This window comes from Gopherus flavomarginatus, chromosome 10, assembly GCF_025201925.1.
Source record: "Gopherus flavomarginatus isolate rGopFla2 chromosome 10, rGopFla2.mat.asm, whole genome shotgun sequence".
Lineage (NCBI taxonomy): Eukaryota > Metazoa > Chordata > Testudines > Testudinidae > Gopherus > Gopherus flavomarginatus.
The window spans coordinates 78,405,382-78,476,655 of record NC_066626.1 but is presented as its reverse complement, the minus strand read 5'-3'; the positions used below and the strand labels follow the sequence as shown (position 1 = coordinate 78,476,655).

At 46.1% G+C, this 71,274-nt stretch overlaps 2 protein-coding genes and 1 long non-coding RNA gene across 6 annotated transcripts; 1 reads left to right on the top strand and 2 right to left on the bottom strand.

The window, feature by feature from the left end:
• Positions 1–40,468: 40,468 nt before the first annotated feature.
• On the bottom strand, positions 40,469–51,178 carry LOC127030514 (uncharacterized). Of its 4 annotated transcripts, none has more exons than XM_050917173.1 (7): positions 51,039–51,178; positions 50,144–50,324; positions 49,344–49,426; positions 48,640–48,740; positions 48,154–48,303; positions 43,113–43,282; positions 40,469–41,520 (listed from the first exon to the last, which is right to left on the bottom strand). In XM_050917173.1, exons 2-7 carry the CDS (start codon positions 50,286–50,288, stop codon positions 41,378–41,380), a joined length of 792 nt encoding a protein of 263 aa, XP_050773130.1. In that variant the 5' UTR covers positions 50,289–50,324; positions 51,039–51,178; the 3' UTR covers positions 40,469–41,377. The 4 variants fall into 4 exon arrangements, with proteins under 4 accessions (XP_050773130.1, XP_050773134.1, XP_050773132.1 ...); XM_050917177.1 differs by lacking the exon at positions 50,144–50,324 and having other exon boundaries at positions 51,039–51,102; positions 51,136–51,152; XM_050917175.1 differs by lacking the exon at positions 50,144–50,324 and having other exon boundaries at positions 51,039–51,176.
• Positions 51,179–58,600: 7,422 nt separating this feature from the next.
• Positions 58,601–64,470, bottom strand: RPL37A (ribosomal protein L37a). The gene is made up of 4 exons (XM_050917198.1): positions 64,371–64,470; positions 62,739–62,867; positions 61,429–61,511; positions 58,601–58,761 (listed from the first exon to the last, which is right to left on the bottom strand). Exons 1-4 carry the CDS (start codon positions 64,371–64,373, stop codon positions 58,698–58,700), a joined length of 279 nt encoding a protein of 92 aa, XP_050773155.1. The 5' UTR covers positions 64,374–64,470; the 3' UTR covers positions 58,601–58,697.
• A 751-nt stretch (positions 64,471–65,221) lies between these two features.
• LOC127030533 (uncharacterized) lies at positions 65,222–66,028 on the top strand. The gene is made up of 3 exons (XR_007768405.1): positions 65,222–65,385; positions 65,694–65,767; positions 65,910–66,028. It is a non-coding gene; the product is annotated as an uncharacterized LOC127030533 (long non-coding RNA).
• Positions 66,029–71,274: the final 5,246 nt, after the last annotated feature.

Genomic DNA, 71,274 nt, shown 5'->3' with positions numbered 1-71,274 from the left:
TGGACAAACACCTGTCAGGGATGGTCTAGATAATACTTAGTCCTGCCTTGAGTGCAGGGGACTGGACTAAATGCCCTTCCAGTTCTATGATTCTGCCACTAGCCGTCACCTACAGCCCCCATCTAAAACCTCTCCAGCACATCATCACAGGTCTACAACCTATCCTGAAGGACAATCCCTCACTCTCACAGACCTTGGGAGAAAGGTCAGTCCTCACTTACAGACAGTCTCCCAACCTGAAGCAAATACTCACCAGCAACTACACACCACACAACAAAAACACTAATCCAGGTGCCAACCCTATCCACATATCTATTCAAGGGACACCATCATGGGACCTAACCATACCAGCCACACCATCAGAGGCTCGTTCACCTGCACATCTATCAATGTGAAATATGCCATCATGTGCCAGCAATGCCTCTCTGCCATGTGCATTTGCCAAACGGGATAGTCTCTAGGCAAAAGAATAAATGGACACAAATCAGATGTCAAGAATTATAATATTCAAAACCAGTCAGAGAACACTTCAACCTCCCTGGTCACTCAGTTACAGACCTAAAAGTCACAACTCTTCAACAAAAAATCTTCAAAAAGAGACTCCAATGAGTAACTGCAGAACTGGAATTAATTTGCAAACCAGACACCATCATATTAGGCCTGAATAAAGACTGGGAGTGGATGGATCACCACAAAAAGTAATTCTCTCTCTGCTGATACTCACACTTTCTTGTCAACTGTTGAGAATAGGCCACTTCCACCTTAATTGAATTGGCCTCATTAGCGCTGACCCCCAGCTTGGTAAGGCAGCTCCCATCTTTTCATGTGCTGTAATATTTATACTGCTTACTGTATTTTTCATTCCATGCATCTGATGAAGTGGGTTCTAGCCCATGAAAGCTTATGCCCAAATAAATTTGTTAGTGTCTAACGTGCCACAAGGACTCTTTGTTGTTTTTGCTGATACAGACTAACACGGCTACCCCTCTGAAACCTATGATCTCTCTGTGATTCCAGATCAAACATGCTGACATTCTAACAGCTCATCATACAAACTTTGAATCAATCTGGTCTCTTTCTTTCTTACCCTCCACTACCACAAAGAAAAGTTCTACAGGCTTTGTTGACACCTGTGCAAACCCATTGCTTTCTATATGTTTGCACAGGCATAAATGAGCAGAACTTAGCAAACAAGTCCTTTGAGGTCCAAGGGAGAATGAACTCAAGCTGCCTCTCCCCTAACTGTGTTGGCTCTGCAGGACTAACAGGAGTAAAAAGTTGTATAAACTTAGCTTGGCCACGAAGGCTTGGGTTTTTAGGAGTCTAAAGAATGTAGGGTCCTAAATCCTATTGAAATTTGGTGGATATTGGGCATCTAATTTCCTTAGGCAGCTATGAAAATTCCAGTTCACAGTGAGCAAGATCTGATTCTGAACACCCCACTGGGAGCAGAATGGCTAATAAGGAGCTGTTATTTTTTGCAGTGACTTCTGAGAGTAGAACCACCAAATGCCAATAACACACCCCGAGTATTTTATTCAGAGAATAAAGACGTTGCACCATAAATGAGACAAGTGCACTCGCTTTAGTTAAAGTCCCCTTTTCTTTATTCACAGCTTAAATCCGATGAATTCATGCAGCCTGGTTATGAAAAAGGCTGTTTTGTGTAAGTGCTGTCTATACGACAATATCACCTGTGATGGGGTTCATTTCCTGGTGTCAAATGCAGATGTGTAATGTACATTACTGAAACTGATGCAGCCAGGAGAAGAAAGAGAGTTTGCAATGAGAAAAACATTATATCCTACAGCAGTGCTAGTTTCTGTCAGTCATCAGTAACCTCAGTGGATGAAAGATAATGTGGCTGTGTACATGCACCGTAGCTCTGAATATCAGCAATTACAATTTTTGAAGTTATTTGCATACCTTGAGCTGAATTCAACACTACCATATTTGCTACCAGTGAATGTCAGTGTAAACAGTAGCAGATGTCCTTGGGAGTAGGATCTTTGCCAGGGGACCAGGTCTAAGATCCAATATCTTATGACCCATCAAGGCTAGAAAAAAGAGCTGTATCCCTTAAAAAAATCCAGCTTATTCCAACAGAGTAAAGTTTTTGTATCCACCCATGGTAGATTTCAAGCTTAGGAAGGAGAACTTTAGACTAGCTAGAAGCTAAAAGCTTTTTGAGTAAGATCAGTTGGATACCCAGTCAGGGCACCAGTACAGCAGAGATTCAAGAACAGGTTTGAGAAGCCGATAATGGGCATGATAAAGGATGATGTCCAGTAAAATGTAATGGCTCAGACTGTATTTCTTTTATGGCCTAACTAACTGTGAATCTATATTATGTACATTTCATTAAAAGTGCCTGCTAAACCCAGGGTTGTGAGTTCAATCCTTGAGGGGGCCATTTGGGGATTGGTCCTGCTTTGAGCAGGGGGTTGCACTAGATGATCTCTGGAGGTCACTTCTATGATTAACTGAAAAGTGTGGAATTGGATAGCAGAGAGAGGATTTGTCAGCTAACTTGTTTGCCCTCTGCTGGATGGCAAGAGCACAGCAATATTTCAAGGTAAATTTTCGGAGGGCCTTGCTTTCAACGTGCTCATTTAAAGGGTGGTGCTCTTTTGGCTATAACTGCTTGCATTAATAACTGGGGAACGAGGGGATTACAAAAAGAAAATTAGATGAAGAGTGCGGATGCAATGGGGAAGTTTTACGCATATGTGGAATGTACATGCATGTTTGAATGAAAAAGCCCTCACCGTACGTAAAATGATATCAGAGGGTTACAAAAAAGAAAGTCAATGTGTAACTTCTGATGGATTGTTTCCCCCTTACACAAATAATTATCATATGTGAAGTTCCTCGAGCCAATATGAAACAAGTGTTTGATCTGATTCCAGTTCCCAGTGGACGGGTGGCTACATCACAAAAGGTTGAAGCTCTGTTTTTGTAAGTGCTGCATATAACACAGAGTAGACCAGAGGTAGGCAACCTATGGCATGTGCACCGAAGGTGGCACGCGAGCTGATTTTCAGTGGCACTCACTCTGCTTGGATCCTGGCCACTGGTCCGGGGGGCTCTGCATTTTAATGCAATTTTGAATCATAGAATCATAGAATATCAGGGTTGGGAGGGACCTCAGGAGGCCATCTAGCCCAACTCCCTGCTCAGAGCAGGACCAATGAAGAAATGAAGCTTCTTAAACATTTTTAAAACCTTATTTACTTTACATACAACAATAGTTTAGTTGTATATTATAGACTTATAGAAAGAGACCTTCTAAAAACATTAAAATGTATGACTGGCACACAAAACCTTAAATTAGAGTGAATACATGAAGACTTGGCACAGCACTTCTGAAAGGTTGCCGACCCCTGGAGCAGACAATATGTCACCTGTGATGGGCTCATTTACTGATGTCAGATCATTAGGATTGGCATTAATTGGCACATACCATCTCAGCAAAAGGAGTCGAGGACTGAACAAACAATGGAGACTGAATTCCTCTCTCCTCTGGAATTTTCAACATCAAATCAATCTCTGTGATTTGTAGGCCATGGTGAGCCAAGTGCTGGTGGGTTATGGTGCATGTAGAAACTAATGATGGTGACATAGCAGGTGGGCTGCTTAGTGATCTGAGCATCAGGACCAAAGCACCTAGGCTCCCTGGAAAGCTGAGCACTTCATTCAGTGACAGTTGAACTGAAAATATCACAGCTCGTTATGTGGAAAATTTCCCAGCAAAACCATAAAAAGTGATGTGCATTGTGGTAATGATCCCAGGGCACTTTCTGTAAGAGAAGGAGCTTGCCCCAGAGTACTTGGCTACATTTCCCCTTGTCCCACTGTTGTGCAATATCTTGTGTGTTGTGTGATTGCTGTTGCTCTCTGACCCCAGAGCTACCTGCATTTCACAAGGGGTGGCTCAGCCAAAGAGACAGAAGAGGTGACAGACAGTGGAGCCAGGAACCATCGGTTCCCTGCCCCATGGAACCCTGAAGTCTGTGGGTGTTGGGCAACAGTGTGGTAGTCTCAAACTCGACAGCCCACGCCATACTCCTCCTTCCAAGGGGGCTCAGCACAGGGGAGCCTCAGAGTTCTCCTTCCTCAGTGGCATTGGTCCCTACATTGGAATGTGGGCAGGATGCTGAGATTAACTCCTCAACTCTTGTGATGGGGGTTAGACGAGATGACCCTGGCGGTCCCTTCTACCCTTATGATTCTATGATGAGCTTCCTGGGATCTTTCATAGAATATCAGGGTTAGAAGGGACCTCAGAAGGTCATCTAGTCCAACCCCCTGCTCCAAGCAGGACCAATCCCCAGACAAATTTTTGCCCCCACTCCCTAAATGGTCCCCTCAAGGACTGAACTCAAACCCCTGAGTTTAGCAGGCCAATGCTTAACCCACTGAGCTATCCCTTCCCCCTACCTTTAGTGATCAAGGATCTCCAGGACCTGTTTCACAGGGTGAAAACACCCATTTCCTCTCCTCCTCCACTCGGAGGAGAATTCTTTCTGTGCTCTGCCGAACGCCCCCTGCTTGGGTAAACTAAGCTTAGAGCCACTCTGGAATTACAGGGGTGTCCCTGTGGACTTGAGCTTGTATTTAAACAGACTTCTGGAGGATTTCCCCCTCCTATCCCTGTCCCTGCTAAAACAAAAACAAAACCTTTGGCTCTTTGTGAGCCTGCCCCACTCAGCCCTGCAACAAGACAAAAGATCCTCTAATAAATAGCTTCTGCGTCCTCTGATTTCAGTGGACAGACAAGGGTGGAGGTCGGCTGTTCCCAGCATGACACAGCATAGAAGCTAACAAGGGTCTCTGTCTACATATAACAAAGGCAGCCTCCACAAGGGCCCCATTAGATTTAAATCAAGGCCTGAGGGAAACACTGGCTTCTCTGGCTGAGCTATTCACAGCCACAACAATACGGCTAAGAGGCAGTCGGAAAGGTCTGCTTGCAAGGCAGGCACATTCCACGCAGAGAGCAATTAGTTAGACTCCATCTTCCTGCGGTCTCATTGGGGCATTAAATCAGAGAAGTCCCAGCATCCTCTGGATCAGCTGCAACTTTCCTTCCTCTTCTCCCTACCCCCTAATGCGCCAGCCAAACCAAAACCCCGAATGTGAACTTCAGGGAGTTGGAGATCTGAATCCAGCTCTGACTGCAGAGTCTCAGGCCCATCTCTGGATATGTCAGTGAATGGTTCAGGAGGGAGGATCATAAGGCATCACTAATGACTGTACTTCAATTATTCATGGGGCCTTGGCAGGTCACCTAATCTCCATGTGAGCTTCGGTTTCCTAATCTGTAGCACTCAGCTTCCTTGCAGGAGTGTAGTGAAAATGAATCCACGTCTCTAAGGTCCTCATGATGCTTCCAGTAAAGAAAACAGATGTAGTTCATGTGTTGGTAGCTAATTCTCAAGCTTCCTGGAGGCTGGAATCCTGGCTTGTCACATCTCACCCATATCCAACGGTTCAATGTAGTGCAATCTAGCCTTAAGAATCGATGAGAAATCCTTGGTCTGGCATGGATGGAATCACCACCTTAGGAGTGCGCTGGAGAGGGATCTTTCCAAAGCTTCTGGTAGATGATGACATTCACCCTGAGCAGAGTGGGAAGCACATGTGGCTGAAGAGGTGATGAAGAAACCCGAAGGTATGCCTATGAGTCATCCTGGCTGGGAGCACAGGCTCGCCAGAGATAATGCAAAACCTGCTGCATCAAGCCTACAAAAACTGCAGAACAGGCAGAGAAATCCAGGCATTAGCCCGAGGGTGAGAAGGAGGAAGATAGCAGATGGAACATTCCATCCCAGAGAGCTGGTACTGAAGGGTTCAGAAAATCCAGAAGCCCTGTGCAGCAAGACAATACAGTTTAAGGCTGTGGAAATTCAAATATACACAAGAGCCCAGATGATTGCTGGGGATGTAACAGCAGTACCGTTGATCCTTGCTCAGGGCCAGTCTGCATGACATGGTGGCATAAGCCGGTGCCACAGGAGCCTGGTCTACACTAGTGTTCCCAACAATGCTAACACCGGTGGACCTGAACCAGTGATAGCGAGAGCTGGATTTCTTTCAGAGAGAGGGTTAGTGTGCACAAGGCCTAGGGATTCCACACAGGAGACACTGAACATGTCCCAGGTCCTAAAGAATGAAACTGGCTCAGTGCTGGGAATGCAAGTGAGTGCGAGGGGAGTGTGCCAAGGTGCACGCTCGTGGGGTGAAGGAATGTGATGGACCAACTTTGTTTCAGGCACTGAAACTGAACTGAACTTCAGTCTGTCACCTTAGAGATAACAGTTGGTCAGGGGAAGAGCTGGTTCTTCGATTTTAGCTAAAAATGTCATTCTTTCTCCCTTTCTCCAGAGGCCCATGTCATCCCATGGACATCTTACCTGATTCTGATTCTCATTTCCACGGGCCTTTATTGGAATTACTCTGGTGTCAATGAGAGGAGATCCGGCCTCCTGTCACTAGAGAGAGTATCTTGCAGTAGGAACACTCCAATGGAAAAGTGTATTGGCACACTCCGAAGTGCACAATGGGTATATTTTGAGCTTCCGAATCAGCGGAGAGTGAGGAATTTGCACTGGAACTGAGTTATTTGTGCTTTTACCCATCCTGGGGCACCTTACCAATTACCATTTTGCATGTCTATAATTGGCAGCACCCAGAAAGGAACAGCATGTTCTCTGGGGGACGGGAGCCCAGCATGTGATCTCTCAGGAGCAATAGTCACATAGGGACATGCAAGAGCAACAAAAAATGTGCAAATGAGTTTAACACAGTCAGACTGACACAAATTAGCCAGCAGTGGGGAGAGCTCAAATGCTGAGGGGGCTGCTTGGGAGAAGCCTCCACTTCTCCACTGGTTTGGAGAAGTATCCAAATTGTCTCCAAAACATCTGGCTCTGCAATTCTGGACTTCCAAAAAGCACAGGGAGATGCAGCTATGTGATCAGTGTGTGCTAAGTGTCCCTTTTAGTGTCTGAGGGTATGTCTACACTACCCACCGGATCGGAGGGCAACGATCGATCCAGCGGGGATCGATTTATCACGTATAGTCTAGATGCGATAAATTGACCCCTGAGCCCTCTCCCATCCACTCCTGTACTCCAGCACCAGGAGAGGCGCAAGCAGAGTCGATGGGGGAGCATCAGCAACTGACTCACCGTGATGAAGAGACCACAGTAAGTCAATCTAAGTATGTCAACTTCAGCTATCTCATTCACATAGCTGAAGTTGCGTAACTTAGATCGATCCCCCCACAGTGCAGACCAGAGCTGAGCCACAGATGCTGGGGGTGGGTTACACAGAGGCCACGTCGACACCAGGAGTGCTTTGCCAGTGTGGTTATACCCATATCCTATACCAGCTAAATGCTCCTAGTCTGGATGCAACTTATTCTGGCAAAACTGTGCTTTTCCAGCATAGTTTATTCCAGCCTCCTTCCTCCCTCTCTCTCCCCGCCCAGGTGAAATAAGCTATGCCAGCAAAAGCACAGCTTTGCAGGTGTAACTCTGCCTACATGAGGAGGGTGTGCTGGCCCAGCTCGGACAGTTAGGGATCACACCCCTTACCAACACAGCTAGACCTGGTCAGAAATGGGAGCAAATGAAATACATATTTTTAAAAATAAAGTCAGAGGAACTTTTTCAAACCTCAAAAAAAAAAAAGTGGTTTGAATTCTAGGCCAAAGTCAGGGTTAAGATTTACTGGATCCAAACTGGCTCATCCACATTTCACGGTAACAATACATAACAGTTCTCATTGTTTTGCCCTGCTCTAGCACCTTCCATCTGAGTATCTCCAATCACCCTACGAGCAGCAGTGCGTTTAGTGCCTCTGAAACCAGTCCACACATTAGCTAGGCTTCCAGGGGATAAATCTGTTCAAGGCAGGGACCCTAGCTAACTATGGGCCTGTCAAGTGCCATGTACATCTGTGGTGGTACATAAATTATAAAAAATGTGACCTTTCTTTAGTGCCGTTCATCTGTATAAACATTGGCCAGGATCCAGGGGTGGGGCAGAGCAGGTCTGTCTGTGCTACACTGCTGCTGGCTTCTGAATGGAATGTCCTGGTAGCTCTCAGGAGATCACCCCAGGGTAGGACGATTCCCTGGGGGCACAGAGCCAGCGAAGCAACTCCTACATCACCCCACTTCCGGGTTGCTGGTGTAGGGAGCATAGTAAAGGCTTCCCTACACCCTGCTGATCCCTCGTTGCCCCCTGGCAGCTATTTTTACTTGGGGGGGGCACATGCTCTCACCTTTTGGGGACTGCAGACTAGAGACTATTTCATTCTTGGAGAAATGCCCTCACTTTTAGGGCATAGAACATAAATGTCTGGCTGGAAAGGACCTTGAGAGGTCATCTCATCCAGCTCCCTGTGCTGAGGCAGGACCAAGTAAACCTAAACCATCCCTGACAGGTGCGTGTACAACCTGTTCTTAAAAACCTCCAATGATGGGGATTCCACAACCTCCCTTCATAACCTGCCCCAGTGCTTAACTATTCTCAGAGTTAGAAATTTTTCCTAATATCTAACCTAAATCTCCCTTGTTGCAGATTAAGCCCATTATTTCTTATCCTATCTTCAGTGGACATGGAGAGCAATTGATCACTGTCCTCTTTATAACAGCCCTTCACATATTTGAAGACTGTTATCAGGTTCTCCTCAGTCTTTTCTCAAGATGAAACATTCCCAGTTTTTTTTTTAACCTTTCCTCATGGGTCAGGTTTCCTAAGACTTTTATCATTTTTGTTTCTGCCCTCTGGACTCTCCAATCTGTCCACATCTTTCCCAAAGTGTGGTGCCCAGAATTAGACACAATACTCCAGCAAAGACCTCACCAGTGCCAAGTAGAATGGGACAATTACTTCCCATGTCTTACATACAACACTCCGGTCAACACACCCCAGAATGACATCAGCCTTTTTCACAACTGCACCACATTGGTGACTTATATTCAGTTTGTGATCCACTATAACCCCTAGATCCATTTCAGCAGTACTACCACCATTCCTCGCTTTGTCATTGCATTTGATTTTTCCTTCTCTCAGTGTAGTACTTTGCATTTTTCTTTATTGAATTCCATCTTGTTGATTTCGGACCAGTTCTCTAATTTGCCAAGGTCATTTTGAATTTTAATCCTGTCCTCCAAAGTGTTTTTAGCCCCTCCCAGCTTGGTGTCATCCACAAATTTTATAAGCATACTCCTCATTCCATTATCCAAGTCATTAATTAAAATATTGAATAGTACCGGACCCAGGACTGATCCCTGACAAACCCACTAGATTTGCCCTCCCAGTTTGACAGCAAACCATTGATCACTCTTTGAATGAGGTCTTTCAACCAGTTTTGCCCCATTTTAGAGTAATTTCATCTAGATGACATTTCCCTAGCTTGCTTATGAGAGTGTCATGAGGCACTGTGCTAAAAGCCTTACTTCAAAGCCATACTTACAAAAGCCATACAGGTATGGGATACATCACCAGGTGGCACTGTTACATAAAGTCTTCCAAGTTCTTTTTCTTAGCATGCAAGCAAATGTTCAGTCTTTGAAAGACATGCTGTGTGGTGTTATTACGCAAAGTTCAGAAGCAGAGGGAGAGAGGTGAGTGGCAGGCGAATTTGCTCTCTGGCTTGGTATCTGATTAGAATCACTTCTGGCGGTAGAGTAGATCCCTGGGCACTGTTGTTGGGCTGCAATTCCTGAAAGAAGGGATCCCTGCATGATGTTTGTGACCACCTCTGCTCCAGGATTGGTGCATATATGTAAATAAATAAGTGGCTCTTGGAATATACTCTGACTTTGCATCACTGATTTCTCTTCTGCTGAGAAACCAGCCTACAAAGCCCTAGATATTTACTGTAGCATAGGGGCAACTATGTGATGCCTTTTTTCCAGTTTGAGCATTGCCTGAAGCCTTCTTATGCTATGAATATTCGTATGCAGTTAAAAGGCATATTGTTGACTTCAAATCTAGTCAGTTTACAAAAGAGCGAGTCCTGCTGTCAATTGTTGTAGTTCTACAACCAAATTTTTCTTTTTTTCAAATGTTTCTCTTTCCCTGTTGCTGTGCAAAAGGCAAACAAGAGGGGAAAGTGACTGTCTATGCGGGGGAAACAATGAAACTGACTATGCACAAAGTGCTGTCCAATGGAGAAAGTAAACACTGGGGAAAACAACGAGAAATATTAATCTTGTTCCCTTTTCTCCATCTTAGGTGCCACCTGTAACAACAACCTGTAAAAACTGTTCAGGCCAAAGTGTGATTTCTAGGCTGAAATTATCCCTTTAAAAAGATTTAGCTAAGTATTTGGTGAGTAATTTTTTCTGCAATAATGCAACAATATGTTATGGATACACTATTCCACCTCTCCCAAGAGATGTCCCTTGGCTTGCAGCAGATTTATCTCTGCCTCCACAGACCTGGTGTTTTTTTACTTTTATTATTGTAAATTATTTACAGGAAAATGCTGAATCAGGAAACTGACCATGCTAAGGAAATAAACATTGCAAGGTTTAAAGCTGTCAGCATGGCATTTTTTTGTGCGTGTGTCCACATTTTTGGCTCTTTGCTCCAGGTGGGAATTTTGGCAAGCTGAAGAAGTATATAATAAAGATCATGCACTTTCACTCTGAGGGGTTTACCTGCCCTTCGAGGCAACTAAACCCTGCACAGAATGGTTCCATCATAAGCCTGCCTAAAAACAGTCAGCCATTCAAAAGTTAATTCCCTCTGCTTGCTATTGTATACTATTCTATATTATGAATGGCTTCTTACATTTCTATCACACCTCTCATCCCAAAGGGGCCCAAAGGATTTCTCAGATTACATATACCAAAATCATTTTACTGCCACTGGAATGCTGCCACTTCTGGGTGGAATGGTTTAACAGCACTGCGCAACACTTCACAGTAGTTTAGAATGGGATATGAAGACTATTCATATCCAACTGAAACATTCTGTCAACACACACAACACCAGAATCAAGACTCACTTTGAACTTATGACGAGAGGAAGAAAATCCTCTCTGACATGCACCTCAACACAGTCATCCATGACCTTGTCACATCTAGGTTAAATAATTGTAATGCATTCCTAATTGGGCTTCCCTTGAAACTGGTCCAGAGGCAGCAATGTTTGCAGAACACGGCTGTTAACTTGCTCCTTCAAATAGGAGTGATGGGGGTCTGTGACATCACCCAAACTGATCTGCACCGGCTGCCAATCTGCAAAAGATAATCAAGACCTTAGTGCCAGCTCATAAAGCCCTTCAGAGCCCTTAGGGCCTAAGCAATCACCTCTTACCCTACCTGTCATCCCAGCAATTAGAGTCAGCCAGCCTAGGGCAACTCCAGGTCTCCAGGCGCAATCAGGATCAGGTTGGGAAGAAGACTCAACTGTCTCAGAGGAGGTTCTATGTTTGTGAAACTCCCACCGGGACAGAATCTGCAGGTCAGAATCCAAGCTCTGTTGTCTTTAGGGCACCATGTAGGATCCATTTATTCCCATTGGTTTGTTATAGGCTACATTGTGCACACTCCGGTTTTGGCCTCTGCTACTCCCTTTCCTTCTGTCCCACTGTATCTGTGTGGAATGGATCCCTCTGCTCAGGGCTCGCTTGCCAATGCAGAATGGATCCCTCTGCTGGTGGCTAGCTGGCTAGATGGTTAATGGGTTCCTCCTAGTGCCAGATTTTGTTGAGGCTGGCTGGGTGTGCGCTGGGGCTGGCTGGCTGGCTTTCTGGACAGATTTTTAAAATATTTTGTGCTGTGGTTTGAGCAGTGCTTAGATACTTTGCAAAAAACACCTTGTAAATTGATTAAATAAATACACATAAACCACTATTTTTAACCCTCCTTTCATGTTGTCCTTTCATTAGTACAATGTCCCATCCATCAGCCCATCACCATGCTGCATTAGGGCCAGCCAGTTCTACTACTAATACTTTGGCATCCACACAACGGCTGGGAAATAAATATTTTACGTAAAGGAGACTTGGTTTGGAATAAGGACTGTGTCTTCTGTTATGTTTCCCACAATGCCTGGTAGATTCTGGGTGCCAGTAGAAACAAATACTTAAATTAATGATGACGATGATGATGGTGTCATCCACTTGCTCAAAGTCTCCCTAAACACTAGTGACTTTAAATACCTCTAATTAGGGAAGAGTGAACCTCAAAACATTTGGATTTACCTATCTGCTACAACCGCCAAAGTTCAGATGATTTCCAAACTTTATCCAAAACCCAGGGACTCCAGTCCTGCCGTTAATGAACATCATAGAAGTTTTGCTATTGACTTCAGTGAGAGCAGAATTAGGCCTGGAAACGGCTTTGGAGAATGAGAATGGCACAAGCCGACTCTCCCTGGGTTTCCCATTGATTTGATGGGCTGGGTGGATCACTTTATGGAGGTACCTGCCCTTGAAGTCAAGAGTTTCAAACCAGTCTGGGGAGTGCAGGGAAGGGCTTATGGAATTCAACACCACCTGGGAGTTCAGTCTGAGGGTATGTCTCCCCTAGAAACGCCACAGCAGCACAGCTGCAGCACTGGAGTGTAGACACTTACTACCGTGATGGAAGAGGTTCTTCCGTTGCTGTAATATATCCACCTCTCCAAGAGACATTGGTTAGTTGCTAGAAGAATTCTTCCATCTGGGCTTAGGTCAGCTTACATTTTTCGTAGCCCTGAGTGATGTCATTAAATCAATCTAATTTTGTCGTGCAGACCAGCCCTGGGCATAAACCTCTTCTCCGTTGGGAGCATGGTGAGTAGAAAGGCCCCGCTCCCTCACACAGACGTACTGCCGCAAATCTCTGACATGAGAGAGGGAAGGACATAGGGCAGCACGGAGTGGAACTGGATGGACAAGCCTTGTTCTCCAAGCATGCATCTACACTTGGAGCTGGGGATGCAATTCCCAGCTTGAGGAGATGCACCCACACCAGCTCTGACCAAGCTAGAATGCTAAAAATAGAGCCTAGCCAGGGCAGTGTGAGCGGTGGGGCAGGTTAGCTGTCCTGAGTAGGCACCAACCATCCTGGATACATGTATGCTTGCAGCAACTAGCTGCTCCTGCTGCTCGCACTGCTGCAGCTCCACTCAATTTTTAGTGCTCCGACTGAAACAGAGCTAGCGCGAGTACGTCTCCTTGAGCTGCGAATCACACCCCAGGTTGAACTGTGGCTGCACCTTAAGGCTCTCCGAGCTGAGGTCATCCTGCTCCCTGCAGCAAGGGGAAAGGGGAGGCAATGGCCAGGAGGGCAGGAATAAATAATAACAATTGGAGATATACCAATCTCCCAGAACTGGAAGGGACCTTGAAAGGTCATTTAGTCCAGCTCCCTGCCTTCACTAGCAGGACCAAGTACTGATTTTTGCCCCAGATCCCTAAGTAGCCCCCTCAAGGATTGAACTCACAACCCTGGGTTTAGCAAGCTAATGTTTGAGGGTTGGGACAAACCTGTCACTGACTGCAGAAGAAGTTTTATCTCACCTTGGTTATCTCTCTGGGTAGGTAGGTATACTGCATTCATCACCCTGCTGTCTGGTGAGGAAGTGGCCCCCAGCCCCTGTCAGGATCACTCCCAGAGAAGACTAGGGGTTTTCCCCACTGTCAGCTATCTCCATCCTCCACTGCTTTTTTTTCTTACGTACCCCTGGCCCCATCTCACTCCCTTGTGGGTCCTTTCTTTTCCTAGAGAGTCGACTCTGCTCAGCACCAAGGCCCTCTCTCTGCAGTCTGGTCACGCTCCGATATTTCCAATAAAGCAAACATGCTCGGCACTTTCATCTCCTGTTGGTTATAACTCTGGGTAAGTTCAACCTGTAGGACAGAGACCCTCTCGCCTCGAGTCCCGGTCTGCACCAAGGCCTGGGCGGGAGCAGTGGCTGGTGATGTGGATTGGTTAGGCACCCTGCCCTCCGCCTACATCTCTTCCCCTTTTTTGTGTGTCAAAGAAACAAATAAACAGAGAAGCCAGCAAAGAAGAAAAAAAAAGCAAAGGTCACAAGTTCCATTTACACAGCAACCCCATGGCTCTTTGGTGGGCCAAAACAACGTGTGTCCCTTAATGATTTCCTGTTGCAATGCTTGGCCTTTCAGCCACAGCTCTGGAAGGAAGGAATGCAGCCTCCCCGGTACTTGTAAGTTCTGACAGGTGTCAGAAAGACTTGAGAAAAGAATGACTGTTGCAATTCAGCCTCTTGAAGTCTGCAATTACACTCTTGTGCTCACATGTGAACTACTGCTCGGTGGGGAGGGGAAGTGGCACCAGCAGCCAGTGACAGCTTGTTTGGCCTGAATGGCCCCTCCTTGTGCGTTATCGGATACTAGCTGATGGAGCCTGTCACTGAGAAGAAAACATCCAGGAAAGTCAGGGAAACAATTCCAGTAGTGTTATGTAGTGTCTAGTGCAGGGGTAGGCAACCTATGGCACGTGTGCTGAAGGCGGCATGCAAGCTGATTTTCAGTGACACTCACGCTGCCTGGGTCCTGGCCACCAGTTGAGGGGGCTCTGCATTTTAATGTAATTTTAAATGAAGCTTCTTACACATTTTAAAAACCTTATTTACTTTACATACAACAATAGTTTAGTTATATATTATAGACTTATAGAAAGAGACCGTCTAAAAACATTAAAATGTATTACTGGCACGCGAAACCTTAAATCAGAGTAAATAAATGAAGATTCGGCACAGCACTTCTGAAAGGTTACCGACCCTTGGTCTAGTGTATATGTGACATCACCTTCTGTCAACAGTCTACCAGCTGATTGGTAGAAAAAAAACCAGTTCTTCCTATGCCACCAGCATAGGCCAATGCCACTTGGGCTAAAGAGAATCCCTATTGGCTGCTAGCAGTACAGGGCCTATGAAACATTCGAACAATTTCATTCCACACATTGGTACACGTGCGTGCTACCCTGGTCTCTACATAGTATTACAATACCAGATATAGGGTGTCAATGATTATAAGGTAGTATATATGCTCTTTAAGTGGTATGGGACTCCTAAGTATGGTACCATTGGCTGACAGATCAGAAACAGCTAACAGATGACATTGGTCCCTGGACTTTCCTCCTAATGGCTTATAGCCCTCATCATGTGGTTTAACTTTTTTACGGATTACTTTAAGGATCACAATGTTCTGAACAGGAGACCTTTGGGACCACTTGGGTGAACATGGGCATTTCTTTTATTCATTACCAGCCCCTGGCTGAATTAATACTTTAGCTATTTGATCGCAGCACTTGCATGCCTGTTAATATGTCTTTGTTAATATCAACACACAGACCTCCTAATTCCACAGTTTTGCTGAACAGTTTTGTCCTTTTTCAGTGGGTGTTGTGCACTGTTATCTAGGGATTAAAGCCCCAGAGACTGGGAGTCAGGACTCCTGAATGCTATTCCTGATGCTGACACTGATTCTCTGTCTGGCCCTGGGCATGCTACTTCCTCTTTCTGTGCCCGTAGGCACAGCTATACTGCAAATGAAGGTCTAACTGCATCACGGGGAAAAAGACCATACTAGCTTCAATCTAGCTAGCACAGTTAGCAATAGTAGGGAAGATATGGGTGCATGGGCTTCAGCACAGGCCAGCTGCCCCAGTCTCTTGTTACCTGTGCCAGCTAGATTAAAGCGAGGACGGGTTTGACTGACAGCACCACCATCACAGCTTCATTTGTGAGGCAGAAGTACCCTTAGTGTACCCATCAGTAAAATGTGCACACCAGTGGAGTTATGCCAGGAATGAACCTGGCCCAACATCAGTGTGTGTGTGTCATTAGTCCTTCCACTTTCTCCACTTATAAAATAAAACACCATTATCAGAAAAGTGAGGGGTCAGAGCTGGGAAAAGCGCCAGAAACAGCTCAGTCAACCTACTTCTACACTTCCAAAGTTCAAGTTCAAAACCTGAAAGGTCATGAGGTCAGGCTCTTTAGTGCAACTAGTAAGGGAATAAACTTGACCATGATAGTAACAAGATACACCTCTACCTCAATATAACGCTGTCCTCGGGAGCCCAAAAATCTTACCGCGTTATTGGTGAAACTGCGTCATATCGAACTTGCTTTGATCCACCAGAGTGCACTCCCCCCCCCCCCAGAGCACTGCTTTACTGCATTATATCCAAATTCGTGTTATATCGGGTCACATTATATCGAGGTAGAGGTGTACTATTATTTCAAGATCAGTTTAGGCCTCAAATAAAGGTTTTGTTAAAATATTTAAAAGGAGGCTACAAAACCTTTTATTAATACAATGTTTTCATGGGCTTTCCTTTTATTTTCTTTCTCTGACAATCGTTTTCTCTTTGGACTTAACCCTTCTCCTGCAGCTCTTGCAATGCAAACATTGCAGTGCTATGCTAGTGGAGAAACTCACTAGAAACTGAAGTGTAACTGGCTAGTTTTAACTGTCACTGCCCAGCCTGAGTGAAGATGAAAGAAGCAAACAGGGCTATGGACAATTAATACTGCTGAGGCATTCAAAAGAAAGAAAAAGTACAAGGTGGATGTACAGACAAGAGATCCCATTGCCCTACATTTCAAAGGATGAAGGGGAAATCTTGAATTAATTTTCAGCTTTGCCACTGTTAAAAGATGTCCATTTTCGGGTGTGCTGAGATTAACTCTCTGGCAGTGAATATGAAACCGCTTTAAGACCAAGCAATACAGATCAGTCACCGCTGAATAATTAGCTATTCTAAAATTATTATGAGACTTTTTATAAGCTTTGTTGGGCATGCCAAATTCAATATAGTTAGCACAGAGGATTATGGTATTAAACGAGCAGAGTGGCTCATCTTTAAAAATGGGTTTTCATTTTCCTTCCTTCTTAACTTTTGTAGAAATTTTACATTATCAGTCCAGTAGCTGTGCAACACACTATTCTGCCTAAAGTTAGAACAACAGATGCAGGACCTAATTCTGCTCCCAGGCACACCAGCGCACTGCAAACAGTGAGTAATGGTGATGTCTCCTTTTCTGCTCAACTCATCCTCTCAACACAGCCCTGCATCATCTGGGTCTCAGTCACCTGCTGCAGCCACTCTGACATGCAGACTGTGAGCTCTGCACGCGACTGTCTGATTTTTTTTACTTGGCTGTACAACACCTAACACTGTGGGGCCTGGATCCTGGACTGCGGTTTCTAGGTGCTATTGTAGAAATGAATTAATAATAATACATTCAGTCACAAACTGGCTTTAGTTCTAATATCTCACCGACATTAGTATAACACAGTAAGGAAATGATTGTGCTGAAATGTCTATCTTTGAACAGGAATATGAAATAAGATGCTGCTGTATTGTCGCCAGCTCAGATCGGGGCCCCGCTGCGCTCGGTGCTATATAAACACATCAGACGATACACTCCCTACCTCCAACCGCTTGCAGTCTAAACAGACAAGGTGAAGTGTGAAACAAAGGAAGAACTGTTACCCCCCTTTTACGAATGCAGAACTGAGGCCCACAGGAGAGACTAGTGGCCACATTTTCAAAACAGTTCAAAACCCAAGAGCTCTCACGTAGACAACTGAATAGATGGCTTTATTTTCAAAAGCATTCAGCACCCAGCAGTTCCTGTTGGGTTTCCCTACTGGGAGCTGCTGGAGGGTGAACTCTTGACAATTTAGGTGTTTAAATGACTCCTATGCTCTTTTGAAAAGTCTGACCCTATGTCACTTAACCGAGGTCAAACACAGAATCTGTGGCGGAGATGGGGCCTGGACCCAGACCTCCAGTCCAGTAACTTGACTACAAGGCCGGCCTTCCTTGCTCCCAGTCAGATATGATGAGCTACCAGGGTCATACACACCAAAATCAGTTTAGCATTCCCACGGCTGGGAAGGGCCAGTATTTCTCTCACCTTTGGGTTTCAAAGTTCTTTAGAATTTTGTTTTTCTAAAAACAAATATTGCAGGGTAATTTTTTTTTCTGAAATAAAATGAAATCAGCATCAGTGGCTCAGTTCTCACGAGCAACCCTACAATTACATTCCAACGCGCGAAGCCAGGGCCCGTGAACAATCCTACAACAACCCACTGTGCACACATCATGGAAGAGAAAAAGTCATCCGTCAAGCAAACTGATTTCAGCATGAAGCTTCTGGAGGTTTGAAATAACAGTCAGAAAATAGACTGACTCTAAAAATTATTTAAAATGCCATGAGAATGCCCTGCTAAGTCAGGGGGGCTCCGTTCTGTCTCATGGGCATCTCTGCTCCCATTCATGACTGTGAATCTCACAGACCCTCCCACTTGGGACCACAGAACATGCCTCCGTTACCTGTACTGATATTGTTGGAATGGAAAGGGCAGGGGATTTGCATATTCGTAGATGTCTTTACTGGGGTTAGGGTTTTGTTCATCACACTGGCCAAGAGTTTAGTAAGCAGGGCTATTTTCAAAAATACGCTCAATCAATATGAGCACCTTTATACTAGTGTCACAGGACAAAGATTGAGTATAGACCAGCCCCACACTGTCACTTTGGCCCCATTTCAGCAAAGACTTAAGCACATGCTTAAGTCCATCCCTTAATTTCCACTTAATTCCCATTGACACCAATGGGACTTAAGCATGTGCTTAAGTGCTTTGCTGAACCGAGGCCTCAGTCAGCAGGAGCAGTTGGGTGCTCAGCATTTCTGAAAACCAGGACACTTATTTGAAGTGACTACAGACCATTTAGAAGCTGACAGCCATGTCTACACTACGGGCACTCTAGCGCAGCCTATAGCAACAGCAGGCAAGGTTCCATCACTGTGGGTGGTCTACCTCCTCGAGCGACGACCGCTTGGTCACCAGAAGCATTCGTCCATTAATCTAGTTGTGTGTATACAGGGGGTTATGGCAGCATAGCTACGATGCCCTGGAGTACAGATTTGAAGTGCAGACCGGGCCTGAATGTAGACACCTGTTTTTTTAAATTTTGGCTAATGTTCATTTTTGCTCTTCATTTATTTTCTGTTCCTCACTAGAAACAAATGGGAAACCAGATCTCTGCAGACCAGCAGTGCTCCATGAACCACATTTGGGGGGACCTTTGTTCTAAGTCAGAACAATACAAAACACTCTGGCTTATCACTGATCCACATCAGCCACTGTCAGCCCACTGCAGAGCGAAGGCCTCATCCATATCAGCTTCTCTCAGCTCTCAACCTCCCTTCAGCATTGCTTCTGTCCTCTGCCATGCTGGAGGGTTGGGCTAGAACCTTCAGTTTTGCCAACCCCAACATTTCAAAAATCCAGAGCGAGATCCCCAAAATCATGAGGTTGGCCCCAAAACTGTGAGGTTTTTTTTTTTATAAACAATTACATTGAGTTTTTGGTCTGTCTTCTCATTTCTGAACTCCCCACCAATGTCAGGTGTGTGTGACACTCACAGTGTGTGAACTCCCCTCGTACACTCCCAGCGTGTGTGAGAGACATTCAAAGGTGTGTTAACTCCCCATGCATACCCCCAGTGTGTGTGTGTGTGTGTGTGTGTGTGTGTGTGTGTGTGTGAGAGAGAGAATCGTAGGCGTGTGAATTCCCCCTGCATGCCCCCAGTGTGGGCTTGAAGACCCAATGGAGATCAAATGACAGAGACTTCTATAAAGTGCCGCCTGGTGATGCAAAGAGCTCACAGCCCCTCCCCAAAACTCAAAATTCCAATTAATTAATCTTTGCCCCCTCACCCCACATCAATTAATGTTGTGTCCCGAGCCCTTACATCTCCTCCAGCGACCAGTCAACACTGCTTCCCCACGTCGGCAGTACTGCTAACTCCAAAGGCTGAAAAACCATGAGTCAGGCACCCAAAACATCCTGAGGGTTGTTCTGTAAATATTGTACGGTGAGGTTTTTGGCCTGGGGATTCTGGCTCCTGCTGCAGGATGTCTCACCCCACATATGCCCATCCCCTGCCCAACAATTAATTCTGCCTCCCAGCCACTCCATCAGTCCTGCATGTCCACACTCCCCTCCGCTCCTGCTGCAGGTCTCGGGGCTCTTCACATCCTTCCAAGGTTTGTGGGCGAGGGGCGGACTGCAGGGGCCTCCCCTCTCCCACTTCCCAGACTGGGTGCTGCAAGGAGGGAACAGGGCAGGGAAAGGAGCAGAGTACACAGTTGCCCACAGAAGGAGAGAGGGGTGGAGGGATTGAGCCACCCTGAGCTGCTGGGGTCTTTCTGCTCCCCCACCCGTCTGGGGGAAATGATCTGGAGCAGCTCTCTCGATTGGCTGCTCTTCCTTAGGAGGCGGTGCAGTGGGAAAAGCAGCCAATCAAAGATTCTGGGCAGGACTGGCAATCAGGGGATGGCTGGAGTTTCTTGTATTTTTTCCAGACTTGCTCCAGCAGAGGCCAAAATCCTGACACTTTCTTGGGAGAGTTGGCAACACCATTACCATGACTGGCCAAATGAGATTAGTGATACTGTGACTACGTCCTCTAGGGGGAACCCACCAAAAAGTCATGTTCATTGACAGCATAGATCGGGGGCATCATTCAGGCAATTGACAGTGGTGAATTTACAATCAGCAGAGCTGGTTGGAAAATTGGAGTGGGAGGGGAAAGGTTCCCACACAAAAAAATCATTTTTGTTGAAATTTATTTACATTTCTGAGGACAACCCAAACATTTTTTAGTTTTTGGCAATCAAAACCTAAAGATTTGCTGAAAACTGAAAAATTTTCAGTTTGGGGTTTTCAGAGAAAAAAAAAGAGAACATTTTCATCAAAAAGAGACATTTTCTGCAGAAATTTCTGATGTAGTGAAAACACAATTTTTCAAAATTTTGACCAGCTCAAAAAATGAGGTAGTGTCTTCCACTTGGTCAGTGGTCACAATATCACTGCCAATGCCACACTCCAGATTGTTTCTCTTTCTGAGGCAGCAGGTAAAGTGAACATAACACCGCTCCTGAAAACAAGATAACGCATGCTTTGCGCTGTTTGCTTTGGCCAGGAATTTGCTGTTGATTTTGAAGGGATTAGTATGGTGCTTTCTACAGCTTAGCAGTTTCCCCAAGTCCTCGGCACACTAAATAAACGCCTGAAAGGAAAACATTCAGTGCATACTCATCTCTGTAGAGAGCATGGTGAGTGACACTCTTTTAAAGGAATAGGAGATTAAATAACAACAGAAATGTCATACTGTTTTACTAGGCAATGATAAACTAATCCTCAAATGGGGAGATCTGCAAGTTTGTGGGGCAGGGATTGGTAAACTGGTTCAGAAACCATTCCTATTGGCACCAACCTTGACACTGCTGCCTCACTAAATCTATCTTTCCCAGTGATACTCAGACTCCGGCTCGCGAGCTGCAGTGGCTCTTTAATGCATCTCTTTGCAGCACATGATATTAAAACACTCTATGACTTAATTATTAACCAAGCTGTTATTAACCAGTCAGGATGCTTTTACTACAGTAGGACCTCAGGGTTACGGATACCTTGGGGATGGAAGGCGTCCGTAACTCTGAAATGTTCGTAACTCTGAACAAAGCAAAGTTCGGGCTCCAGCTCCAGCAGCTGACACTCAAAGCCAGGTTACAGCAGCAGCTGAGCTCCCTACTCAGTGCTGGCATGAGTCTGCAAGCTATCCCCCTCCCAGGACCTATCCCCATCCCAGGGAAGGGAGGGTAAAAAACAGCCCATCTCCCTCTCGGCCAGGGAGGGGAGAACATTGCATCCCCCTCACGCTGTGGGGGAGGGGTTAAAGCAGTGCAGACCCCAGGGCTGCTCCTGCTCTGCTGGCACCGGCTGCCTTGGGCTGGCAGCCCTAGCGTCTTGCTGTAAATGGCTGCCCCGCAGGTGAGAGTCGGGGTAGGGAAAGGCAGCCCAGATGTGCCGACCTTTAAGATGAAATACAGGCACAGTACAATATTTGAGGGGTTTTTTTTGTTTTTGTTGTGGGTTTTTTTTTTTGGTCTCTGCTGCTGCCACCTGATTGGTTACTTCCAGTTTCACATGGTGTCCAGCTGGCTGGTCAGTCCATAACCCTGGTGTTCGTATCTTTGAGGTTCTACCATATGTTATTAATCAATCATAGCTGATAAAATAATAATGCTTGGTAAGTCATTTTTCTGTGAGAATTTTATATATATGTACACACATGTGCTATTCCCCCGTCATACTGTTTAAATATAAACATACAGTTCTATAGTAAATGAAACAATGAATTCACACAACTGGGCTCTTTTGGGTAATGCTGATCGCTAATTTAGCTCCTGAACAACCGAGGTCTGAGTATCACTGATCTATCCCAAACATTCAAATTGGTTAGGAAAAGCACTGAAATATACACACAAGTCATTTCCTCACCTTCCCAGTGCTCCAGCTTGTGACTCAAACCTCCTTCTCCATCACAACTACTTCATTCAATGGTTTGGACTCCACCCAAAGAGTAATCCCTGACCCATCCGTCCTCCTTCCTTCCACCCAGGTGCCCTTCCCTTCCTTGGATCTTCCTGTGTAGCCAAACTCAGTGCTCGTACAAACAGGCACCACACCTGATGACTTCGATGGGAGACACTGGTATTTGGGGAGAGTAAGTGGGGGAATGTGATACAATTAACAGAAAAACACCTTCATGGACTCATAAAAACCTTCCAGAACCCCAGAACTTCCTAAGATTTGACCATGCTTAACTGAAGTCTGAGTTATTTATCCCAATATGAGGTCCAAGTTATTGCTGAGTATATAATGTACCAGTGCACACAGGTTTCTGAGGAAGCGATTGGAGGTGATCTTTAACTCTTTGGATGCCCCTTTGGAGCATGGTGACCAGTTCAAATTATTCATTTGATCAGGCTTTAATCTGCCAGCAAATTTGAAAATTATCCAGGTCTTTCTTTGCTTAATCTCTTTATATGAGCCTGGTAAATGCAAAAAGTTCTGGAAAGACAGCTTTGCAGACTTAAGCTGTCTATCTATCGACCCAGGGGCAGGCCACCATGGGCTGGGCCAGTGCAAGCTTCTCTGTTCCCACGCAAATGCTTCACCCTTGTCCCTGGGGTGGCAGCCTCTGAGGGTGAGAGAGGATGTCAGAGACAGTGAATGGAAGCCATCTATGGTGGTGGGCAGGGTGAGTGAGCAGGGTGGTTGCCCTGGAAGCCAGTTTCCAGAGGGCACTACTGGGCTTTTTGTATTTTTCTTCCTCTGCTCTGATAGGCTGGCCATTTTTGCTCCACTCTGATTAGCTGGCTGTGTTGTTGGTTTTATGTTTGTTTTGCTTGGTTGCTGTGTGTGTGGTGGGGGAGGGTGCCTCAAACTACATCTGCCCTGGGTGGCAAAACAGCTAGGGCTGCTCCTGGGTGGACATATTTGTGCTGTGGACATAGTCACAGGAAAATGGATCAAGAGCATCAACTCATGCCATGCAGGTTGCCACTCAGCCTAGACCATCCCTGATAGGTGTTTGTCCAAGCTGGTCTTAAATCCTCCAGTGATGGGGATTCCACAACCTCCCTTGGAAGCCTGTTCCAGGACTTAACTCCTCTTAACTACACCCCATCCAAATGTGTCTCTTCCTCTGGCTCTCCCACCATTACAGAACCTAGCCAGAAGGGACTAATGTCATCATACAGTCTGACCTCCTGCATGACACAGGTCGGAAAACACCACCACCACCACCACCATCACCCCAGTAGCTCATGGTTCAATGCTGAGAATATTCCCTGAATTGATGGAAACAATGTATCCATCTGCAAGAGCAAATCTCTGATTCAAAGAGAAAGAAAGTCAGAAATGGCACACTGAGTCAGGAGAAAATTACGCACAACAGGGTTTCTCTGGCTGGAGATCAGTAAAATCCTTGATGACGCATCAACCTCAGGGATGAGCGTGATAAAGCACTTCATTCCAAAGGGAGTTAGTAATCTCCAGGTGGGAGAGAAGGTTGAGGGAAGAGGCAAGAATTTGATATGAGGCTGGCCCCCATTCAGACAAGCCAGGAGTTGAGAGGGAAGCTCATGAGCCAGGACGTTTGTGAAAGCTGGTGGCTCACCAAGCAGCCTAAGAAGAGACGTCCTCAAACAGGCATTAAACAAATACATTAAAGTGTGAAAATTAATCCCTTTTAAATTAAACAGTAGTGCGCGAACAAGCCCTTGTCTTGAATGCAAATAACCCATCAGCAAGAAGATACTAGCTGTTTTCCATCACTTTATTTACAGAGGCCCATGGTGGTGAGGAAAAGACCTATGTACTGAAATAAATGGAAATCCTCAGCCACTCAGGTAGATTTAGTACTAAGTGGAGGGACAGTATCTACATCTAGTATTTCAGTGGAGGGTGGGGCAGGAGAGCAGGACTCCTGGGTTCTTTTCTCAGCTCTGCTACTGATCCTGTGAGAGACTCTACCAGGTATTATGAGCCCCTTTAAAACAAACCATAAACTGTCCCCAAAACTTTCATATGTTGGCCCACACCCCTTCCCGGCATGCTTTCTCCATGTGGGAATGGAGCCGCTGGGTCCCCTAGGGTTCTCCCATTCTCTCTGTTGCCATGCAGGGAGCTGGGCTGGGTTCCTGCAGGTGTCAGGCCCAAAGGGGCAGCAAGTCCACTGAGCGGTTGTTGAGTGTACGTATACTGATGACCTTGCAGTTCAGGGCTTGGAAGGTGCCAGCAGGACCGGTCTATTACCTAGACCTCTGCCTAGTCATTCCCTTTCTCCCACTCCCACCAACAGCTCACAGACTCTGCAACTGCTTGTACCATCAGGGTTGAAGAGGCTACAAAGCTGGAACCCCTGGTACTAATGTAACACTGACAGACCCCAGTCTGGCAGGATCGAACCTGGGACCTCTGAAGCTAAATGCATGAGCCTCTACTGCAAGAACTGAAAGCCACATGGCTCTTACTCAAGGCTGTAGCAGACTCATCAATCTCTAGGTGGCACTAGAGGGGGACAGAGCACCACACATAGAAGGCATGACTTGCACTAGCTCTGTGGGCAGGAGGAGGCAGAGGGAGGGCAAGTAAACAAAAGGAGGATGGTAAGGATTTTAAACATGAAAAAGTCACAACATTCCAAACACCGACCTCAGCTCTCTTGCCCCTTCCCTCTCACCATCCCTCCAGCCTGTGCTCTGTGTGTGCTAACAGACAGCGACATGAAGCATAAAGATTTCAGCAGTTAATAACTTCAACATTTCTTAAAAACTATGTCCAGCAATGGTCTCTGCCCGAGGTCTTCTAGAGAACTAGGAGCATGGAAACACTGGAAAGGCAAAAGACAGTTATTCCTGAGATATGAGACTTTAGCATTACTATGAATTGTTCATATTACAGGTATGGCTTGGAAGCCACAGCCAAGATCGGAGCCTCATTCTGGTAGGTGGTGTACAAACGCACAGTAACAGACAGTCCCTGCTCCAAAGCGCTGACAGCCGCAATAGACGGGATGGACAAAGGAAGCGTTACTATCCTTAGCGTACAGAGGGAGTGACTGAGTTGCTGAGAGATTCAGGGTATGTCTACACTGCGATCAAGAGGTGTGATTGCAACACATGTAGACAGTATCAGAGGGGTAGCCATGTTAGTCTGAATCTGTAAAAGCAGCAAAGAATCCTGTGGCACCTTATAGACTAACAGACGTTTTGGAGCATGAGCTTTCATGAGTGAATACCCACTTCGTCAGATGCATCTGATGAAGTGGGTATTCACCCACAAAAGCTCATGCTCCAAAACGTCTGTTAGTCTATAAGGTGCCACAGGATTCTTTGCTGCTTTTACACGTAGACAAACTCAAGCTAGCTTTGAGCTACCTAGATCAAACTTCAATCTCAGATGCAGTACACCTCCTGATTGCAATGTAGACATCCCAAACATGACTTGCCCAAAGGCACACAAGAAGTTTGTGGCAGAGCTAGGAATTGAACCAAGATCTCCTAAGTCTTTGATTCTCAACAAGAGGTAAGCGTACTCCTCGAGGTACACAGAGGTCTTCCAGGGGGTATGTCAACTTATCTAGATATTTGCCTAGTTTTACAACAGGATACATTAAAAGCACTAGCCAAGTCAGTACAAACTAAAATTTCAAGCAGACGATGATTTATTTATACTGCTCTTTGTACTATAGCTGTGTTTCTCAACCTGGGGGGCCACGATTTATTGTATTAAGAAAGTCAACAATTTTCCATTAATAGTCTGCTGTGACACTTTGCTATTTTTATGTCTGATTTAATAAGCAAGAAAGTTGGGGTACGCAAGACAAATCAGCCTCCTGAATGGGGTACAGTAGCCTGGAAAGGTTGAGAACCACTGTTCTAAGTCTCAGTCGCAAACACCTTTCTCAGAAGACAGTCCTTCCACAGAGTACATTTTAAAAAAATCAAATAAAAGCATTTGTTTTCAAAAGACATCATCAACCAGCTTGTTTGATTTTCTTCAAACTCTCCGCACCGCTCAATCCATTTCTAGCCTGAGAAATTTCAGTCAAACAGAAGCTGTGCTGGAAGCCCAGAAGGGATCTGTGGGCAGAGTTTGAATGGCAAAGGTTGTGCCACTTTAACCCCGGAGTCGCCAAGCAATGAACAGCACAGCACAATTGAACGGACAAGGAATTTAAACCTCACCCAGTGAACTTTTCTAGAACTTTAAACCTCTTTGATTGTTGTCGTTGTTGCTTTTGCACGCTCGCTCTCTCTTTTCAATTTTCCATTTGGCCAATGTACTGAGTTGAAGCAAGGAGATAGCTACTGGTTAACAGCAAATTAATAATTAGATTGCAGAAGGTATGTGCATGAATGCACATGGGGTGAGAGGTTCTGTGTACTACATTACAAAATCAATGACCAGCTCTGGCATTGGTTTTCTGCCCAGAGAGATCATTTAGTGGAACTCGCCATTTGCTCCTAACGTGATTGCTAACAGATAAAGAACTCGCACAATCAGTGACAAAACTCTTGCTATTGATGCTCTTGCTGGCTAAGGCCTTGTCTACCCTGGCGACGGTGTGTAGGGTAGGTGTAGCTATACACCACAGGGAAAAGTAGGTTGTGACCACACTACTGGTGTGTAGTTACATGCGGCAGGGAAATGTGTTGCCTGGGGGGAGGCAGTGGAACACTACACTACTAAAAATAGCAGTGTAGACAGGAGCAGGGGAGGCACTGCTTAGGTGTACAGAGAGCCGTGTAGGGTATATACCTACTCACCTCAGCAGTGCCTCACCGTCTACACTGCTATTTATACCCATGTTAGAGGGCATGCAGAGTACGGACTCTACAAGCTGCCGTAAGTGTAGACACAGCTTAAATGGCCCAGTCTTATTAAAATAATCCTAATCCTTGTCAGGATAGCACATTAGAGGTTGAGTACAGAGCTGAGGTTGGAGCTGGTCAACAATTTTCCAATGGAACATTTTCTGTCAGAAAATGTAGATTCCTTTAAATCAAAAAATGTCTCTGGGCTGCCAGACTCCCTGGATATGGAATTTTTTTCAATCTTTCCCTCCCACAAAAGATTTTGAATGTTTGATCTTTCATCCCAGCTCAGAAGAAAAATATTTTCCAAAATTTGAAATCTTTCACGGGAGGGAAAGAATATTTCCAGCTACCCCTAGCTGTGGCACCTCTTTGCAACAGTTCAGATTTATGAAACTGGGATTGCCCAATTCTGGCAGCTGAGTTGCAGAGTGTGCATCTAGAAATAGAATATTTGCAGTGCTGTTGTAGCTGTGTTGGTCCCAAGATATGACAGAGAAGGTAAGTGAAGTCATATCTTTTATTGGGCCAAGTTCTGTTGATGAAAGGAGCAAGCTTTGAGGCCAGGTCTACATGACAGACCTATATCGGTATAACTACATCACTCAGGGGTGTGGATTTTCCCTGCAGACATAGCTACTAACTCTTGGGGAGATGAATTAACTAAAATGGTCGGAGAAGATCTCCCATTGGCATGGGGTGTCTTCGCTTAAGCGCTACAGCAGTGCAGTTGTATTGGATGCAGCATTTTAAGTGTAGACCTTCCTTCAGTCTTCACAGAGCTTTGCCTCTGGCCTGGAGAAGGTTACTAGGCACCCAAGCTAAATACAAAGTGTGAGACAGATTAAGTATAAGGGATTCATGCATGTTGCAGGAGACTATTTAAAAGGAAGTGAGTAATTAATAATTCTGCACCCATAAGACAATGGAGGGTTAGCAGGCAGTAGGATTTGTGACAAATTGTTGTAATGAGACATAAAACCCATGTCTCTGTTAAGTCCATGGTTCTTAGTTTCCCGTGGAGTTTTCTACTGAAGTTCCCAGGCTCATCTTTTGAAGGTGATGTGCAGGTTTCCTTTGAGGATAAGGACTAAGGAGTCAGCAGGGGCAGCTTTATGTATTTTGCTGCCCCAAGCACGGCAGTTAGGCAGCTTTCAGCAGGATGCCTGTGGGAGGCCTGCTGGTCCCGTGCCTTCAGCGTACCTGCTGCCGAATTGCCGCCGAAGCCGTGGGACCGGCAAACCTCCCGCAGGCACCCCGCCGAAGGCTCCCTGACTGCTGCCCTCACGGCGACCGGCAGGCGCCCCCTGCGGCTTGCTGCCCCAGGCACACGCTTGGTGTGCTGATGCCTGGAGCCGCCCCTGGAGGTCAGATATGAAGTGATTGCTTTGTGAAAAGTGTTTGTCCATGGATGAAAGTGCATTTTTAGCTTTTATCAGTGTGAGTTCATTCACGAGCATAGTGATTGTCTGGTTTCACCCACATAGTTGTTGCTGGAGCATTTGACGGACTGGATGAGGTACACCACATATTGTGATAGGCACTTGTAGGACCCAGGTGTTTGAAAGGTGTGTTGTGGGTGACATTGAGCATCGGAGCAGTGGAGGTTTTGTATCTGTTGTTCTGGCAAAATCTGGTGCCATTTGAGTTGGTGTGTCCTGGTCTGTAGGCAGCTTGCTTCTGGTGATGAGCTTGGAGAGGTTGGTGGGTTATTTGAAGGCCAGAAGAGGGAGTTTGGGAAAGATTTCTTTCAAGATTCGGCCCCCTTCAAGTATGGGTTATAACTGTTTGATGATACCTTCTGTGGTTCTAGTGTAGGGTGGTAGGTGACAACTAGGGTGTGCAGTCAGTGTGTGTGGGGGTGTTTCTGTATTGAAACAGTTTCTCCTGGGGTATTTGCATGACCTGTTCCATCATGCAATCTACTTCCCTGGGTAATCTGTTCTAATGGTTAATTACTCTCACTGCTAAAATTAAATAAAACAATTACAACAGTAGGCAGCTGTGCTTTGCATGCCTTGTGTAGCAACAGTCTTGCAGCACTGTACGGGACATTATTCTTGCTTTACAAATACTTTTTGTTCTATGTCCATTATTTATTTTTCCATGTTCTTACCCCCACTTGCTGGACTCCATTCACTGGCTGTGAAGCATTTTGCAACTTCCACTGCACTAGTCAAACAAAACAAAAACAAAGCACAGACCTTGCATGGACGAGGCTAGTTACATCTCAGCATTCCCTTGCGTTTTGGGTTATGGAAAGAGTTGTTCAAGCCAGGCCCATAACAACCTTTTAGAAAGAGTTCTCGGGAGTTATGTAAAATATTTTCCCTGCTTTGGTAGCTGGCAAACTTCATTTTATAAGAGAAATGGAATTTATTAACACAAAATATCTATCAAGCTTTTGTGGGTTGTTTTCCCCAGAGGGTGGAGGACCCAACCAAGGAGTCTTTCATCTTCTTTTGTCTTTTGGATGTTAAAAACCCAGCCGATTTAGAAGACAATAGGAGCTGGATTCTCTCCCTCTCTGATTTAAATAGAACCCCCTTTTCCCCAAGCAGAGATTTGTTCCCCTATTTATGAATGGACACCTCTTCCTGCACTAGCAACATCTTACATTTAATGAGCATATTTCATGCCAAAAAAAAACCTATTACTACTTTGCATTGTGGTAACATCCAGAGGTTCCGATCAGGGCTCTGTTGAGCTAGCTGCTATACAAACGAATACAATATAGTGCCTGCCTCACGGGCTCACAGCATCGAAGGCGATAAAGCAAGGTGGATAACTGGAACAGGCGGGAGGGATAAGATAGCAGTAGGCACACGTATGGTTGTCAAAGTACTCTTAGGGCATGTCTACAGTGCAGCTAAGAGTGTGCCTCCGAGCCAGGTAGGCACTCATGCTAGCTCCCCTCAGGTGAGCATGATAAATATAGCAGGGTGGACATTGTGGCAGCAGCAGCACCCTGGGTTCACTGTCCAAGGAACAAGCCTGCCTAACCACCTGGGCCCACACTCAAGTGGCCTGTGCCGCCAACTATTTTTAACGCGCTATCTCACACCGAGCTATGTTTGCGTGCCCCCCTTGGGAAGCATGCTCCCAGCTGCAATGTAGATGTACCCCCAAGTGGTCAGAGTAGTTCCCCACCAGCTTAGCCAATGCTATGCTAGCAACCACCCTGTGACTATGTTGACCGCTAGGACTACATTCTTATGCTTTGGGCTGCAGGCTGGACTAGATGGCTTGGAGGACTGGTAACATACACTTCACTACAGTTAGGCAGGTGGAGTGCTGAGACCATGGCCTCTTATGTTGATTCTGACAGCGTGCTTGGTGGACCAGACAGCCTCGTGGTTAGTGCACCCACTTCTAGTCCCTTGCTTCTGTCAGGGCAGTAGAGGTGCCTGTTCCTGACCTTAACTGGGAATCTTTTGCTCTCCACCTGCGTCTGGGCCTCATCCCTTAAAGGGGTATGCTACGGGGACCCAGGCCCTCCCTCTCCATTGGATTCCAGGGCCCTGTGGGAAGCAACACCGGCAGGGTCCTCCCTACAGCAAGTCCAAATACACTTCCCTGGGCTACTTCCTACCAATAGGTTCCTTCAGTTTGGAGCATGGCTGCTATAGTTAAAACAGTAAGTCTCTCAACAAAAAAAGAGTCCAGAAGAGTAGGGCCCCACAGGCCCTGCTGGTTTACAAAGGGCACGGCAGTGGTGGTGGTGGGAGAAGGTTCTGCCTGAGGGTCTTATCCACTTTGTGGTCCTTTCTCAGGCTGGACCTTCTGACTAGCTTCCTGGAGAAGATTTCCTGTCTCCTGCAATCTGCCCACCCACCTTCCCTGGGCTTCTGAGCTCCTTTTAACTCACTCCTCCAGCTGGAGCTTACTCAGAGGGTCTGGGGACAGGGCTCCGTATGGCCTTTTAACCCCTTCAGACCCAGTATGGGGTTTGTATAGCCCATGACAGAGACCAATATGGTTTCCTTGTACTCCTCCATTTGTCCAAACCTGTTGACTCTTTTCTTATACATAGGTTATAAGCCAGTGGTGGGCAACCTGTGGCCTGTCAGGGTAATCCGCTGGCAGGCCACCAGACAGCCGCCTGCTGCTCCCAGTGGCTGCGGTTCGCCATTCCCGGCCAATGGGAGCTGCAGGAAGCAGGGCAGATCGCAAGGACATGCTGGCCGCCGCTTCCTGCAGCTCCCATTGGCCAGGGACAGCAAACTGCAGCCACTGGGAGCTGCGGGCGGCCATGCACATAACACAAACTGTCTTGCAGCCCACCAGTGGATTACGCTTATGGGCTGTGTGCAGTCTGCGAGCCACAGGTTGCCCACCACTGTTATGAGCAATTTGGGGCAGAGACCATGTTATTCTGTGTTTGTACAGCACCTCGCACAACAGGTCCATGTCTGGGGTGAGTCAGCACTACCCCAATACAAATTATGAAATTGTTGATGAGGATGACACACTTAAAAATCTCAACTTGCTAGGAGGAGTTGAATTATTTCTTTATTGTTGTTACACCATGTTTTGTACACCTGTAATATGATTCTTTGTTGACCAGGAATAATATGTTTTCAGCTGTTTAAGATCTATGAATTCTCTATGCTGATGCCTACGGTGTTCTTTCCACTCCCCCCCCAACTGGGATCCAGCCTACATGTGCGGTTTTTCTTTTTTCTGAGCATTTCCTTAAGAGGTTTATTCTTTATATCCCAAATTTAAAAACTGCTCATGCAAAATCATCACAACCAGCAGCCTCAGTGAAGATCGAATGGGTCATGGAGACCAAATTCCCTTCTCTACAAATTACCTAAGTTCACACCCATTGCCAGGGTATCTGAGTACCAATCTGCCCTATAACTAACCTTTCTAGCTCCAGAGTTAGGCATATCAGCGGGTGGTGGTTTGGAAGATAGTTATGCCTTGGAAAAATGGAGGCCTTTCTTTCTCCAGGGCTGGCAGCATAGCATTTTTGTCTCACGCCTCTTTGACGTAGTGTTTGTTTTGGGGACAGAGGTTCCCCTTTAATATAGTGCATTCTCCTGACTCTGCAGCCCTGAGATTGTTCAAATTCCGAACTGGAGCACAAGAAGGTGACTAGCAGGTCGCTTGTCTCTGGAAGGGCAAGGGATACAGAATAAAATGTTCTTCTCCTAATAATACTAGATTTAATCAAAGGAATGGAGAAGGGTCACGGAGCAAATTCCTGAAATCAAAGTCATCTGTTATAAATAAATATTCCTTGGTGAGGCTGGAGGCCCCTTTGGAAAAGTCCAGAGTGAAAATATTTCATTTCATTGGACACAATAAAAATCTTTCCTATTAACACGAAGGATACGAGAACAAGTCTTACCACACTATGGGTTCCACCGTCTGGGCTGATGCGTTCTTTTTCTACTGCATGCAAAGGGCCAACAAGAGAGGACATGGCCAACGTGAATGTCCCAAAGAGGGGAGACATTACTTAACATGGGCTATAATCTATTCTTTGGCTCATTTTCTGTCTTGCTCTGTTTCTGTACAGAAGAGCTGCCTCCTTGGTGTTTTCATACCCTTTCCTCTTGCCTCAATTCTGCTAACATGGTGAATAACTGAGCATGGGCTCCACTCTACCAACCAGTTCAGTTACATCAATTAATGCTGCGCCCATAGCCTCAGTGCTTAATTTGTGCCAGGGCTTGCCAGGGCTGAGCCCCAGCACCTCTAGGCTTGGCAGTTCATAGCCTGGCACCTCTGGGCTTGCCACATCAATTATGAAAGTAAAAAAATGGCTTGAGCCCTGGAACCTCTTTCATTACAAATTAAGCACTGCATGGCCCCCACCTGCCCTTTTGTTCATAAACATCACGCAGGTCTTTAGATCCAGCAGAAAGAGGATTGTGCTTTGCCACAGGTCCTGAGGATTACTTGGTTCCTGACTGGGCATATTTTTCAAATGTTTGATATCACATGGGATAAAACAGGGTGAACGTGTGTGTGCAGAACACACCCAGTATCTAAGTTATTGGGCTTTTACATAAAAATCGTGGGCCAGATCTTCAGCTGCTATCAATCAGCATAGCTCCGGCTCGGGTTCTGGCCCCGTCTTTGTATAAAAATTGTAAAGCAAGTCCAGCCCTGACCCTTAAGGACACTCTAACAAAGGGGACCCAAGATGAGCTCCAAAGTGCTCTAGATTAGGCCCCCCATTAACAGCAGAGCTGTTAAAGATGAGAGCAGCTCCAATCTGCTCCACTGCCTGAAAATTAGATGCATCCCTCAGGTCTTTGGCAAGTTGCCAGTCAAACTCTGAGCGCATGTCAGAGTGAGGTGCATTGGCAGAGCTGGGTCAGGCTCAGGGTTAGAATAGCAGGAGGTGCAGCACGCTAAGATTGAGGGGCGCAGGCAAAGCTGGGGGAGGGCTATGGGGGGAATTACAGAGGGCACTGCAGTTCAGGCATCAAACCTTTTTCCACCTCAAAAAAAGGGTCATTTTGAGCATGAGTCAAGTTCTGAGAAATGGCTGAGGTTTGTTGGAAAACCACTTGTATGCTACTGAGAAACATCGTGCTCCCAAAAGCAAGCTACACTTGCCTGGGGCTTCAGCACTGGAAGAAGGGTGATCTGAGAGTACCAGATGCAAGACCGTGGCTTCCCTCTGACTGCTCTAGCTCCCCGTTTGTGCAGTTGGAGGATCACCAGCACAGTTCCATTTTCATGCTGTAATTGTATTCAGAATCACACAGAATGGGAGAAAGCTGTGCTGATGTTGGGGCTTTTGAGATATAAATTTGGATTAAGTGGCCATACTTATGGCTTTTTCATGGCTCAAGCCACAGCAGCCATTGAGTGCCCTCTCAGCCAATAATTAACCCAGAAAAGAAAAATGAAGCACATCAACTTTATTCACTTGCTAACTGACCCTCCAATGGGGAGGACATTGGATTTGTCATTCCCAAACGCTGGGGATGGGACTTCACCAGTGGCGGAGAGAAGGAAAGGCCAGAGTGAGTGATTAAAAGATTTTGGGCTTTCAGAAGTGTTGAACACCCACAATTCCAGCTGACTCAATGAGAGCAACAGGTGCTCAGCACTTCTGAAAATGAGTCCCATGAAGCTCCTGGGAATAACTTTCTCAGCCCCTAAAAGAGAAACCCGGCTTCCTCCTCGGATGTGATCAGAGTTCATATCAACACCGAACAGAAGGGGAGGGAGACCAGTGCGGGTTCTTTGGATGTGGAAAAAGTAGAACACAGACTCTGTGCTGGGAAAGCCACACCAATGAGCTTGTTAACATTTAAAGAGACAGTTTGGCATGAGACCACACACTGATTCCTGCCAAGTATTCACAAGAGGAAAGTATATTTAGCAACCAGTGGAATGCCAAAGCCTTGTCAAGGGAAAACACTTCGAATATATGGAATAGCAATCAGACATTTGCGAAGAAGCAATTTTCATAATGCATCCATCCATCTAACCACTTGGGCACCTGAAGTGTATCAGCAACTTAACTACACTTAAATCTCAAAGGACAGGAGTTAATGATCAAACATATGAAGCAAGAATACATTACTGAGGGTGATTGTCCATTTTCAAAGAGTTGTGGCCAGTTTTAGGTGTGTGATTCCCAGAAAAGTCAGTGGGGCTAATGTCTCCACACAACACTTGGAGACTTGGCCTAGGTACTCCTGTGCCACAGAGCAAGTTCCCAGGAAATGCCACCTTCCAATATGCCTTCAGGCTCTGTCTCTCCTTAGTGAAACATCCAGGCATCCTGAAAAGTGGAGAAGCCAGAAGGGAACACATACTGCAGCAAAGCATATCTGGTGGAAGTTATATGCCTCCTCCTACAATTCATTGTTAAACCATTCTTCACTAGGGACTCGATAGGTCAGGAGACCAGGAATGGAATACAGAGCATTTCACTGCAAAAGCACGGGCATACATCCAGACCAGACTGGTGGTGACTGGAAGCTATTCCCATCTGCAGCCTGTTTGGTAACATGGGAAATCAGAAGGTGGATGATAGCTTAGTAGTTCATAGAATATCAGGGTTGGAAGGGACCTCAGGAGGTCCTAGTCCAACCCCCATATCTAACTTTGAATGACTTCCCCACTGGCCAACAATCTTAGCAGAAAATCAAGGCTTTGCTAGGCCTTGGAGGCACAGCTCTTTCCTCCTTAGAAAGGGGTCTATAAGTTTCCTGGGAGAGGGGAACCTGCCCCAGTCCTTCTAGGAGCACCGCTGGCGTGCAGGGAGGGAAGATTATTTTAAATGATCATCACTAGTGGTGTCTTTGCCTCAGGTGCCACTCACCAACACGCAACATTGGGGACACAGCATGAAAACCCTGGGCACACAAAGGATCCCTTGTCCTTAGTGGGCTGCAGTGGGCCTGTGTGATCTGCTCCTATTTTTTATTAGGTCTGAGGAAGCACCAGAATGCATCCATCCACCAAAAGAGGAGTGGCACACTGGAAGGATGGATCAGGCAAGCATGGGTGAACAGTTGGTCATGCATCAGGATTATCGCGCGATAAGGCTTCAGTTATGGAATCAGAATGCTTGTTCATGTAAATAAGGAATCAGATATTAATATATGCCAGTTAGGGCATAAGCTCTCCAGATTTCCCAGGCTTCAGCCTTCTCAGGTACGAATAAGTTAGCACAAAACAAGCTCCCCAACCTGGGACTCCTCCCTCACCTAAAGGTATTCTCTTGCACTCTGTCTTCTAAGCAGACACCTCAGAAGCCTTCCCAATTGCCGGTGCAGCAGAATTGGTGTTAACCCCTTGTTTACCAGGCAGTGCTCCTGCACTCTCCTAGTCAGGACAGAGACCTGTTGGTGAGCAGTGTTGGGAAGTTTGCCCTGCTGGTGCCCCCTGCCCTACCCCTTCTGGGATTTCCATCTCCAGGACTGTTCATCTAGCACCTGAAATATTTGAAAACAAAAGCTGGCCTACCCGACTCCTACACACTCAAAGATGCAAGAGTGTGTGTTTCACTGCTCCAGACAAGTGACCCACCCCGGCTCTTGTCCTGGATGTACATGCCTGCAAGGGATTGTGTGGGCAAGGGTGTGTCTGTCATGTCACTGTGAGGTTGCTAGGAGTGCAACGTGCATAGTAAAAAGTGCCTGGTACAAACAGTGCCCTGAGGCTTTGTGCTCCGATTCCCATTCAGACATTCAATATTTCCCTGCAAGCAGCACATGCCGTCACCGCAAGGCTGTCCCATTAACAGTCAAGAATGGAGGAGCTGGAACAGGCACAGCCCATCTCATTTCACTGAATGACGAAAACGCCTGAGTGCTGAAAAACAGAATCCTGACGGATTGTGACGGGACATGACCCCATCCCTCTGGTGGACAGGCTAACAAGCATTCCCAATAGGCACGCCTGTAGAACATGCTCCACCTGGAAAAGTGGAGTTTAAAAGGATGAAACCGGCCACAGAGGGGGAAAGAATTTCTAGGAACAGGGAAACTGCCAGGGCCTGTGAGTGAGCTCCAGTAACAAGAGGCGCTCAGCCTGAGGCAGTTGCTAACCTTTTCCTTCATACACCTCACTTGAAGCAGAGATACTAGAACAAGGATGGCCAACCTGAGCCTGAGAAGGAACCAGAATTTAATAATGTACGCTGCCAAAGAGCCACAGTAATACGTCAGCAGCCCCTCATCCGCTCTCCCAGCACCTCCCGCCCACTGGCAGCCCTGCACCTCCCCTTCCCTCCCCACACCTCCCGATCAGCTGTTTTGTGGCATGCAGGAGGCTCTGAGGGGGAGGATTGAGGGCACGGCAGGCTCAGGGGAGGGAGCGGGAAGGGGTGGAGTGGGGGCAGGGCCAGTGGCAGAGCCAGGGGTTGAGCAGTGAGCACCTCCAGGCACATTGGAAAGTTGACACCTGTAGCTCTAGCCCGAGTCGGTGCCTATACAAGGAGCCGCATATTAACTTCTGCAGAGCCGCATGTGGCTCTGAAGCCACAGGTTGGCCGCCCTTGCACTATAAGCTTGGTATAAGTGAAGGCCATGGAGGACTGCTTTGAGCCATTGGCCTGCAGTGGGTCCTGGGAAGTGCTGCCAGGGCTAGAGACTAGGGGACTGTAACTCGGACTCTGGAAATACTCCAGGAGTGAGCTGAACTCCCGCTGGGAACAGCATGATTGCCGAGGACCAGAAGCTCCTACAAGGGACTTAGAGGATCGAGACTTGAAAATACTACAGCTCGAACCCAATCTGAGGGTCAGCCAACGACACAGCCCCAGTGAGCTGGTTCCACTTCCAGATTCACAGCATCACTATCCTGACAATTCACCCCTTTACACACACCGCAGTCAATCACTGCACTTTGATGTTAGTTAACTGCTGCCCCTTGGGTTAGCGTGGCTGGTCGACAATGCATTGTGGGAGGTAAAGGATCACTACCTGCCAGGTGTCCTGCTCTAACTTGTTCTCTTTCAAAGCAGTTCCAATGTGCTGCTTTTATTTAGCCAGATCTGCAGAATCCCGACATTCAAAGTCTGATTCTTTTCCCCCAGGGACACAGACAGAGGCTATTATTTCAAAAGCTGCATAGGTGCAACAAGGCGATAAGACTCCACTTACTTGAACGTCAGCTCCTGGAGGCAGGACCTGTCCATGTATGTACAGTTGTCAGCTCAGTGGTGTCCCGCTTCATGACTAGGGCTCCTAGGAGCTACAGCAATACAAATAATAAAACACTTTCCATCTAAAGTTCTCGCTGCCCTTTTAAAACATCAATGTATTAACTCTTGCACAGACTTTTGGGGACCCAAGTGAATGGAGCTTAGAGCTGCAGCAGAGTTCAGCAAAGTACAACCCCGAATTCTTTCCAGTGTAATCCCTCAGATGGATGCTAAGGAGATTCATATTTATAAAGGACTTTGAGATCTCTGGATGAAATAAAGCTCTGTGGTGGTCAATTAGCCAAATCCTGCAGTCCTTAAGGAGGCAAGTCTTCCACTGAAGTCAGCGGATGTTTTGGTGATGCAAAAAATATAGAGTTAGCTTTTTAACATGGAAACAGAACTCTACAAGGACTGCAAGTCATAACAGTCTGCTCAGGCTCCTGAGCTTCCAAACCTCCTTTTGAAACAAATGGCTGTTCTAATCTACAAAGCATCTCAGCATTATAAGTCTTTTAAAAGGGAAACATACTGAGCTAAGAAACTAAATGGTAGATGTTCAGGCAAACAAAGCACTATCACTATATAGAAAGGAAGTTTAAAGATGTGGTGTTTAAACACTGGATTTCGGCAGAGCTGCAGTGCCCCCCCAAGAGGCCGTTTGCAGTAGCGCAGACTAAAATTAATACTCTAGCACCAATAAGGATGAGAAAGTTAACACACTTATCCTTCATTTTTGAAAAAAAAATGATTTTTGCATTCATGAAATGTGCTGGATTGGCGCACCTGCAGCCTGAAATACAATTACCGCTAACAGAACTTTTCCCCTTCAAAGCCCTTGACAAACAGGACTAGACTCCTCTAACCACAAAAATGCAGCATGGCAAGTCTCCCACCACTGCTCACCCCATCCATGGGCCTCAATAGCGCCCTGGAGGGAAGATTGTAAGGAGGCAGAGTTTAGTCTCCATCACTCTTTCAGTTTGGGCTGCACAGCTGGGGCTACCAATAATGGGCTCATTAGGAATGTTTGGATGGACCCAAGAGGGCACCAGGCAGGAAGCAGGTCGGGAAGGACAGGAACTGGTCTGTAAAGCACATTAAGGTGGGCACTGCTGCTCTATCAGGGGAAAGGACAGTCATTTATTTCAAGTAAACCAAAAACCGAAGCTCATTCTGTACTTCATTAGTCTCCCATCCCTCCCTATCCCCAACAAGTAAAATATGCCATCTTCAAAGCATCAGGTTTATGAGAGAATGAATTGCCTTCTCCCAGAGAATGGAAGTTACGTAATGGTACAGCAGGATCAGTGTAATCTCCCCTAGTCATTAAGTAAGCAAAGGTTTCTTCCCTCCTACTAATATCAGAGATTAGTTCAAGTTGGGTTTTTATCAAAAACCCATAACTGATTCTAACATACCTACATTCCCAATGTTATTTATGAAATTATAGATGACTGCAGCATAATTTCCTATACCTACAGCTAACATATCAATGATGCCATTTCTCACAACTTTATTGCAAGGCTCATGATACATGATGTGTTACTTAAAAGCCTCAGGTCTTGGAGACAAGTGATTAGATAAGAATCTCCACTTTCATTTGAAACAAAAAGAAGCACATTTCTAGCCCTCAAGATTTCAAAGAAGAGTTTAAAAATGTGAAAAAGTGCACTCTGAAGGCTCAAAATCTGGATGGTGAAAAGTGAAAAAAAAAAACGGAACAGAATTTAGCATCTCATGATTGTGGGGGATCTAGCATGATTTCTGAACAGTCCATCGACTATTTATGACCAGCTGTATGCACTCACAGCTTAGGGGACAGCTGATTACTTTATAGGCAGGCTCTGCAGCCATCCCACCTCGGGCTGTGATTTAATCAAGTCTCATACTTAAAGCAGGGTTGGGGCTGGGCCAGCAGTTGTATTGCTAGGGAAAATCCACGTATTTCAAGGAGTGAGTAGTATCCTCTTCTTGGAGTTACAACAGTGGGTCTACACTCAAGAATGTTATTGGGGGAGGGGAGCCTTGGAACTGTATATTATATGACAGACGGACCCACAGTCCTGACCACAACTGGTCATTAGACATCCCATGGCAGTTTCTACTACAGCAGGGATACAAAATCCATGTAAGCAAGCTGGGGCAGGACCATCTTTTTGCCCTGTGTTTGTACAGCAGCTAGCACACTGCGGTCCTAGTCTATGACTGAGGTTTATAGGCTCTACAATAATACAAATAATATGGCCTGGTCACTTCGTAATGTGAGCAATTACATTGTGCCTGCCTAAAGATTACCTGTAGCTTCACTAAAAATAGTAATTTCACTTCCTGTCTATAAACCTGTTGTACAGTGTTCCTGGCTACTGTTAAATTGCTACCATATTCCATAGGGTGGCTGCTGTGATCTCTGTATAGCAATATGTGGAGCGCTCTGAGGTCCCTGATGGATGCTGCTGCATTTATATAGCATCCTCAGTGCACAGCATCAGTCACCTTACTGAGCATCACCCATGCTGCTGTTTGACGACAGGACAAAATAGTCATTGGCATGCAGGGCTTTTGAGCCCTTTCAGGCAACAAAAGGACTGAATTAAAAAGAAGCTGCTTATGTAAGAAAGTTGACTTTATTTCGAAGTTATGCAAAAACATCTCTCTGCTCAGAGCTTTCCAGAAATCTAGCCACACTGCAACACAATTACACCTAGCCACAATTTCGTACATCGTCTACCATGAGCTGGCCAGCTTCCAGATCAGCAAATGGCTTCTGTCTCCAGTCGTGTTTCACATACACCTGATGATCCTCACAGGTTGCCTGGGAGATACCCTACTGTCAACATGGAGAAACTTCAAGGCAATCCAGTGCAAAGAATGGCAATAGGTCCATGTGAAGTGGAATGAGACAGCAACAGAAGGGCAACAGGGCAGCGGATATGGCCTATCTAAACAGGGAAATTACACTACTAGCTGGAAAGGGAAATCTATTGTTGGACGGGAAGCAGCCACACAAACCAGGGTGAGCTGACAAGGAAGTGGCTGATGCCAGGAGAGCTTGGCTGAAACGGGCCCTTCTTAAACCATTGGTTTCCTTTAGTCTCTGCATCCCTGACACCAATGACAAACAAACCATTGGACTAGTCTCAATATTTATGAAAATAAAAGCCTGCATACATGAAACAGAGAGTAGCAAAATTCATCATACAGCAGGTTTTGCTTCATGTCCCCAATGCAGCATCCAGAGAAGACGAGATTGGGGAAGAACAATCAAATATTTTGCTGCTATGTCCTGGTGGACAGCTGGTAGGTGAATGAAGTAAAATGAAATCAAATTGAGAAGCAGTCAGGCTGCTTAACCTGGTACAGCTATGCTCCAGGTGGTGTGTCTTCCCATGACTTCTCCAACAGGGGCTCAGTGTACTGGTGGCCACACACCACCTACTTGCCTACATCTCCTGCAAGTGGAATTCGGAACTTCAGGTCTGCTGACTAACACATATCCCATGCTGGAGACAGAAGTTCACTTCTTCCTAGCGAGGAGGTTTAACACTCCCAGCTGTCTGATGCAGGCATCCAGCTGTCTGTCGGCTTCATTATCCCCCAAAGACTTCACATTAGCTTGCTCAGTACATTCTTTCTGCAAGCAAAGCAGCTCCTGATCAGCTGTGGAGATGAAAGCCAGTCATTAGGTCCTTCCTCTTCGGACAAATTGGTAGGAGTAACTATCAGAGTAATTAGGGTAGAGGAATGTTCACTGAGGCAATATGGGGGAGTGCACAGAGTTGGAAATCATCATGGCTTGGATACCCTTTCTGGCAAGAGGCTGAAGGACATCTGTCACAGCCACTCAAGGAATGGCAAGAGCTCCACACACACCCCGCTACTGAGATTACAAAATAGCAACTCATGAAGGTGTGAGCTGAATCCCACGCAGCAGCCCTAATGATGTCACAGGAGGCTGCACACCAAGGGTAGCTGCTTTGATAGCAATTATCTCCCTAGATGAACGAGCCCTAAATTGATAGTAAGACTGGATGCAGTGTCTTTTCCTCCCAGAAATGGCTTGATCTTTGGATTTTTCTCCAATGGCCACAAATAGCCTGTTCTACCTTCTAAACTGAAAAATTATTAGTAGCTAATGGCTCTTGACATGCATATCCAGGACTCCCCAGGACACCTATTGGTCTCTGGGGCAAATCACAGATAGGGATTTAAACAGAGATGAAAAGTCAATATAATTTCGGTCAGAAACTTGGGCTAGTGCCTAACTATCACTTTGCCTATGTGGAAAACGGTAAAAGGTGATTAGCCATAAAGGCCGGCAATTCAAAGACTCTCATGGCTGACTTGTACACTAAGAGCAAGACCTTTCATGAGAAGGGGTACAGAAAGCAGAGCCCTATGTGCTCAAAAAAGAGTCTGAGTTCAGTTGACCCATGGATCAATAAGCCCTTAGCTGGGAGGGTACAAGGTTGCCAGTCTTTTCAAAAATTGCTTTGCTGGGGACAGACCTTGACTTTTGGAGAAGACACCATCATGGCCAGATCATGAACCACTGCTTTGTACATCCGACTCAGCCAATCTTGCACACCACACATCGCTGGTGTTGAAGAGGAAGTGACAAAGATGTAGATTGCCATCAAGTTTAACACCCAAATGGAGAACTTCACTGGGCCTTCCAGTCTAGACCTGGCTAAGTCCACTATCTCAAGGAGATCCTGAAACCATTTTATTGTTATTCCAAAGTATGTTGAGATCCTTGGAGGAATCACTCTCAAGTTCTACCAGGAAAGGATCCATACAGGATTCTTCTATAGCAGCTCAATATAGAAGTTGATTAATCACACCCAAACTCCTCAGATCTTTGGGGAAGTTTTGATGTGGATCCAAACTCTGTGCATCTTTATTATTATCCACCAAAATTAAGGGGACACTTCATTTTTTTATTTATTTTTTTAAACTTGAATACTTAGATGTGTGATTAAGTGTTGTTACCAGCAATTTCCAAGAGTCAATTTGTGGGAGTCCTTTAGGCAGCAACAAGGGAGAGAAATTATTTTTAAAAAGAAAATGCTATTATGAAACCACAGAAATTGACCGAGGGACTCAGGGATGGGCACCAGGCTTGAACCTACTTTCAATTCATTTTTTGAAAGTGACTAGGTTTCAGGGTGACAGTGCCTGTTTCAGAAATGCCTAGAGTTCAAGACAGCACATCTGTTTTGATTTATCCAAGCAAAGGAAAAGTCAATTACCTGCATGGCTTTCTGCCTGTGCCTTGGAAAGAGTATTTTGGGTGGTCTCCAGTACCTTAGTCAGATGAACTTTCTCGCTTTTAAACATACGCTGTTTCTGATGGAGAGAGGTTATCGTGGTTTCTGATTCAGTTATCAATTGTTCTAATTTGGCCGCATCTGGCTGCTCACTAAAAAGGTAACCAGAAATAGAATGATCTTAAATTGGCACTGAAAGTCTCCATTGACCGTAGTATTTCAATTAGGCACTACAAAAATCCTAGTAGGAAAACAGAAACATAGGAATTGCCAGACTGGATCCTTCTAGCCCAGTATCTTGTCTCCAATAGGGGCCAGTCCAGATTCGTCAGAGGAAGGTCTAAGAATCCCACAGTAGATGATGTGGGATAATCTGCCCCACATGTAGATCTCATCTTGATCTGCCATACTTGAGAGATTGTCTCAAACCCTTGAAGCATGTGGTCTAACGTCCCTTCCAGAAAATTTGTTATCAATAATTACAACTGTGGATATCCCTGATATTGGCCTGCTAAACCCAGGGTTGTGAGTTCAGTCCTTGAGGGGGCCATTTAGGGAACTGGGGTAAAAATCTGTCTGGGAATTGGTCCTGCTTTGAGCAGAGGGTTGGACTAGATACCTCCTGAGGTCCCTTCCAACCCTGACATTCTATGATTCTAAGTATCCAATCAAAGTATCCAGCCTGTCTTTCAAGAGCAGAAGTCTCACTGTAAAAGGTAAATCATAGGATTAGTGGAGCTGCACCTCCCCCAACAGGCCATTTGCAATACTGCAGCATGATGTTCATGCCACAACAGCAGCAAGAAGAAGATTAACAGCGCTAACAAAAGCTCCATTCACGTTCTTTTCCATTTTTTTCCTGTGTGAATTTAATGCTTGTGAGAGGTGATGGAAGACAGCCCCTACACACTGAATATCGACAACATGCAGCACTTATATAGCACTTCCCACTTCAAAGCTCTCTACAAACATTAACTAGCTAAAGACTGAGGCTACGTCCAGACTACCCGCCGTATCGGCAGGTTAAAATCGATTGCTCGGGGATCGATATATCGCATCTAATCTAGACGCGATATATCAATCCCCGAGCACGCTTATATCGATTCCGGAACTCCATCAACCCCAACGGAGTTCCGGAATCGACAGGGAGAGCCGCGAACATCGATCTCGCGCGGTGTGGACAGGTGAGTAATCCGATCTTAGATATTCGACTTCAGCTACGTTATTCACGTAGCTGAAGTTGCGTATCTAAGATCGATTTCCCCCCCGTAGTGTGGACCAGCCCTGACATCCTCTCTGCAGCCATGATAGAGCCAGTACATCTCACCCTTACCTATAGGAGCCTCCTATAGATGAGAGGAGATATTTCAGAAGAAGTTATTTTCATTCCAGTAGCATCCTTGGAGTCTCCAGTCAGGGCTCAGGGCCCCATCGCGCTAGGGGCTATACAAACAAATAGGAAAATGACAATTCCCGAGTTGAAGAGCTGCTTGATTAATGATGAGATGCAACAGATGAATGAAACTAACAGGTGGCAGTGGTGGAGCGGCAACAATCTTTTTGTGCAGTGTTTGTACAGCACCTAGCACAATGGGGTCCTGGTTCATGCCTGGGGCTCCTAGGTGCTACAAGAACAATACGCTGGCTTACATTCAAACTAGTTGCGCACACAACACAGTTTGCCACATCTTGCTGTTACTAACTGGCAACATTCTGCAGGCATCACAGCAGACATGAGTCTCTAAGAGAGTGACCTTAAGAATTTTTGGGGGGTATGCAAGGGACAGCATGGGAGAAAGCACTGAGGTACTTGTGGGAGAAGTTGACTAATGGTCCTGTCCTAGGAATGGGTTCTGAGATACGTGGGACTGCACAGGTGTCACTCATCTGGAGGGCAATTCCATGGGTTGGTGGCAGCTTTTAAAGGGATCATTTCACATACAGCTATGTTTTTCTAATGCGCTCCAGAAAGGCTTGCCATTGCCCTTGTGAGTCAGATGTAGAGCAGTTAAGGCAGCAAGGGAAAATTAAGAGGACTTCCATACTCAAAGAGGAAGGATGGTCCAGTGGTTAGGGTGCTAGGCTGGGACTCAGAAGTACAATGGTCAATTCCTATTTCGCCAAACTCCCTATGTGACCTTAGGCAAGTCACTTAGTCTCTCTGTGCCTCAGTTTCCTCCCTCCATCTGTAACACAGGTTGACAGCACTTCAAAGGGAGGTTGTGAGGAAAAATACAGTAAAGAGAAATGTTCAGATACTACACTAAAGGCAGTGGGAGCAGATAAGTATCTCAGACAGATTATTTATATTGCAGTAGCGCCTACAAGGCCAGTCAAGATCAGGGTCAGACCTACTCACTGGACACACACACACCCCCCCCACAAAAAGCCAGTCCCAGCCTCACAGAGCTTACAATAGAAGTACAATCACATTTTCATGTGAACAACATCATGCTGGACATATGGGGGTTTTGTATATAGCCACATTACATTAAAAGCACAGAGTGCCATACACCACACTAGGAATGTCTATCACTGAAGTCATCTGAATGTGCAATTTTACTCTAAAATATGACTGCAAAAATGGCACTGTGGGGCTTTGTGTGTATTGTTTCTAATGGACAGCAGATCAAATGCACTCAGTTTATAAGCTAAAGGATTTTTTTTTCCTGTCAGCCCAACATACTCAGTCTGGGCTCTGACAGTCATGGTTGGGTAGTTGTGAGGGGAGTGGTTGGGGTCTTTCCACTCCAAACATCATGTCTGGTAAAAGAGTTTCTATAGGCCAAACTAGGCCATCGGTGACACCTATGCCACCCACTGCATTCAGTGGGGCTGCTCAGGTGTAAATAAGTGCAACTTTGTAAACAATTCTGATGATGAATAAGATGGAAGAATCCAGCTCCCCCTCTCCTAAGTGTGCTGGCTTGGCAAAACCAAGAGGAGTTAAGATTTATTTTTGTCACTCATCGGAGGAAAGACAATTCTGTAAACATGCAAAGAGCGGACATGAGCAACGGGAATGTGGCTTTTGAACAGTCACTTTTCAGAAGACAGTAGGTTACAGGTTAGCTTTGACACCTGACTGGAGACGAGAGCTAAGAAGTATTAACTTAACGCAGAGGTAGGTAACCTATAGCACGCGTACCGAAGGAGGCACGTGAACTGATTTTCAGTGGCACTCACGCTGCCCGGATCCTGGCCACCAGTCTGGGGAGCTCTGCATTTTAATTTAATTTTAAATGAAGCTTCTTAAACATTTTAAAAACCTTATTTACTTTACATACAACAATAGTTTAGTTATATATTATAGACTTATAAAGAGACCTTCTAAAAACGTTAAAATGTATTACTGGCAGGCGAAACCTTAAATTAGAGTGAATAAATGAAGACTTGACACACCACTTCTGAAAGGTTGCCGACCCCTGAGCTAACGGGTTGAACCCTCAGCTGAACCGAGCTTATGCCTGGCACAGCTGGGGAGAGAAGATGGCAAGGTCGCACTAAACCATCTTTCCCTCTCCCAAATCATGGGTATACAAAACAGCCCCCAGCATAACTTAGAGCCTGCTCAAAATCACGCTGGCAGTAGAGATCTCTTAGGGACCACTGTGCAGAGAAACCTGTGCTCCAGACCTAGCTCTGCCACCACCTACCATGCCCTCAGCCCACATCTCTGCACCCTGACATACCTCCTTCACGTGTTGGGGGAGGGTGGGAGAGAAGTGGGTTGTGCACAGCCAGCTGGCACTTGCTTTATGCCATTGGAAGATTCCCCTACACTGGGGGGAACCCTTAACTGACTCTTTAGGACAGCTTGCCTGCCACTTTGTGAGCAGGACAAGGCTGATACACTAGGAAACAAGGATCAAACATAGCATCTTCTAAAAGTAATATAGGGAGCCAAAAATGTTGCCTCCGGAATATGCTGTACAAGCTCCCTTATTTGAAAAGGCAATCAACCCAGCAGGCAGACTGTCTCTGCATGTGAGGGCGAGTAAAGGGGAGGGATCGCCTGGTCTTAGATGAAAGTTTGTTACCATTGCTGCAAGTGGAACAGCACATCCGTGCTCTGTCTCAGACATTTCTAACATTCCCATCACTGTAGTATTTTGATACATGAATCTACAAAGAATCACTGAGGTCTAAGTGAATCTGATTGCTGCCACACATCAAGCTTCAGAACTGTTGAAGAATGGAAGATTTTTAAGGGACACTGCATCATCAGTAGCCATTTGCTTATGCTAACCCATGTGGGCTTGCTTTGTTTATGCTGTGAACAACAACATAATAATAATTGGAGATATGCCAATCTCTTAGAACTGGTAGGGACTTTGAAAGGTCATCGAGTCCAGCCCCCTGCCTTCACTAGCAGGACCAATTTTTGCCCCAGATCCCTAAGTGGCCCCCTCAAGGATTGAACTCACAACCCTGGGCTTAGCAGGCCAGTGCTCCAACCACTGAGCTATCCCTTCTGCCCTGTGAAAGTGAAAGAGAAAGACACACCTAGCCAAAGGAATCAAACCTCTCAGTAGTCTCCTAGACCGGACCAAAGGACAGCTGGTATTTAATGCAGAAGCACAAGCAATAGGCCCCACAGAGTCCACCTGGCAATGTCCCCTCTCTGCTTGGGTAGAGAGGGGACATTGAACATCACATACCTGCAGCTTCAACCGCATTCCACAATTGAATCAATCAGGTACATAAGGGGCAGCCCTTGGGCTCCTGGCAGTTCACCAGCCAGCCCACCCCTCTGATTATTCTCTATTACTCCCAGGAAACTAACCGCTCAAATGCTATTATTTGATTTCACATAATGAACAATCTTAAGCATACAGCATATGTACAGTCTCTGTACCAATAATATAAACAGTTCTGTTGTGGTACATGTGCCTGTTTAATCAGTTGATTTGAAGAGGCCATGGTAGCACCCTGCTAATTACCCCAAGATCATAATTAGAAGTACATTGCAAGCCATATATTTTTCTCAAATATCCTCTGCTCTAACCGGAAGGATCTATACCTGGTATCTTGAGCAATGTCCTTTTTCAGCCTTTTCAGCTCAGATGCAACAGCTTGAAGTTGTTCTTGAGTCTTAAATTCCTCTTCCAATACTGGATGCAAATGCACAATCTGTGCTGCCAGTGACAGACAGTTGTCTCTTTCTGCGACACTACAAAATCAGAGCACAAAAGCATTATTTCTCTTCCCAGGCATTGTTCTAGTGACTACAATTTGTGTTGGTTATATACAGTAGAAGTGCTTTATATAACAGACTAGCATCAAAATTCAACTACTGAGTTGTCTGTAAAAAGCCCTTTCACATTAATTTACAGAAAGTTTCCTGCCAAAGACCTTGTGATATCGCATTGACATTAAATCCACATATACAGGTTTCTGACTTAATAGTGCTGTCTGCAAGTACTATTAAAATGTAGTCGTGATTAAAACAAAGCTAAACATGATGCTAATTAATTAGTAATATTAAAAGATTTATTAGGAGACGTACTATTGTGCTATTTCTGTCTCAAGTCTCATAATCTCATCCTTCTCTGTGCTCACTCTCACTTCGATTTCATGTACCTTACCCACCAGGAATGATAGCAACATCTGAAAAGGCAAAATAGGGAAAAGTATTCAAGTAAACACAAAACAAGCCAGACACTATGGTGAGATGAGAAGATTTATTTTTACAACAGATGTAACACTGGGTGGGTTGTCAGCAGCAGGGATTGAACTTTCCAACTTGGTTTCTGAAAGCCTCTAGTGTCTGAAATAGAAAAGCCAGCTCTGTTAGGCAAAGCTATCGCAGGCTCATCAACCTCTACATGTGACCCAGCCATCACCAGAGGGGGACAGAGCACCTCACTGAGTGGGTGTGGTGGGTTACATCCTCATTAGTCCTGTGATGTTTTATTTCAATGAATATTTTTATGATAACATTAACTGTCATTAGATCAGGAGATGTCTGTCTATTGGAGGTTGCCCACACCTGCAAGCAAGGAACCATAAGATCACTAAGCAAACCCAGGTCACACCAACATGGCCAACAGGCAAGCTGGGGTGACGCTAGTTTTTAAGCATACTCGTCAGCCTGATGCTATTTCAACATTCAAGAGCCTGTTTAAATCACTAAAAATAGATTTGTAATGAAAGCCTCCCCCCACCCCCGAGACCATAATGAAATACATGCCCTCATGCACAAAAGTTTACCTCCAGGTCCCCACTGCTGAGGTCAGAGAGCAAGTCATCTTCATCCAACGTTAAATAGGAATGCACCTTTTCCATCTTTGACCCTGTAAAAAGAGACACATTCAGTGGTATGCAAGAGAAGCCCCTAATGACATTTCAGCCACCTCAATGAAAGGTAAGTTGGGCTGATTTCCCCTGGCTCCAAGGGAGCTCAAAGCTCTGGGTCCTGGCAAATCATCCCTGCCAGAAATGACTTATCCCTGAAACTCATAGAAAGAGCTTCTGAAGAGCAGATTTTTTGCTATTGAAATTAACCAGATTGAACCAAGAGTCAGATATTTAAAATAATTCCCATGGAAGGATACAGCAAGAGTGGTCTTCACCCACAAGGATCCCACTTAGCCATGTCCTCAATGTACTCTGCATATTGTCCAGGAGTAAAGTCTATGTATTTTTTTTTTGGCAAAGTGCATCATGTTTGTTCATCAGGTAGCATGGCCTCTCTTCACTCAGTTACTGTTATAAAAAAGTGTTGGCGTTCAAACCAGAAAATAAATGAATAGAGTCCTCAGCCTCTCTTTTCCAAGTGCAAAATCCCCTAGTCAAGGAGTTTATTCCAGACTAAGGGAGAATTTGCCAGAACCCCTTGGTAAAGTAGTGGTGGCACATCACTGAGTAAACAAGTCCATTCAGATAACACTGAGCTTTTGGGGCCTGTTCCTATTGAACTGACTCTAGAACGTTGCCACTGATTTCAAGGGGAGCAAAGCCTTTGTCAAGAACCTCTGTAGAAAATATATTATCATCTCTCCTCTACAAACCTGCCTGCAAATCCTTCTTGAGTCTCCAATAAAATGAGCAGACCAGGCTCAGCTTGGTCTCCAGTGGACCACCATTAAATCCCTTCAAAAATCTGTCAGCCAAGCAGCCCCCCGTCTCACTGTGCCCCTGGCTGGACCAGAGCATGGAAAGAACTGCAGTGAGGAGCAGGCAAGTGGGATCCTAGAAAGAGGAGTAAGTAAGTGGCAGGGAGGGACAGATATTGGGGGCCCCAGCCCACTCCACCAGCTGTAACCCATCTTCCTCCAGCAACCCCGAAGCTTCCCCAACCTCAGCCACCCCCACAAACCCAGCTTCCCGTATCTACTTCCTGCCCCCCCCAGCCCCTCCATCCAGACCTCCCAACCCCTCCCATCTTCAGCCCCTCCACCCCACAACCACTATTCTTTGGCCTCCTTTGCCATAGGCAGCCCTCCTCTGCCTTCCCCACACACACCTCCCCCAAAGCCCCAGCCCTCCCCCACTTCAGCCCCTCTGCCCCAGCCCCCCAAACCTCCCCCAATTCAGCCCTTCTGCTCCAACCCTCCCCCACTTCAGCCCCTCTGCCCCAGCCCCCTCCAGCTCCTCTGCTTCAGCCCCCCCAACCGCCCCAGCCCTCCCCCACTTCAGCCCCTCTGCCCCAGCCCCCCAACCTTCCTCCACTTCAGCCCCTCTGCCCCAACCCTCCCCCACTTCAGCCCCTCTGCCCCAGCCCCCCAAACCTCCCCCAATTCAGCCCCTCTGCCCCAACCCTCCCCCATTTCAGGCCCTCTGCCCCAGCCCTCTCCAGCTCCTCTGCTTCAGTCCCCCCAGCCCTCTCCCACTCCGGCCCCTCCTCCGGCCCCAGCCCCCGGCGGCTCCCACCCAGCCCCACTTGATGGCGCGGGCTGCACCGACCTCGCACTGCTGTCAATCATCACATGCAAATGAGCACACGGGATAATTTGCATATTTGCGCTGCTCCCTCCCCCCCCCCGGAGCCGGCTGGAACTGCCGCGCGCCGCCCCCTCTCCCGCTTTCAAACACGCCGCTTGCAGTGAGCTCATCACCCTGCGCCGCGGCCGCAACCATAGAGCTGGGGCGCGGCTGCCGCTCTAGGGTCCCCTCTGGCGAAGGCGCTCGTTCCGGTGGCGCGCGCGCCCCCTGCTGGGCGGAGGGACGGCAACACGCCGCTTGCTGAAACTCCAGCTCCGGGAGCCCTGCGATCCGGGGAGAGCGCGGCTCGCGGGCGGTGTCTAGCCCTGGCCATTGCCAGGAGCAGCCTGAAACCCCCAAACCTGAAAGGCGCCTGAGCCAGGTGGCCACTGAACAGAGCAACGGCCACCCTGGGTCAGACCATTGGCCCATCTAGCCCGGTAGCCTGCCCCTGGCGGCGGCAGGGCAAGGATCAGAACAGGGCAATTTATGGGGCATGATCCCTCCACTGCCGTCCACTCCCAGCACCTGGGAGTCAGAGGCTTAGTGACACCCAGTGCATGGGGTTGCATCCCTGGCCACCCTGGGTAATAGCCATTGATGGCCCTATCCTAGGGTAACCAGACAGCAAGTGTGAAAAATCAGGATGGGGGTGGGGGGTAATAGGATCCTATATGAGAAAAAGACCCAAAAATCGGGTCTGTCACTATTAAATTGGGACATCTGGTCACCCTAATTCTCCAGGAACTTATCTAGTTCTTTTTTGAACTCAGATGTAGTTTTGGCTTTCACAACATCCCCTGGCAACGAGCTCCACCAATTATGTGAAGAAGTAGTTCCTTCTGTTTGTTTTAAACCTGCTGCCTATACGTTTTCTTGGGTGACCCCTGGTTCTTGTATTATGTGAAAAGGTAAATAATGCTTCCTTATTCACTTTCTCCACACTGTGACAGAAGGTACCTCTTTACTCACACACCCTTGTAATAATCTTTGTACAGAGTATGTTTTGCGGTATCGGTTGAAAACTCATAATTTCCTGGCCCTTGTCCTGGTAAATAATGTGTGGCCAGATTGTATTTGAAGTTATAAGATTCCCCTGTATGGTGTTATTAATACGTTCCAAACTGAGGTTGGAAAACAGGTCTGTCCTAAATAAAGGAGTGTGTGCTGTGCTTAATTTGCATTTAAGCAGTAAACAGAGTCATCAAGCAGAAAGGGGAGATAAAGCTCATACAGGTGAGGGAAAGCAGGGAACATCTTTCTCCATAGATCTTTTGTCTCCTAGTACCAGCTGGAAAAGTTTTTCAAGATTAGGACTGAACTAAATTCCTTGTAAGTTGTGTGGTTGCCCACCAGGCTATCAAGTGCCATGCAGTTCTGGTGTCCCTCCCCCCACTGCCATGTACTGCTCCTGCCCTCTGCCTTCGAGCTGCTCCCAGGAGCCTCCTGCTTGCTGTGCAGGGGGTGGGGGGCACAGATGTCAGGGTGTCCCTCTCTCCCCACCCCTGTACCCCATCTCCACATACCAGGGGTGGGTACATGACTGGGCTCAGGAGGGAGGGAGCTTGCTGGCAGCTGCTGCTGTGTCTGAAATTGCTGATCTACTTAAAAGGGCAGTGTCCTTAAAGTGTGGTCAGTGTACTTAAAGGGGCAACACGTGTCTTTGTCACGCATGCACACACAGTGTGCGGCTGTCTCTCACACACACATACACACACCTCCCAACACACACTTATATTGTTGTTGTTACTTCTTGACACTTCTTTCAAAGTGAGTTATTTTCATTTTTTGGCTGGTCTATGCATTTCATAATTTTTATTTCTCTCTTACACTTAAATTTAATTCTTTGAGTAGTGAGTTTTAAAATGCCTAACCTGTCCTGGTTGGAGTTATCATCCTTATGGTAACTTTAAAAATATATATATTATATCTAGGCTTTTGGTTTCTACTGGTGGTGCACATCCACCTCTAAATGGTTCTCATAACAAAATTCATTCCACACATGGATGCAAAATAATTTGAGGGAACACTGACTGACACTGTACACAGGAGGGACAAACATGCCAAGGGATCCCCTCTTTCTCACTCCCTGCCCATCACATGATTGGCACCAGAAGCAAAAAAGGAAGCATTCATTTAACTCAGGGAGAAAAAGTTCTGACCTAAGATGTTAGGTCAGTAAAACTGCTGAAAGCATATGAAGAGAAATTTTGCTTGTATCTGAGATTGTTAAGGCATGATTTTACACCAAGTAAGTAGCATTTTAACGGTATTTTCTTGTAACCATTTCTGATTTTTATGCCTCATTACTTGTACTCACTTAAAATCTATCCCCTTGTGGTCAATAAACTTGTTTTATTGTTGTATCTAATCAAGTGTGTTTAAATTGAAGTGTTTGGGAAACTCCATTTGGGGTGGCAAGTTGTGTGTTATTTTAAAGAAATAAAGCACTTTATATAAACTTGTGTTGTCCAGGAGAGGGCTGGGCAATACAGGACATACATTTCTGGGGGAAAATCTAAGACCGGGAGTGTGTTGGGGTCACTCTGCAGTATAACCCAGGCTGGTAGAGCCAAGATCTGACTGGCTGCAGCTCGTACACAGACATAGCTGGAAGTGACTTGCATGCTGGAGGTTGTCTGTGAGCAGTCCAGGCTGGAGGCTACAGCAGCAAAGCAGAGTAAAGGGAACCCCAGGTTAGAGGGAAGGGGGGACACAGCTATTCATTAATCTGGATTGTACTCTAGTATGTCACACACATGATTTTATAGACTTCTATCACAGTGGTTTTCAACCTGTGGTCCACAGACCCTTGTGGGTCTGTGGAGTAGCTCTGAGGGGTCCATGAGAAGTTGTCATTACTATAGAATAGTGGTTTTCAACCTGTGGTCCTCAGATCCCTGAGGATCTGCAGACTGTCTAAGATTTCCAAAGGGGGCTGCACTTCCATTAATTTTTTTTTAGGAGTTCACAAATGAAAAAAGGTTGAAAATCACTGCTCTATCATATCCTTTCCCATCTGAATAATCCCAGTCTTTTTAATCTTTCCTCATATGGAAGCTGTTCCATACCTTTCATCATTTTTATTGCCCTTCTCTGTATCTTTTCTATTTCTAATATATTTTTAAGATGGAGTGACTACAGCTGCACGCAGTATTCAAGGTGTTGCTGTACCATGGATTTATATAGTGGCATTAATAATATTCAGTGTCATATGATCTATTCCTTTCCTAAGGGTTCCTGTTGGTTTTTTGACTGCCACTGCATATTGAGTGGTTTTCAGAGAACTATTCACAGTGACTCCAAGATCTCTTTCTTGAGTGAGAACAGCTCATTTAGACCCCATAATTTGTAAGTATAGTTGGGATTATGTTTTCCAATATGCCTTTCTTAGCATCTATCAACATAGAATTTCATCTGCCATTTGTTGCCCAGTCACCCAATTTCATGAGATCCCTTCATAACTCTTCTGTCTGCTTTGGACTTTAAGTATTTTGAGCAATTTTATATCATCTGCAAACTTTGCCTCCTTGCTGTTCACTTTTTCCAGATCATGTATGACTGTATTGAACAGCACTGGTCCCAGTACAGATCCCTCAGGGATACCACTGTTTACCTCTGTCCATTCTAAAAAGTGACCATTTATTTCTACCCTTTCTTTCCTGTCCTTTAACCAGTCTCTGATCCAGGAGATACGCTTCCCTCTTATGCCATATCTCAAGATATTCAAAGCCAATCGCATTTTTTTTTCAGGGTGTGATTTTGGAACAATTGGTATTGGCAATACTGGGAAAGTGGCATGAGAGCAGGGAATCCCCTGCTAATCTTGAACTGAACCTCAGTGGGCCAGATTTATTAAAGGGATGATTTAAAAGGGAGGTATCCATTCAGGTGCTTTTGAAAACCCCACTAGGCACCTAAATACCTTTACAAGTCTGGCCCTATGACTAAGATCATACACACTTAGGAGCAACTGCACTGGCCAGGGAAAAGGGCAGCCAGATGCAAGCAGGACACAACCAGGCATAGCGCCTAATCCTGCATCTTTGTAGTCAGTGGGAGTATTACCATCAACTTCAAGAGGCACAGAATCAAGCCCTCGGTTCTTGGCAAAGGCTTACCTACTTTCCTTCAGAGGCAGCAGCCTTTGTCCACTTAATTTTATGCTTATGAGCAGCAGTGCAAAGACTGACAGTTGCCTGCTTTGGCTGAATTTTGTCATCCTGCTGCTTGCTGAGCAGCTGTCCTTGGAGAACAGAGCCCACGGCTTTTACATACCTGAACCTTATTCAGGCGACACCCTCCGAACCAGCTATGGGATCTAGCATCTATAGGATATAGCAGAATCAGAGGGGGTGGAGAGAGAGGAGACGAGAATGATTAGAAGCCTGGAGAGACTTCCATTTGAGGAGAGTGAAAACACTGGGATTGTTCAGCTGACGGAACATGTCAGGGATACACAAAATATTGACTGATATAAAGATGATACATCAGGCACTGCCATTCACTCTCTCGTAATAGAGCACCCAGGGGCATTCAATGAAATTGAAAAGAACGTCAATAATAAAAGGAAACACTTTTTGCACAATGTGTAATTAGCCTGTGGAACTCACTGACACAAGATATCGTTCAGGGCAAAAACAGGAGTTAGAAAAGGATTATATGTGTATCTGACTAAGGAGAACAGCTGATTACACTGGACAGGATAAAAGAAGGGATAAAACCCTTCCTATTTCAGAGCATAAAACAGGCACTAAGGCCCAGATCCTCAAAAGGTATGTAAGCACCTACCTCCCACTGAAATCAATAGATTGGCACCTATAGCTCTAACTGCCTGGGAAGAAATTTCCCTATGGGCAGGCTATTCCATTGCTGCCTGCTGCAGTCTCTTGCTTCTTCCTCTGAAGCAGTTGGTACAACTGGCCACTACCAGTGATGAGGTTCTGGGCAAGATGGCCCTCTGCTCTGTTCCAGGGTGGCAATTCCTATGCTCTGTTAAAACAGCTGGCCTTGCAGTTAAAGCACTGGACCAGAACTCAGAAGACCTTGGTTCAATTCCCAGCTCAGCCTGTGGGATCTTGGACTTGATCGCTGTACCTCAGAAATACATAGGTAAGATGGTGGGGTTTACCTTGTTATCAGAGAGCCCATAGCAGCGCCAAGCTGACAGACTCATCTAAGAATCTTCGCTAGGATCTAAATTGTAACAGGGTTTGCATTTCTCAATGGGGCATTATCTATGGGGGATGGGGAAGGAAGAGAGAGTTCTGAGGCAGGTAAACAGCAGAAGAGGTTGTCTGATTCTGATGACACCAGGCAGCATTAGGTGTTTCATAAACAACTTTTTCTGAAGCTATCTTTCTATGAGATATGCTCTAGCTCAGTGGTCCCCAACCTTTTTGTCTGGTGGGTGCCAAAGGACCGTGGCAGCGGTGGAGCGCCCGCCGAAATGCCGCTGAATTTCTACAGCATTTCGGCGGCGACGCCTTTCGATGACCTCACTTGTCAGCAGCAAGCGGCGTCATCGAGAGGCGTCGCCGCCAAAATGCCGCAGAAATTTGGTGGCATTTCGATGGGTGCCAGCCAGGACGTGGGTGCATTTGGTGCCCACGGGCACCAATTGGGGACCCCTGCTCTAGCTCAACAAAAAGTTACAGGCTTGATGCAGGAGATACTGGGTGCCATTCTCGGCCTGTTATGCAGCTCAGCATACCTAACTATAATTTTTTTTCAGGCCTTAAATATCTATTTAAAAGTACAATAGAACCTCAATTACAAACCAGATGGGAACAGAGGTTGTAACCCTGAAATGTTTGCAACTCTGAACAAAACATTATGGTTGTGCTTTTGAAACTTTGTAACTGAACATTGACTTACAGCTTTGAAACTTTACTACGCAGAAAATGCTTCTTTTAACCACCTTAATTTAAATGAAACAAGCACAGAAACAGTTTCCTTACCTTGTCAAATCTTTTCCTTAAACTTTTTGTTTAAAAGTTGTTTACATTCAACACAGTACTGTACTGGCTTTGGGGTGGCGGGGGAGTTGTCTGTACTGCAGCCTGGTTGCGTACTTCCAGTTCCAAATGAGGTGTGTGTTTGACCAGTCAGTTTGTAACTCTAAAGTTCTATTGTAGCTGAATTTAATTCTCCAAACCCTTGGGGCACAGCCTTCATGTGGACCACAGCTCTGTAAGGAGACTGGGTGTCTCAGACTTCTGAACTAGCCCCAGCAGTCATGGTTACACAACTAAGTCTTTGGGACTAGATTCACACAGTAACCTCAAACTGGGAAAGAAATACCTCTTCAAAATTACACAAAAACAGGCCAGTGATTGTCCTGTGTGACTAGAAGCACCTTGGTTTCATCAGATAATCATTTCCTTATTTGTATGCCCACAGAAATACCAGAAGGATGGTGCAGGTATCCAGTCTGTTAATGGTGACTGAAAGATGGTTCAAACACATGTGCCAGCTGATCACAGGTACCAAAATGTTACAGTCTGATCACCCAGAAAGAAATTATTTGGCAGTGACTCTTCTGGGGTCTAGAAACCAGAACTTTGTTTTTCTTTCCAGGAAGATGGATCTTTAAACTGACTTAGCATGAAACTTTTCTATTTAAATTTTCCTTATAGCTATTTATAGGATTTGGGGAGATTTGACTAAGGTTTTGACATCGGAGGACAGCAGCTCACAGGGGCCTACTGCCAACCAGGAATGGCATCCCAAACAGAAAGGCACTAGGTGGCCAATACTGGAGAAAAGGACACAGCATGGGCAGTAGTAGCCCATTGTCTGTGGGATCCATAGCCAGAGTCTGAGTGTGTGGGAGGACAGCTGCTCTTCATGATTTCAATCCCTACTCCAATTCCAGAGGGATTCTGTCAACAGGGCTTATTCCCCCTCCATGCTACGGAATGCGCCCCTCCACTCCTCCAAAGCAGCAGCTGGGTGGGGGTGGAGACAGAACCTACATTAAGATGTTCACAGCACTTGAGATCTGGCCCTTCTCTCCCCTCTCCCATTTAAGATTTCCCCAGAGACACAAGTTACTGACTACTGCAATGTCACAACTGACCTGGGTATCTCATTAGAACCTGCCTAGGCTTTTCTTTAGAGCTCTTACAAAAAGATGAACGAATCAGTGTGTTGTACAGCTAATAGAATGGCAGCACACAAATTAACTGGAGTCGAATGGTACTGATTGATTGAGCTACTTCTGATGTTACAGTGTCATTAAGAACAGGGGCGGCTCCAGGCCCCAGCACGCCAAGCACACGCTTGGGGCTGCAAGCCACTGGGGGCGCTCTACTGGTCGCCGCAAGGGCGGTAGGCAGGCTGCCTTCGGCGGCATGCCTGTGGAGGGTCCACTGCTCCCGCGGCTTCGGCGGACCTCCCGCCCCTGATTAAGAATGACCATAACAAATAGATACAGCATTTGCTAACAGTGCCTCCATAATAATATAATCCACAGCTAAGCAGATTCACAACCATAGCGTGGCAGACCAGAGATAATTTTGTACAGAAGAGAAAAAAAAAGGTTCCATTCTACTACACCCTTTTAATTGACAAGAGAATGGTAGAGATTTTCAGACTCTGGAAAAGGAAGGTATGAATCATGGTAACAGGTAGAAGCTTCTACTGGTCTTTCAGTTCCTTCAGTCTTCTGATGGCAGATTTGACTGTCACTGCAGAGGTGGTGCTGGAAGAAAAACCAGAGTGTCACTCCTACACTGAAGCAACCAGCAGTGCTCATCAGTTGCATTCCCTGTGCACTCATCTTATCAGCTGAAGTGAAGCAGTTATATCTTAGTCCAAATCCACTTTAATATCTCATGACCCTGAGAACACAGAACTGAGTCTGAGGCGTACGCAGATATACGTCTTGTATCTCAACCTGAACTGTGCTGTAGTGACATCATACAATAATTAAAGGATTATTGCATTTTAGCACCTGTGGTCCTAGCTCCCCCAAAGTTCTAATTCTGAATTTAATGAGTTTGAGGTTAAATTTAAAAAATCCAAACATGTTAAGGCATGAAGTGTACAGTTAAAACATCCAAACAATCTGAATTCTTCCCTGCAATGATGCCAAAAAGGGAAAAAGTAAAAAAACTCCTATTTTATTCTAAGGTAGTGGTCCCCAAACTTCTTACCTTGCATCCCTCCCTTACCTCTGTCTGCCCTCCTGCCTGCCCACCCCCGCTTCCCCGAGCTAGGGCTGTGGCTTTGGGAGAGGCGCATGCAGATAGGGGTAAGGGTGCCTAGGCTGGGGCTACAGCTGGGGCCAGGTTGGCAGCCAGGACATGAAGCGGGGCTGGGTGATGCCCCCACCCAACCCCCTAGGGGGGCAGGCCCAATCCCCAGATGCGCCCCCCACCCAAATGTTCCGCCACACCCCACTTGGGGGCACACCCCACAGTTTGGGGACCTCTATACTAAGGTCATGCCTACACAACAGTTGCACCACTAACTATACTGCTATAGTTAAAGCAGTAAAACATCACCAGTGTGTATGCAGTTGTAACAGTGCAAATGTGCTTTATACCCGATATCTGTACAGCTCTCTTCGTAGGGAAGGAGTGTAAGCCACATGGGTAAGGCACCACCTCCACTGCACAGGTTGTGGCAATTTACTATTTTGATTAATGGTGTGATTTTTCTACCAAAATAGTTAAACACTGGTAAAAAACCTGTATGCAGACCGGGGTAGGCAACCTATGGCACACATGCCGAAGGCGGCATCCAAACTGATTTTCAGTGGCACTCACACTGCCCGGGTCCTGGCCACCGGTTGGGGGGGCTCTGAATTTTAATTTAATTTTAAATGAAGCTTCTTAAACATTTTAAAACCCTTATTTACTTTACATACAACAATAGTTTAGTTATATATTATAGACTTATAAAAAGAGACCTTCTAAAAATGTTAAAGTGTATTACTGGCACGCGAAACCTTAAATCAGAGTGAATAAATGAAGACTCAGCACACACTTGCGGACACCTGATGTAGACAAAGTCTTGATCATACAGTGGTTGGGGAACTCAAAGTTCAGGCAGTATGCACAGCCCCTAGAAGGTTCCTAATGTAAAAATCCTGATTGAACAAATACTGCAAGGAATCATAACATTCAAAAACCAAGTATCAGAGGGGTAGCCATTCAAAAACCAGTAAGAGAACACTTCAGCCTCTCTGGCCATTCAGTAACAAATTTAAAGGTGGCAATTTTGCAACAGAAAAGCTTCAAAAACAGACTCCAAGGAGAAACTGCTGAACTTGAATTGATATGCAAACTAGATACTATCAACTTAGGCTTAAATAGAGACTGGGAATGGCTGAGCCATTACACACATTGAATCTATTTCCCCCATGTTAAGCATCTTGTCAAACAAGATCTTAAATGAGCTATCCTGATTATCACTACAAAAGTTTTTTTTCCTCCTGCTGACAACAGTTCATCTTAATTAATTAGCCTCAGAGTTGGTTGGGCAACTCCCACCTTTTCACGTTCTCCGTATGTGTATATATTTCCTCACTATATGTTCCATTCTATGTGTCCGATGAAGTGGGCTGTAGCCCACAAAAGCTTACGCTCAAACAAATTTGTTAGTCTCTAAGGTGCCACAAGTACTCCTGTTCTTTTTACCGCATGGAAGGCAATCATTCTACATCATTGAGAGTGTTTGCCACCATTTATACAACTATCAGTGAATAAAAGGCACTGTTCAGGAACATTTAGATCCTACTTATAACTGGTGTCAAACATACAAATCTGTACGTACTTACTGCAACATTCTCAATATTTCAAACTTTTGCTCCCATGGCTGCAGATAAGGAAGAGAAGGAAGGATGGTAGTGATATGAACACTATGCTAGAGATGGCCAGTTTGAAATTCTTAGGACCTCCAGATGAAAGGGAAAAAGTTCAAGGCTGCTGTTAAGACTGGGGCAGAATTAAGATTGTTAGGGGACCTTAAACTACGTATTTTCCATACTTTCAGATGTTAAAAGAAATCCTAAGTTTAAACTTATTTAAAAATATTGGAATCCCTGGAATTTCAGTTAACTATGACTCAAAGAACTATTGTTCTGTTAAGACCAGAGAAGAAGACTGTGAGGAACTCCAGGGGGATTTAACAAAAGTGGGAAAAGAGCAGCACAACAGACAAGATTCAATAGTCACAAAAGCAAGCTAATTACATGTTGAACAGAATAATATGAACTTCTCATACTCTGAATTAACTGTAACCATGCAGCTAGCTTAAGGAAGAGACCTGCTTAAATAAGCATTAGCCATCAGAAAAGCAACAAAAATGTTGAACTTTTCTTCAACTACCATACAACAGAGCCAATTATTATTTGTTTCCTTACTTATAGGTCCAGGCACCACCAGCTACTGTCTTCATACAGGATCCACAATGCCAGATACCTACAGCTTTCCTCTTCATTTTGGTCTGTAACAAAAATTATTTATATACTTTCAGTTAAAGAAACCAAGAAATCTGGACATCTTTGTTCATTAAAAACATGACCATTCAGGATAACTCCAAAAACACAATGGAAACAGGATTTAAATGTCAAGGTTTCACAACAACAACAGTTGCAACCAGAGCCAGAAGAAATATGAAGACATCAGACTTTCCACAGGTGTCTTGACAAAGGCCAGCATGTACTATGGCAGATAGAGAGACAGTTATCACTGTTGTAAATACTATGTAAAACAAACAAACAAACCCCTGCAGCTGTTTTTTCCCCACAAACAAAAGAATAAAGCAGAGGAGCTGAACTGGCTTTAGTTCCTATCTACAGCTAGTCATTTACTGTACAAGCTGTTTTAGCTTAAGTTTTAGAAAGCCGTTTTAATATTGTGTTCTGCTCACATAGTTGTAAAATGACTTTAGCTTAAACTGATATACAAGCCTATAGTGTAGGAAAAGTGCTCCAGTATCAATCCAACTCTGAACCGACAGATACCTACATCATAAAAAGCCACTACTGTAACTGGAATCCTTATTCAAGTCTCAACAAAAAAAAAACAAACCAAGATTGAATGGGTCTGGGATACTAAGCTGCTCCCTCCAGGTGAAGGCTGAAAGGTATTGGCAGGACAGCCTGCAGAACTGCAGCCCATGCGTATCTACTCAATGCCTTCAAAGATATCAAACGGGCACATTTCATAAGCACTAAATTCACGCAAAGAATGACCTCAGCTTTCTATTAGCTTTTAAAGTCCAAAACTTAAGCTTCGGTACCTAAATCCATAGTCCAGCATCGGAGGTAGAAATCATATGTAAATATGGGTGCTCAGCACACCTGAATATGAGGCTACTTTAACTGTAGGCATCTGAATCTGAAAATTTTGGATAAATTACTAGGGTGAAGAGTGATGAATGGCCTTTCAAATTTCTGAGACCTGAATTCAAAACTTTGTCACATACAAGATCTACTCCTGGGGGAATTCTACCCCATTGTGCATGTATAATAAATGAGCCATACATATTTTTAAATTTTTTGCACAGAAAAAAGCTTCTGCTGGAAAATTGCAAACCATGCTTAGGCAGACAGTAATTAACCTGTTATATATTAAGAAATAGAGAAATCTAAAGCAGCAGTCCCATTTCTAAATGTCATCACTGTAACCCTTCAAGAACTTGCAAGGGAGAATCAGGGAGAATTCTTACCTTGCCACAGAAGGAGCAGGTATACTTGGCATGCTGGCTAATTTCAATTTTCTTTACCATTTTCCTGAGTGAAGCACCATAACGGGTACCATATTTACCCACAATCCCAACTTTCTTGGTGCGCTTAGCCTGTCAGGATATAAATCACCACACACATTAGCTTAATTAAAACCAGACTGTTTAGAGCCGTTTACTTAACAGCACCCAAAGAATTAAAGCAAAGTTATCTGCACACTGCTTGAATCTATTTTCATTAATGATGTAACAGTATTTTTTAAAGTATAGTTTCCACCAAAATGCCATACAAAATAAAGTTGTACTGCACTGCAGCTAATTAAAATTTGTCCAACACTTTGGAAATTCAAGCCTATATGACTTATTCCATAGCCACAGCTCCATGAGTATTGCTCTGGTATGCAGTGTTTTTAGGACCACAAATGTGCAATGGCTGCGTACAGGTACATCAGTGTACTTGAATGCAGCAACAGACAGGATTGGGGCCTAAATGAGGATAGCAGCATTGCATAGCTACAGAGCTTTCACCTGATATTCTCAGGATCACACTGACAATCAAATTAAGTCTTGCAAAACTGAGTATTTTTATCCCCAAGTCAGAAACAGGGAGAAAACTAGACAAAGATTAAATGACTTGCTCAAATTCACATAGCTAGCGTGGATTGACTAGCCTTGCCATTACCCATCATCTCAAGTTTTAACATCAAGCTCTTGCCTACACCTGAAGTCTGTTCCCTCTCTACACCTTCCTCACCAATGCCAGCTTTGATTCCCATGTTATTTCTTTCTGCAACAGACTTAAGTCATTTTTACTGCTCCGGGCCTCAGCGTGACCTCCCAAACTTTAGTACACCAGGGCCCAGGCTCTGCCCTTCAAATCTCTCCTGGAGACGGACCCTCTTTTCCTCTGCGAGGCCCACAAAACATGGGTAGAAATCAGAATAGGGAGAGAGGAATGTGTTAGCCTCTCCCAGGGCTACCTGTTTCTGTCCCTCGTCCAGACCCTAAAGCCCACAGAAAGGGGAACAGCCTTGAGAGCAGTGCCTTGCACTTTGGGAAGCTCACTGCCAGAGCGCAATACAAACGAGCCAGCAGCAAAGCGGGGAGCAGAGCCCCCCACCCTGTTTCCTGGCTTTCAGCGCCCCATCGCCATCCTGATCACCGGCCAGGCTCGGAGAAACACCCGCCAGCCCACGGCCAGTCCCGGGGTACCCCGACTCCAGCCACGGGGCTCCGCCCAGCAATGGGGCGGGGAGGGGGGGCTGCAGGGAACGCCCCCACCCCCCGGGAGCCTGCAGGAAAAGAAAAGCACCCGCCCGCCCACCCCCCCCCAGCTCTTACCCCCCCCGAACCTGCTTCCCACCCCGGGCCCAGGTCTGCCCCTCCCCCTCCCCGACTAGAGGCCCGCTCCCCCAAGGCTCCCGGCTCTGCCCCACCGCCCGCTCCCACCCACAGTAATCAGGCTCCAGCTGCCCCCCCAATACCCGGCGCCCCGGGGAGCGCAGGCCCCGCGGCACCAGCCCGGGCCTCCGCCTGCGCGGATGAGGCGGCCGGTAGGGCGGATGGCGGCGGATTAAGCCGGGAGAGAGAAGCCAGGGGCCCTTCAGCCACACTCACCATCTTCCTGTCGGGCCTGGACACAAAGAAGGAAGTGCTTCCTGCGCATGCGCGATAGTTTGGCCCTGGCCGGAAGGAAGGAGGGGTCAGACCACAGAGAGGAGGGGACTCGGAGTGGGACTGTCTGCACTCGGGGGGTGTGGGACTCTATCGTTGCCTTTGCTACACCCAGTGCGTCTGTGCAGCAGAGATAGAGCTGTAGGCATTGCGTGTAAAGGGTTTAGCCCGAATGCCTGGGAGTGGATGAGGGACGGTGGGCCCAGAAATGAGGGGTTCAGGGTGCAGGAGGGGGCTCAGGGCTGGTGCAGGGGGTTGTGGTGTGGGAGGTGGGGTGGGCCCAGAAATGAGGGGTTCAGGATGCAGAAGGGGGCTCTGGGCTGGTGCAGGGGGTTGTGGTGTGGGAGGTGGGGTGAGCTCAGAAATGAGGGGTTCAGGATGCAGAAGGGGGCTCTGGGCTGGTGCAGGGGGCTGGGGTGTGGGCCAGGGTGCAGGAGGGGGCTCTGGGCTGGTGCAGGGGGTTGGGGTGTGAGCTCAGAAATGAGGAGTTCAGGATGCAGAAGGGGGCTCTGGGCTGGTGCAGGGGGTTGGGGTGTGAGCTCAGAAATGAGGGGTTCAGGATGCAGGAGGGGGCTCTGGGCTGGTGCAGGGGGCTGGGGTGTGGGAGGTGGGGTGAGCTCAGAAATGAGGAGTTCAGGATGCAGGAGGGGGCTCTGGGCTGGTGCAGGGCGCTGGGGTGTGGGCTCAGAAATGGGTTCAGGATGCAGAAGGGGGCTCTGGGCTGGTGCAGGGGGTTGGGGCGTGGGAGGTGGGGTGAGCTCAGAAATGAGGGGTTCAGGGTGCAGGAGGGGGCTCTGGGCTGGTGCCGGGGGCTGGGGTGTGAGCTCAGAAATGAGGGGTTCAGGATGCAGAAGGGGGCTCTGGGCGGGTGCAGAGGGTTCGGGTGTGGGAGGTGGGGTGAGCTCAGAAATGAGGGGTTCAGGATGCAGGAGGGGGCTCTGGGCTGGTGCAGGGGGTTGTGGTGTGGGAGGTGGGGTGAGCTCAGAAATGAGGGGTTCAGGATGCAGAAGGGGGCTCTGGGCTGGTGCAGGGGGTTGGGGTGTGGGAGGGGTGTGGGCTCAGAAATGAGGGGTTCAGGATGCAGGAGGGGGCTCTGGGCTGGTGCAGCGGGCTGGGGTGTGAGCTCAGAAATGAGGGGTTCAGGATGCAGAAGGGGGCTCGGCTGGTGCAGGGGGTTGTGGTGTGGGAGGGGGGTGAGCTCAGAAATGAGGGGTTCAGGGTGCAGAAGGGGGCTCTGGGCTGGTGCAGAGGGTTGTGGTGTGGGAGGTGGGGTGGGCTCAGAAATGAGGGGTTCAGGATGCAGAAGGGGGCTCTGGGCTGGTGCAGGGGGCTGGGGTGTGGTCTCAGAAATGGGTTCAGAATGCAGAAGGGGGATCTGGGCTGGTGCAGGGGGTTGGGGCATGGGAGGGGTGTGGGCTCAAATGAGGGGTTCAGGATGCAGAAGGGGGCTCTGGGCTGGTGCAGGGGGTTGTGGTCTGGGAGGTGGGGTGAGCTCAGAAATGAGGGGTTCAGGATGCAGAAGGGGGCTCTGGGCTGGTGCAGGGGGTTGTGGTGTGGGAGGTGGGGTGAGCTCAGAAATGAGGGGTTCAGGATGCAGAAGGGGGCTCTGGGCTGGTGCAGGGGGTTGGGGTATGGGAGGGGTGTGGGCTCTGGGGTGGGGCCAGAAATGAGGGGTTCTAGGTGTGGGAGGGGCCTCAGGGCTGGGGCAGGGGTGTGGCCTCCTTCCACACAAGCGCAGGATTAGCTGTATGGTGTATGGATTTTCCCCCTCAGTATGTGTTAACCTGTGCAGCCAGCAGGTCTGATGGCTCAACTGGCTGCTCTGATACATGGCAGACAAGAGGATGGACGACAGGCTATTAAGAAAGAACAAAAGGAAAAGGTGAACAGTAGAGTTCAAATAAGACCATTCAGCAGGAGATGGGTTCATTCCCATCAATGATGTTACATCATAAATAAGTTTAGCCTAATTATACAACTATGATCTAAATCTAGGTGGAGTTAAGAGTACAGGATATAACATTTACAGCAGGTATATTGGATGAAAGGATGTTTAAATATTTATCTTTCTTAGCCTAACAAAAGGGGGGGAGGGAGGAAAACATCAGGATATGCAACTAGTACCACAGAAGTGAAGTTCTGCTTCCATGGTACCCTGCCGACAATCACAGGGTTCAATTTCTACAAAGATACCTATGACACTGTTTCAGAATTGTCTTCGCTCACAGAGTTTGAGTCCCACACAAAGCATTCAGTCATTCTTTTTAGTCTTACACAGCTTAATTCTGTAAATCTGTCCAGCGGTAACAGGGTTATCTAAACCCTTCAAACCCACAAAATGGAATTTATTTGCAACTTGAGTTAGAACAATCCATCATTTGGAAAATATTGTAGAAATGTATTCATGCAGGGATACAGCAAATATCCAGGCAGTAAAATTGATCTATATCACCATGGATTTTATTGGATTGGAGATTTAGCCACAGAATGCAGATTTCTGACTTCATATCCAAAGAGCCCATAAAAAGAAAATGGATAGAGTGGTTAGCTGGTTTTATTTTTAAGAAAATCAAAGAACACAGTGGATACTAGAACAATAAAAAGAGAAGAGCAAACTTGCAGTTTTAAGAGACAAAAAGTCAATGATAATTTATAACAACTCTTATGTTACCCCTCCCTCTTTCTCAAAACCAGATTTTTTTTTAAAACATTCTTTGCACCCATTGATTATCAAATCTGTATAAAGGCAAACAGGCATAAGACCCCTGTGTCCCTCGCTCTGATCAAAAATGAGTCCCTGGGGCTCAGAAAGCATCTCACAAATAACTGGGAAATTAACATGGAATTTCTCTCCAACATAAAAATCAGTGATAAAAGAAAAACAAACCAATACTGGTGCTGTTGAGTTCTGTCAATACTCGTAATAGGATAATCCTATTTGTTTTAATTAAGTAATGATAGTGATCTGGATCATCTCGTAAACTGGGTGCAAGGAATGTGTTTTCTCTCCTGCTGGCCTTCCTCTTCTCCCCCCTCACCAAAAACCCCCATACAAAAAAAAAAAACAGCCATATTTACAGGCTGCGGGACTCCATCCTAGGAAGCAGAGACTCTCAAAAGGACTTGGGCATCTGGGTGGATAAACTGATGAGCAAGAGTTCCCAGTGCAAAGCTTTTGGCAAAAGGACTAATGTCATCCTTGGATGCATAAACGGGAATCTCAAGTAGGAGTCGGGATTATACTACCTCAGTATTTGGCACTAGAGCAACCATTGCAGGAATAGTGTGTCCAGTTCTGGTTTCCACAGTTCAAGAAGGATGTTGATACATTGGAGAGGGGTCAGAGAAGAGCCCTGAGAATGATTAAAAGATTAGAAGACGTGCCCTATCGTGATAGACTCCAAGGGCTCAACCTGTTAGTTTAACAACGAGAAGCCTAAGGGATGACGTGATCACAGTCTATGCGTATTAGGGATGTAAATATTTTTTAAAAGTACTCATTGAAGCTATTAAAATACCAGTTAACGGTTTAACCGTTTCATATTTTACATCCCTAGTTGGTACCCCATCACCATCCCCTTCTGCACATTGTCATGGCGACAGGAGGTGGTGGGAGGGAGAGACCACACCTGATCTGGGAGTGTTAGGAGAACCTGTCATGTGGCCAGGAGGTGTCATGGCAACACCTGTCTCCCCTGTCATGTGACCCAGAGTCTCCCTGGGTGCATTGCGGGACTTTGGCTAGTTCTGGTAACATCCCCCTTGCTACCCAGATCCCTGGCCACCCCAAGGGCCAGAAGGCAGCGAGACCCCACCCCCCCAGTAGCAGCATCGGCAGCATCACCTGCTCCCTCAGCCTGCCATGCCTGCACCTGGCAGCAGCAGCCAGGGGCCACCTGGGCCCTGAGCAGCTGCCCGCATGGTAGGAGTCTGGACAAGGTCCAGGGGCTCGGTAGAGTCTCCTGGGGGGGCCAGGGGTCTCACGGGTGGGGGCAAGGTAGTGAGGGGTAGCGACTGCTCCCCAGGCAGCAAGTCCGTGTCTGTGGGGAAGGGGAAGTGCCCGGCGGGGTCCCTGTGCTGGCTCCTGGTGGGGAGCGAGGCACGCAGCCCTGGGAGCTGGCCTTGATAGCCAGAGAGCACAACATGTTCCGTCCACCCTTGGTCACCTCTGTTCTGGGTTCCCAAGCCATCACCGTGTGAGGGCAGCTTGGCTTGTCCTGTCCTGGGTGCTGCCGCTGAGGGGGGAGCGGGTTGTGGATAGGGAAGAGACAGATTTGTTAATGCACATGGTGTGCTCTGACGTGGGGGCAGGGAGTGCAGCCAGGTTGAGGGAATGACAGCACAAGTAGGGATGGAAAATGTCAGTTATTTTACCAATCTGTTTTAAACGTTAACTGCAATATATTACAGTAAGACCAATACTTATCGGTTAACCGGTTAATATTTTACATCCCTCATATGTACCTACATGGGGAACAAAATTTGATAATATGGGCTCGTCAATCTAGCAGACAAAAGGTATAACAAGATTCAATGGCTGAAGTTAGGCAGTTTACCAAGGTTTGTGGTGGAAGTTTTTCAGTTGAGGTTGGATATTTTTCTAAAAGAGATGCTGTAGTTCAAACAGGAATTCAGAGAAGTCTTGTGATCTGTGTCATGCAGGAAGTCAGACTAGATGACCACAGCAGTCCCTTTATAATCTATGAATCTATGTGATTTGGCTTTATAATCTATATAATCTGATTAGTTTGATGACAATATGCAAAACAGAATTCTTAAAAAGTTTTTATATTCAAAGCCATCAACTACTCATAATTTCTGAAAGTACTTAGAAGGAAGAAAGTCTAGCCAAACTTCCACAAGGTTCACTTGATTAACACACATGGCAAACTATTTGTCATGAATCAGTGTATGTAGTAATAACAATAACTTCCCAGTATACACGAGAGCTGGAGCTTGGGACATCTGCCCTAACCCTCCAGTGACATTTTCAGAGAAGAGAAGGGCTTTTTTCCTCCTTTCATAAGCACCTTGTGCAATTTGATATTTTGTCCTAAAACCTGGATGATGTATGAACCCAAATGCATATTTAACACCCGAGAAGAAATCAACAGGAGCCAGGAACAGAACAAACAGACTTACGAGAGATATAGCAATAGGACCAGAGCTGAGATCTTGAAATGGCATTTCTTCTGAGGGGCAATGAAGGGAATGCAGACATGTATCAGCAGGTAAAGAGTAATAATGAGATGCTCTGAGTTTGTGGTAAAGTTCAAGTTACAAATTAAAATGCACCATTCCTGGGAGCAATCCCGATTTCAGGTTTAGTCATTTCAATATTCTCTGCATTTAAACTCATTAGAAAGATTTTTATTGTTGTTTAAATACTTTTTCTTATACAGTGAGCTATTCTGTGGAACCTAAATGCCCCAACCAGGATCAGGGCCCTGTTGTGCAGTACAGACAAACGGCAAGAGACAGTCCTAACCTGGAAGAGCTTACAGTCTAACTAGAAAAAAAGACAAAACCAAGAGTGGGAGAAAGGAAATTATCCAATATTGTCCCCATTTTACAGATGAAGAATTGAGGACCAGAGTGATTAAGAGTCCCATTAAGTCAGTGGCTTTCCATTGGGATTTTCCATTGACCTCACTGGGTTTTGGACTAGACCCTAAGTGGCTTGTGCTCAAGGTCACACGGGGAGCTGAACCTACATCCCTGCAACCTAGGACAAACATCCTCCTCCAACTACTTCAAAAAAGTCTCTCTTCTCCAATTCTTGCATTTTCCAGCTTTTTGCCTTTTCTCTCTCTCCTGTTTGGTACATTGTGGTTTAGTGAATAAGGATTCCTCTTAAAATAAAAGAAAAGCAACTGGACACAACCAAGAACTGAGGCCTTGGACTTTCTGGAATGCCCTGCTGCCGGTCTCCAGCCACAACCAGGCATATCATCTGTGGGTGTGTCTATGCTTGGAGCTTGGGGTGCAATTCCTGGCTTGAGAAGACGCATCCGCACTAGCTCTCATGGAGCGGGAGAGCTAAAAATAGAATGTAGCCACAGCAACACGAGCGACGGGATTGCTTAACTGCCTGAGTATGTCCTCATTGGAGATCTTAGGCACGTTCTTAGTGGCTACACTGTTTGTAATGCACTAGCCCACTGAGAGCTTGTGCAGGTATTTCTCCTGGAGCTGGGACTCACACCCCAGCTCCCACGGTAGACAGACCTTTTCTGATAATCTGGAGGGTATAACAGGCTGTGTACCAGCAATGAGCTCCCTTGACTTAATGGCTAAAAGCACTTTTCTCCAGAGTTAGATTTTCTTTTTTTTTTTAATATAGAAAGGGTAAAGTGAATTGCAAGTGTTCTTGAAGAGTCTCAGCAACTCTGCAGAGATCAAGCTGAGATTTTATGAGTCCCATTACAGAGAGAGAGAGAGAGAGAGAGAGAGAGAATGAATACCTGATGTCCTTTAATGGGATTGGAGATTTATCGATGTGTAGATAAAAATAAATTGAGATTTTATGAGAGGCAGAATTCTCCAAAGACGCTTTCAGCAGATTTCTGAAAAATGCTATTTGCCGCTCCTCTCACGTATGAGTGGAAGAAAATTGTTCTTTTGAAAAGGCACCATTTGTGCATGAAGAATCTCCACATCCTTCTCACCACTTCCTGCAGCCTACTGAAAACAACCCTGTTTCAAATGGGCTCCTGTGGGCAGTGCCTGGTGTAAAGGGTTAGATGCAAGATGTTGAGAACAACTAGGGAGAGATGTCCAACAATGTCATCTAGTGGTGAGAGTAGCTAGGCACAAACAGATGGCTGGGCAGTAGTCAGAGTCTCCT

What these genes read in the sequence shown, in the direction of transcription:
- LOC127030514 (XM_050917173.1), bottom strand. Translation starts at nt 50,288, where the DNA reads ATGCTCTGGTCCAGCCAGGGGCACAGTGAGACGGGGGGCTGCTTGGCT. An exon ending in CAAGAAGGATTTGCAGGCAG is followed by an intron (nt 49,427 to 50,143) that starts GTTTGTAGAGGA and finishes CTCTTTTTACAG; the next exon opens with GGTCAAAGATGGAAAAGGTG. An exon ending in TCAGCAGTGGGGACCTGGAG is followed by an intron (nt 48,741 to 49,343) that starts GTAAACTTTTGT and finishes TTGCCTTTTCAG; the next exon opens with ATGTTGCTATCATTCCTGGT.
- RPL37A (XM_050917198.1), bottom strand. An exon ending in CCTGCTCCTTCTGTGGCAAG is followed by an intron (nt 61,512 to 62,738) that starts GTAAGAATTCTC and finishes TTTTTGTTACAG; the next exon opens with ACCAAAATGAAGAGGAAAGC. An exon ending in GGTGGTGCCTGGACCTATAA is followed by an intron (nt 58,762 to 61,428) that starts GTAAGGAAACAA and finishes TTTTTCTTCCAG; the next exon opens with CACCACCTCTGCAGTGACAG.